Genomic DNA, 72,089 nt, shown 5'->3' on the forward strand with positions numbered 1-72,089 from the left:
CTGGCTTACATTCCTCATTTAGTCTTCCTAAAAACCCTTGGCATACGTATTATTATGCCCATTTTACAGATCAGAAAACTGAGGCTTAGAGAAGTTCAGTCAATTTCCAAGGCCACAATTTGATCAGAATCAAAACCCAAACACGCTCTCACTCTGACAACTCTAACTGCTTCCTCCAAGACTGGAGAAGTTATTGGGTGTTTCTTCCATCATATTGTCTCATTCCTCAAAGCAAACAGCATTAACTTTCCAAATGTTTGATACCTAAGCTTTCCTTTACACTTTGGTCTGATGAGTTTTCCAAACTGCCCAGTGATGGTCAGAAACAGCAGCAGTTTGAGTTAGGACACATGACACACTCTCTACTCTGTGTTCAGAATCTTGTCATCTCTTGTTAGAATTAAGAGAGATCCTAAGAAATCATCCATCTTGCCTGGTGCTCTCTTCGAGGACGGGAAATTGCCTCAACCTCTCTCTAATTGCTATGTTCTTCTTTACTCAAGGATCCCCAGCAGAAAATCCCTACCTTTTCTACTGCAGTGTTTTTCTTTTCTTCCAGTGTTTTCTTCTCTTGAAAGAAAAGAATTTCTTTCTAATGAAGATCTAAAGTTATTGCACTTTTAACTTAAATCTCTTATTGTATTTCTGTCTTCTAAGAAGATAAAGAAAAATGACCCAATTTATCCCCATAAAAATCCTACTATACATTTAAATTAGTAGTAATTATGCCTTCGGCTCCTCTCGACCTCCTCTACATTCTTCAATTCATTTTTGGCATCCTTTAGGAATCCTGATCACAATCCTGATCACAATCATATATTTTTTTATCTTTAGAGACTCCTTATTTACAAGGACCAGACTGACAGTCATAATTCCACCTCTTAGGAGATGAGCCTTTGGACTTGATCATGTGACACAATGAAGAGAACAAGGAATTTGGAGTTAGGTATTCTTGGTTTCAGCCCTGGGTCAACCAATGATTAGCTTATTTACTTCTGAGCCTCAGTTTTTCCTTCAATCTATTTTATTCGTTCTCTTTCTTTTTGGAGGGAGGATATATTTTGACATTTGGGAAGTTTTATGTTTTTGTTGGAACCTAGTATATAGTTACGACAACAAACGGAATAATGCCCTCCCCCAAAGGTGTCCATGTCCTAATTCCTAGAACCTATGAATATGTCATGTTACATGGTAAAGGGGAGTTAAGGTTGCAGATGGAATTAGGGTTATTAATCAGCTGACTTTAAGATAAGGAGATCATTCGGGATTATCTGGGTGGCCCAGTGTAATCACAACAGTACTTAATAGTGGAAGAAGGAGAAAGGAGAGTCAGAGGGAGAAGGCACATAGGATGATGGAAGCACGGTCAGAGGAATGCAATGTGAGAAGCACTCGACTCACATGACTAGCTTTTTTGTGTGTGTGTGTGTGTGCGGTACGCGGGCCTCTCACTGCTGTGGCCTCTCCCGTTGCGGAGCACATGTTCCGGACGCGCAGGCCCAGTGGCCGTGGCTCACGGGCCCAGCTGCTCCACGGCATGTGGGATCTTCCCGGACCGGGGCACGAACCCGCGTCCCCTGCATCAGCAGACGGACTCTCAACCACTGCGCCACCAGGGAAGCCCCAACATGACTAGCTTTGAAGATGGAAAAAGGGGACCACGAGCCAAGGAATATGGTATCTCTAGTAGCTGGAAAGGCAAGGACACGCAGTCTCCTCTAGCACCTCCAAAAGAAATGCAGCCCTAGCATCACCTGGATTTTAGCCCAATGAGACCCATTTTGGACTTCTGACCTCCAGAACTGTAAGACAATAAATTTACATTGTTTAAGCTGCTAAATTTGTGATAATTTGTTAAAATAGCAATAGAACACCTATACACTAATGTCTTTATCAATACCCTTTGTCCCTTTTTGTTTATACTGTCTACGATGAGCAATTTTTTTTAAAGATGAAGATTTTCTAATTGAGAAGATGACCTTTTTTTGGCCGCACCCTTCATTGGAAGCACAGAGTCTTAACCACTGGACCATCAAGGAAGTCCCTACAATGAGCAATTTTGAAATTAGCTCATAAACACTTTCTACCCCCTCTTCCCTCCCCCAGGATATAACTTGGATCCCAATTTATGTATATGTAAGGCAGTCAGCAAATTTATCATACTTTCTATGTACTCTCTCCTTTCTCATTCATGCTTTGAATACTACATTCACGTGGTCGGAGATAACCATTACAAACTATTTTCTCCCCTTTCACCACGTTTTTAGTCTTAGATCATGTATTGGTTTTCTGAAGCTTATTTTCTAGTAGATTTGTCAGGAAGGGCTCATGGGAATAATATTCTCCAAGTTCTTGTAGGTTCGCAACAATCTGCCTGTAGCCTCTATATTTAAAGGTCAGCTGGGTTGCTTATCAAAAAACCTTGGCACACATTTTCTTTCCCGTAGTGTCATAAATATGCTGACTCCATTGTCTTTGGGCGTAAATAGTCTAACGTCAATCTGATTTATCTCCCTTATCAGTGACATGGTACTCTAGCTTGAAAACACCAATACTTTTCTTAGAACATGTCTTAATGCTGCCTGTTCTGGTAGATTATCTGAGATGGCTTTTTCAGGTTTTTTTCATTTTACTTCAGGAAGGTTTTCTTGAATTCGTTCCTGAGCTTTGCTCTCTCCCTTACTCATTTCTTTCCTTGCCTCTAGCGCAACCGTTTCTATTCATGTGGGCCTTGTCTTGGAAGGGCGCTTCAGTAGGTCAGCTTTGAGAGTTCTTAGGGCCCACACCACTCCAGCAAAATTCTACCGTAACATGGTTCCTAGATTGGAACCTGGAAATATCCCTTCTAGTTTTGGCTCTTCTCAGGTTGACTCCTGAGTTTTCCAGGCTAATAAATCGACGGGCCATTTCTGGATTATCTGTTTCTTGGGGTCACTGAAAGTTACCATCCTTTTCCTGTCTTTCACCGTGCACAGTGGCTGCTTCTTCACCAGTCTTGTTGCTGTTGGTGCTTTGTCCCAAATCTGTTTCTCTCTCGTGCTTGATGAAGACACCTTGCCACTTGGCTTTGTTGTAGATGTTTCTAGATTTACTATCTTAGTTGCTCTGTAATTTTTGTGGGTGTGTGAGAAGACTCAAAAGGTATGCTGCTGCCAGCACTACTACCTTCCCAGAATTCCTTTCAGTAAAATGAGATTGATAAATGATAGTAATAAAACCTACTTTCCTATGCCACAAGGTTGTTACAGAAACCAAGTGAGATAATGTCCATGATGACATGCATAAACCACGGAACAGTCTACACACGTTATCTTGGATCACTCGTGGGAGAGACTACAGCCCTTTCATCGCTCAGACTGCATTCAATGCAGCATCCACCTACCAGACATTAACAAGCTCACTTTCACGAACACTGATTACTCAGTGTCACATGGAGGTAGGGTGCAATCAGACCCCATACACTGAAATCAAAACTCCTGTATTTCCAGAGGATTATTGCTATACTATTAAACTATACACTGGAAACAGATGGCAAGTATTATATTTAACATCTTAGTATTCTAATCCTCGGTACAATATTCCAGAAGGAAAACCTGACCAAAAAGAAGAAGAAGAAGAAGAAGAAAGTCTAAATAAAATAAATTGGTCGAATAAAAGGAACCCATGGGAAAGGGTAAATTCATATTGCCATGGTTGGATTTTCTCAGAAACGTTCCCAGATTTAAAACTACAGCTGTACTACATGTAAAACAATGAAATTAGAATACTCCCTAACACCATACACAAAAATAAACTCAAAATGTATTAAAGACCTAAATTTAAGGCCGGATACTATAAGACTCTTAGAGGAAAACATAGGCAGAACACTCTTTGTTATAAATCACAGCAAGATCCTTTTTGAACCACCTTCTAAAAATAATGGAAATAAAATAAAAAATAAACAAATGGGACCTAATGAAACTTAAGAGCTTTTGCACAGTAAAGGAAACCATAAACAAGACAAAAAGACAACCTTCAGAATGGGCGAAAATATTTACAAATGAAGCAACTGACAAGGGATTAATCTCCAAAATATACAAACAATTTATGCAGCTCAATATCAAAAAAACAAAACACAGCCCAATCGAAAAATGGGTCAAAGATCTAAATAGACATTTCTCCAAAGAAGACATACAGATGGCCAACAAACACATGAAAAGATGCTCAACATCACTATTTACTAGAGAAATGCAAATCAAAACTCCAATGAGGTATCACCTCACACTGGTCAGAATGGCCATCATCAAAAAATCTACAAACAATAAATGCTAGAGAGGGTGTGGAGAAAAGGAAACCTTCCTACACTGTTGGTGGAAATGTAAATTGGTACAGCCACTATGGAGAACAGTATGGAGGTCCCTTAAAAAAATAAAAATAGAGCTACCATATGATCCAGCAATCCCATTCCTTGGCATATATTCGGAGAAAATCATAATTTGAAAGGATGCATGCACCCCGACGTTCATTGCAGCACTATTTACAATAGCCAGGACATGGAAGCAACCTAAATGTTCATCAACAGAGGAATGGATAAAGAAGATGTGATACATATATACAATTGAATACTACTCAGCTATAAAAAGGAATGAAATAATGCCATTTGTAGCTACATGGACGGACCTAGAGACTGTCATACAGAGTGAGGTAGGTCAGAAAGAGGAAGACAAATATCGTATGATATTGTTTGTATGTGGACTCTAGAGAAATGGTACAGATGAACTTATTTGCAAAGCAGAAATAGAGTCACACATGTAGAAAACAAACTTATGGTTACCAGGGGTGGAAGCGGGATGGGATGAATTGGGAGATTGGGATTGACATATACACACTGCTATATATAAAATGGAAAACTAATGAGAACCTACTGTATAGCACGAGGAACTCTACTCAATGCTCTGTGGTGACCTAAATGGGAAAGGAATATAAAAAAGAGTGGATATGTGTATATGTATAACTGATTCACCTTGGTGTGCAGCAGAAACTAACACAACATTGTAAAGCAACTATACTCCACTAAAAATTAATTAAAAAAATAAGGAAATAGAGAGTGGACAGAAAAAGAAAAAGAACTATAGCTGTCAACCCCTATAGTTACTGACAGCAATTTACTTTTTAAATGATAAAAAAAAGGGCTCCATGGAAATACCTAAAAGGAGAAAGGTAGAAGTGAATGAGTTCAATAAAAATATGGAAATCCATTTTAAAGATGCCAGAGGCAAGGTTTGGGTACAGAAAAATAATGAAAGCATGCAAACATATTACAGAATAACAGAGCTCTTGTCACTTTCCTGCCTCCTTGTGGTAATTATCCTGAAAGGTCAGAGAAGAGTTTTCTTGACTATACGAACTAATGTAAGGCAATAAATGCTGTTTGAAAGGCAGTTGAGGGTCCTGGAGAACAATACGTGTGAGTCAGCAGGTCCTGGAGAGGGCAGAGCAGGCCACAGGAGCTCACTCCTCAGGACCTTTCCTCCTGCCCTGCTCAGGAAATCTGAAAAAAGCCCAGTAGACTTGCCTTGCTGGCCTCACTTCTGTAGCCTCCAATCCCCACAGTCCACCTCTCCTGGCAATCAGGCCCCTTTCCTCTGCACTTTGATGGAAAGTCTCTGGCCAAGGTCACCAAAGATTCCCCATAATGCCACCAAATCCCCCAGTCCTCACACAATCCTTGGGTGGGTGATGCACTGCTGACCACCCCCAGATCTTCGCCAACCTCCACTTCCTCAACTGTTTCTTTCCCGGTTTTGCCTCAGCATCTCTGACTGAAGCCACTCAGGTGTCTCCAGCAGTTCCCTCTTTCCTACGTGCCCCTTAAATGTGGTTGGTCCCAGGGTCCCCTAAAAGGTTTGTCTGTTTGTTCTCATGGCTTCCACTACCATTTCCGGGCTGAAGACAGCTATACCAGTGCCTGGTTCTGGTCTCCATCTTGCCCAGCCCAGCCAAGCATTTCTCTTTTTTTCTTTTTTATAAATTTACAAATTTATTTATTTATCTATCTATTTATTTATTTAGGGCTGGTCCATACCCACCATCTACTTCCTTTTTTCAGGATCCTGCAGTCCAAGAAACTATCCCTCTGCCCTAAATCACCCCAGGGCTACGTACCAGACAACTAGGGACCATCCTTACAGCCCAGAGCCTGCCCAAATTATTCAAACTATTCAATAATAAGCCTGCTCTGTTTGTCTACCCTGCCTTGCTCATTCCTTTTCACAAAAAACACAATAAAGGCTCTTGCTTACATTTCCCGCTCACTCTTTTTGCCTCCTGACTGACTCTGGTGCTTCCCCATGTGGCCCTGCATGATGTGGAGTGCATCCTGATTCTAGGGAGCTGTGAGTAAGAACTTATTCCTTCATGGCAGTCATTTCCATGTCTGCATGTCTTACCACACTTGAGTAAAACAAATCCCAGGAACATTTTAAAATGCAGGGCCTTGGAACTTCCCTGGCGGCCCAGTGGTTAGGGCTCTGTGCTTCCACAGCAGGGGCATGGGTACAATCCCTGGTTGGGGAACTAAGATCTTGGCATGCCGCATGGTGTGGCCAAAAAGAAAAAAAATAAATAAATGAAACAATAATAAAATACAGGGCGTGTGAAGCTTCTGCTCAGATTTTTACAGCCCAGAATGTCTGACTAAGAAACCTCAGCTAAACTGAACTGGTAAATGTCTTCCCTTTGCTTAACAAAGTAACACAAGGAAGGTATTAAAAGCAAGAACAGGGGCTTCCCTGGTGGCGCAGTGGTTGAGAGTCCGCCTGCTGATGCAGGGGACATGGGTTCGTGCCCCGGTCCGGGAAGATCCCACGTGCCGCGGAACAGCTAGGCCCGTGAGCCGTGGCCGCTGAGCCTGTGCATCTGGAGCCTGTGCTCCGCAACGGGAGAGGCCACAACAGTGAGAGGCCCACGTACCACAAACAAACAAACAAACAACAAAAAAAGCAAGAACACTTTGGGAACGTTCTGTTTGGACGAGTGTAGTGACAAGTGTTGAAGGTTTGCTCCAAGGGGGCTTCTCTTTCCTTTTTTTGAAGATGTTTGAAATGCTTAAGAGAATTTGATCTACTAAATTTTAGGGAAGTTTTTCACACTAGATTTGTGAATCTGCCTTTGTAAATGTGAGAGAATCAAATGCATTAACTTCGTAAATGTAGCTTGAAATATCTAAGGTAATTCGAGTAATTAAAGTTGAAACTGGTGTTAAATATTGAGGAGAATTTGATATGTCAAATTTATGAAATAAGTGCACATTAATCAAATAAACAATTTAAGTGATGGTTCTTTTTCTTATACAAAAATCACTAAGGTTATAAATATAACTTATAAGTTGAGCTTAAAAATATAGGTTTTTATATTTATTACTTTGATAAATTTAATAGACACAAGTAACTATAAGAATATTTTTCTGTGCATGAAAGCTCTTTGCACAGAATAATCGGTAACACAAAAATTTTCAAAGGCTTCACAATGCACCTAAAATCAAGTCTAAAATCCTTAGCACAGTGCAAAGTTCCTGGAGAGGCAAGTCAACTGCTGCACCCCTTTCCTTGTCATCCCCATGCTTCTCCATCCTCTGCCTCACTTCCCAAACCTAGTCTCTGGGGCTACCTATTGCTGGCTGCCAGCTGCCCTACCCCCTATACATGCCGGGGCCATCTTAACCTTCCTCCCCATCTGGCTCTCTCCTGCCCTTCCTTCAAGTCCCAGCTTGAATGTCTCTTCCAACCAAGCCCCTTCTGAAACAAACTCGTATGATATTCTGTACTTGGCAAGTAAAAATCCACATTAGAATTCCCACCTATGTATTAATTGCTTTGGGCTCCCTTGGACGCTCAGGGGCTACTTCTTGGGCAGAAACAACCTCCTCCGAGTGGTACCGTTTGGCCAGGTCCCCAATAGGTGTTTTCTAAAGCAACAAGCAAGTTCCTTGTCTTTTGAAATTCAGTAAGAAGGCCACAGGTGACACTTCAGACCCCGGGACGAATCCCCAACCACTGATGTTTGAGGCAAGGGAATGCGAGTCCTCTGCCTCATATGACCACACCCTCCCAATGCAACGTCCCCCTACCCAGTCTTTCATCTGCTGCAAAGTTTTGGTCATATCTCTTCTCTTCATCTATGAAAGATATCTGATGATTAGCAGGGCCATAATATTCTAAAGAAATGGAAATGGTACAATTGTATAGAAAAGAAAGAGAAAGAGAACCTTGACTCTTCACTCCATTCACACACAAAAAACTTTTGGGGGATGTATTATAAACATAAATGTAAAACCTAGAACTATAAAGCTTCCAGAAGAGGACCTAAGAGGATATTTTCACCACTTTGGGACAGGCAGATTTCACACATAGGACAGAAAGAGCCTTAACCACAGAGGTTTGGGGTTGTTTAGGTTGTTTATTTAAATAGTGTTTATTCTGCCACACTGGTAAGTGTTATATGATATACTTGCCAAGCTGATATTTGAAATTCGATATTTGATACAGCCCCTTTCATTTCTAAAAACCCCAAATCTTAAAAAGTTCATACTTATTAACATCACCAGAGATGTTATCCTAGTGGATCCTGGATCAGAGGAAAAAAAATATTGTTATAAAGGATACCATTCAGATAACTGCTGAAATTTGAGCATGGAGTGTAAAATTTTACTCAGGTCATGTAAGAGAATGTCCTTATTCTTATGAAATGCATGATGAAATATTTAGGAATATAGGGATATTTATATGCCATTTACTTTCATATGATTCAGGGAAAAAATACATATGACAGAAAGAGTGAGAGAGAGAGAGAGAGACAGAAGCAGAGAGCGACAGTGAGCAAATGTGGCAAAATATTAACAACTGAGGAATCTAGGTAAACAGCATATGAGCGTTTTTTGTACTTTTCTTGCGACTCTTCTGTAAGCTAGAATTTGTTTTTTTTTTTAATTTTAAGAACTAAAAAAAAAAAAAGTTCTTGCTGAAATTGAATTGAATCCTGTCTCCCAAAGACTCCCAGCTCTTTGGATCTAATTCTGTCCCTTATGTGATCTTTCTGGACAGACTGATGTTTTTCCACTATGATAGCATTTCAGACATCAGAATGATGGTATCACGACTCTCCCCGACTTTTTCTCACCCGGTAATCTGGATGGGAACTTCACTTCCTTCCTGACCTTTACCCCGCCCTGCTCCCTAGATCTTCTTTCTGCTCCACTCAGGGCAGATATAAACACACACGTACACACACACAAACACGCATACCCACAAGTATCTATACTAAGTGTGGCGTCCTACTTTGGGAACCTCCGTCAGCTCCCACATGTGCAGAGCCGTCCATGGGAATGCACAAGGAGTTATTTTCTTCCCTGCATAAAAAACCTCAACAATGTCAAAGGTTTCTCAATGCGACCGTGACACAGCCTGTCACCTGCTGCATTGGCAAAGAAAAACTGGAGCGCGAAGTATTGTCTCTTTTGGCAGGACTATGAGACAAATGGAGCCTCAGGAACTCACAATGTGTGGAAAAGAGAAGAAACGACATAAAAGCCTGCCGTAGAAAAGTTGCTATGGTGTGATGTGTTTTTTCCCCCACCCCTCTTTTCAGAGCCAGAAAAAAAATGAATGATGGTAGGTTTCACCAGTTCTTTCTTAAGTGAATGAATAAGGCTTTCCCGAAGAAAACTGTCTCACAACATGAATGGCTCCATCACACAATCTGGCGACACAATCAGACATTAGAAACCCAGATCGTTATAAGCTCTAGCCAATGCACAAAGACACAAGATGAATCTGAATTCTGAGGATGTATATTCACATTTAAAGTATTGACTGATGGCATGGATTGCGTGAGACCTGCCTAGAGTAGTCCGGTACATTTAGCATGACCAAAACCTTGCTATAGAAATGAACACCCCGGAAATGTATTGTTACCAAGATACCTCAAAACGTGTTTGCGAGGGTGTTCCCAGGGCCTGGCAAAGGCGGTTTGAAATACAGCCAGATTCTTGAGGTCCCTTCCACCTCCTTGATTCTGAGCATAAAGGGTTCTTGCAGACTCTGTGTTAACAGTAGAACATGAGCACCATCTAAAGGCTACATACCAGATGTCTTGCCAGTGTGAATGTTGCTCGAAATGCTGTTTGCTGTGATATATAATGCTTTGGGGGATTGACGGTGAAAAATTTTGCCTACCTAGAATGACGCAGTGGGCCACTACCACATGCTGTATGTCTGGGATGGTTATATTTCTGGAGAGGTACATGTTATCTGTAGTGCTTGCCTGTTTGAAAGAGTAGGCCATGGTTGGTTTGTTTTTTTAAATTTTTTATTGAAATATAGTTGATTTACAATGTTGTGTCAGTTTCAGGTGTACATATATATATATGTATATATATATATATATAAACATATATATATTTTTACATTCTCTTCCCTTTAAGGTTATTACAAGATATTGAGTAGAGTTCCCTGTGCTGTACAGTAGGTCCTTGTCATTTATCTGCTTTATATATAGTAGTGTGTATACTTTAATCCCAAACTCCTAATTTACCCCTCTCCCCCCTTCCCAAGAGTAGGCCATGTTTATCAGAAGCTCTATTGGCTGAGTTTTACCCAAATCCTTTGTATTCAAAGCCAAGTGAAGTCTGACTTAAAGTTTCTTTGGGAAGTTTCCAGGGCCCCGGTGGTAAGCTGGAGTCCCTAGATTACCTAGAAGTTACTAAGGACCTATTAGAAATAGGAGCTGGTCTTAAAAAGACTTGAGTGGTAGGAGGTTTTTAAAATAGATTGACCTTAGATCCTGACCCTCTGACACAGTCCTCCAATGCGAACGTGACTTCTGAGGGTCAAACCTTGGTGTGTGCGGGGACAGAGAATGGATATGGAGCAAAAAGAAAAAGAATCTTAAGCTCAGTAGACAGAAATCTGTGGTTAGTTTGCCTCTGCCCCTTACTGGTTATGAGACTCAGGGCAAATCACTCAAGCTCTCTAAGCTTTGGTTTTCCTGTCTGTAAAATGTACCTAACAACCAAGTTGTTGAGAGGATTAAATTAGAGATTGTACTCATCGTGTCTAGCCCAATACTGGATGCAGCATAAATATTCCACGAATGATGTCATGGGCTTATTATTTTCAAATCAGACTCTCCTGTTTGAGGCAACACAGTGAACAAAGAAAGGCTTAAGGATCTCGTGCATTAGCACGGGGCCCCAGCAGTAGATTCGGAGTCTCAGATCTAACAATGCCCACCAGGTTCCTCTGACACACAGCCCAGGCTCTTGCTTTTGTCTTTCAAAATGGCCTCTCTGCTCAGCGCTTCCTTAGCGTCTGCCATCGGCTCTGCCTTTCCCCTGCACGATCTTGCTTCTGCTTTTAGCACAGGTGGTTTTGTTGTCAGGGTATTTGAAGTTTTCCTTTGATGGCCCTGCAAGTAACCAACTTAATTACAAATGAACACTCTGCCTAAAAGCCTGTATCGCTCCGCTCTCTTTTTTCCTCAGACACCTCTGGCATATAGCCAGGGCCTCGATACACAAAAGCAAAGGGTTGGCTGACCCACCCTCCCACCACTGAACGACCCCCATCCCTTCCCATCCATCTGCTGCTTGCTGCCTTTGTTAGAAGGGAAAAGAGGAAGAGTGAGCTAGGAGGAAAGGATCATGAAAATGTAATACATTTTTCATGAAATGTAACATGTTTAACCTTTTTAAAAAAAGTTCTCAAAATGAATGATGCATTAGCAGCGATTCATTCTGTTCCGAGTTGGGTCAAATCAATATTTTAATGAGCTTACTTCTATTTTTTTCTTTTTTTAAATTAATTTTTATTGGACTGTAGTTGATTTACAATGTTGTGTTAATTTCTGCTGTACAGCAAAGTGAATCATTTATACATATACATCTATCCACTCTTTTTTAGATTCTTTTCCCATATGGATCATCACAGAGTATTCGGTAGAGGTCCCTGTGCTATACAGTAGGTTGAGCTCACTTCTATTTTTAATCACTTATATAAAATATCACCCATGTACAACTCTTAAAAGAAGAAAAGGAAACATGGATAAACTCAATAAGTAAAAATATCAGGTTTCTCAGTGGTGAAAGTACAACAGAAATAGACCATTTAGAAATTCCTTTACCTTGAGAATAGGTAAGTGTTAGAGCAAGGCTCTGTGTATGTGTGTGTGTGTGTGTGTGTGTGTGTGTGTGTAAAGGATATTCATGATATGGGAAGAGATCTTCATAATCTGGTGACTCACTCTGGATCACACAGCTGGTTGGTGGTGGAGCCAGGAATGCATTTGGGGTTCCTGACTCCTAGGATGTTGTGGAGCAAAGCCACGTGGACGGTAAAGTCTCTTAAATGTCCAAGTAACTATTGCTTGTGAGGTTCTCAACCAGTTCAACCATAGTTTGTTGCCTCAACCTCTTTGATCTTGTCCTTAGACTTGTCCACCATATTTGCCCTTTTTTCCACAGGGATTTCAGTACATATATTTCCAAAATAATGTGTGGTTGGAATTGACATGCACTGTGACTATAAAATAAGCACCAGATTTCAAAGACTTGGTGTGACAAAAAGAATGTGAACAATCTCAGTAATAAATTTTCATATCGATGACATGTTGAAATGATAATATTTGGGATAGATTCGATGGAGTAAAATACGTTGTTAAAATTAATTTTACCTGTTTAAAAATTTGTTTTAGTGTGGCTACTATGAAATTAAAAATGATTTATGTGTAAAAAAAAAAAAAAAGATTTATGTGGGGAATTCCCTGGCGGTCCAGTGGTTAAGACTCTGTGCTTCCAATGCAGGGAGCATGGGTTTGATCCCTGGTCAGGGAACTAAGATGCCATGTGGTGTGGCCAGAAAAAACCCAAACAAACAAAAATGATTTACGTGGCTCACATTACAGCTTCAGTCATATAGAATTGTAATTTTCCAATTTTAATTAGATATTCTACTCTTTGCTCAAATCCAATATTTGCAACAAAAGTTTCTGGCTCTGGGTAAATGACTACTGTTTTGGCAAAATAGAAATTAATGCAAGAGATAGATGATTTAGATATATTAAGCTGTGCTAATCAATAATTGTGCTGTTTTGGGAAAATGTATAAATTGTGATAATCCGTAGTTGTACTATTCTGGAAAAGTAGAAATTAATGTAAGGAATAAATGATTTAGATGCGTTAATTTGTACTATTTAATATAATCCTCCCTTCCTTGTGGTGGAACATATAGTCCCTGACTCTCTGGTGTCCTTAAATTTAAATTTAAATTTAACCAAAAATGTGCCTTCATGAAGTTCTTCCAGCAGGCCACTACTCAGAACATACTTCAGAATAGGCTCGTTAACTCACAGCTGCAAGAGTTATTATTAAAGGGGGGTGTGAAGCAGGGGGAGAGAAGATAGGGTTTTTGAGAATAATTGAATGATGGGAGGAAGAGAAGGCTGTACACTATTTTAGAATAAATTAATTTCCCAGAAAAATATTTAAAAACTTGCACATTTCATTGCTTTAGTTGTTTTCATCTAAGCCTGATTCATGCATGGAGGAGGGCAAATAAAATGATCTAATAAGTGTCTTCTGCCACTAGAATGAATGTAATTTGAAGGCAGAATACACAAACTAAAAATTAAGTTGTAAAATAACAACCAGTTCTGATTTATTTCTACCAATTTAGTACTATAACCTTAAAAATGAAAACTTTTTATCGGATAGTAATATAACAAGAAATGTTAAAAATGCGTAAATTTTTGCTGGGGAAAATTATGGATAAGAATAACGTTCGGCTTAACCAAAGCTCTATTAGAGAAGTTACAACTTGTTTGGACTCTGAATGCATAATGCAAACGGTTGCTAATACTCATGAGTGCTACTCAGTGCCAGGCACGGTTCTGGGTTTCTACACATCATGTATTAACTCATTTAATCCTCGTAATAGAACCATGAAGTCTGTACGTAGACTCACCCTATCTTACAGATGGGAAATCCAAGGCACAGAAAGGCCCAATAGCTTGCCCAGGAGTCACATGGCTAATAAACAGCCGAGCAAGGGTGTGAATTCAGGCAGCCTGGCCCCAGAGTTCATGCTCTTAACATGCAGTGATACGTGTGTTGAGCACTATGAATTAGCGGGTAAAAGTGGGCAAAGAGCTATTAAGAAAGTCTTAGAATGTTGGTTTCAAGAACAATCATGAAAAATTCATTTTCGTGGTTCATGAGAGACTGTCATGCAAGAAGAATCAAGAATAGAGCACTGGCCAATGGCGTGAGCATTGGTCGAAAAGTCAGGAGACACAACATCAAAAACCTCTATAGAATAAGAGAGCTGGATGACATGCCTTCCATGTTCCTTTTTCGGACCAATGATTCCGTTAGCTATGGTTTCTCATGGCTTCTTCCGATGACAGTTACCTAAAAAGTCATGAATCACAAATGAAGCTGTGTAGCTTAATAAGGGCAGGCAAAGGATACTCTTCCTATGTGAAGAGGAAATAATTGGATGGTAGTGTTATAGAAAAAACACACTGCTGGTGTAGAACAAAATTGAAGAGGACACATTGTTAAGAATTTAGTTACTTAAAACCATATGCAGGCGGCTTCCCTGGTGGCACAGTGGTTAGGAATCCAACTGCTAATGCAGGGGACGCAGGTTCGAGCCCTGCTCCAGGATGATCCCGCATGCCGCGGAGCAACTAAGCCCTTGTGCCACAACTACTGAGCCTGCGCTCTAGAGCCCGCGAGCCCCAACTACTGAAGCCCGCACGCCTAGAGTCCGTGCTCCACAACAGGAGAAGCCACCGCAGTGAGAAGCCCACATAGTGCAACGAAGAGTAGCCCCTGCTCTCCGCAACTAGAGAAAGCCCGCGCACAGCAGTGAAGACCCAACACAGCCAAAAATAATAAATAAATAACCCAAAACATATGCAGGGTTTGGAATGTCAGCTCTTAGAAGGAAAGATCTTTGCCTCTTTAAGTTTATTTCCACTGCACGTATGCACGGACAGTTACTTTATATACACTTTGCGATTATGATGGCAATATTAGGTTTGGTGATCATTTTGAAGATAATGAAGAATTCTAGGATACCAAAAAAGAAAGTCCGAGTGATTAGAAACCATAAGAATTTATTCATACTATCTGTGAAGTGGGGATAATATTAACCTCAAGGTCTGTTGGGAGGATTAAATGAGATAAAGCAGAGAAAAGTGCTAAGCACAATGCCTGCTTCATTACACTCTGCTAATCAAGGTTAAAAATGATGATGACGCCGATGACGACAGTGATGAGGGCAACCACGATGATGACAATGACACGCCACACAAGTCAAACTGCTCCAAGGGAGCCATGTCTAACTCTGAACAATTTTAAAATAAACCATTCAATTTACCATGTATGTGTAACACTAGGATATTGAAGCTATTCAAAAGATTACAGCCAAATACAAAAGGGTTTTAAACTCACAAGCACAGCTTTGGTTTCACATATAATTTGAAACGTATTTACTTTCTGCAGAAGTTTGTATTTGAACAGTACATTCTCTAAAGTTCTATTGGGTCAAGGCCCTGTATGCTTTGTGTCAACAAGCTCTTCACATTCCGGAATCGTAGTTTACTAACGAGAACTGACAGATACCAACAGAAGATGGTTTGGTGGTCTTTTCCTTCTGTCTTCAATCTTTAGAAAAAAGAAAAAGAAGGTGTCTGGGAATCGCAAAGAAAGCACAGACTTTAAGATCAGAAGACAACCTCTGGTTTCTTATCCATGAGATTTTTGTAATAATTAACTTACCTCATAAGGATGAGATACCATCTGTGCAAGTGCTGTACCAATATAATGTTATTATAGAAAGTCACAGCTCCTTACTTTTAAAATGGCCACCTTAAAACCAAGCACACAAGATTGCCGGCTTTGTGGGTCATCTCTGTATGTCACCAGTGCACTTATCATAGTCATCTCTCACCCTCTCTAGGTTGTGCCCATATGAAAATCAAAGTTATGGCTTTTTCACCGCAGTATCTCCAGCATCTAGCATTCTAGTTGACACATAGTAGGTGCTGGTACATATGTTTAAGCTATGCATTTAGAGGAAGCAGAAACATTGATTTGAACCCTAAATATTATTGGCCACTTAAGAAGACAAGATGGCGTAGATGTAATAGCTTCCTTTTACAGGTCAATAAAATATGTAAAAGTCACTGTTGCAGGTTTGGTTCCCAAGAGTCAGAGGCTGAGATGGAACTTGCGATGCAGGGTATTTATTAGGGATCAGCACCTGTGGAACACAAGGAGGGAAGCAAGTGCGGGCAGGAAGAGAGGTAGAGCTGACACGCCTCAGCCAACCCAGTTGGATGGCTCTGGAGAGAGAATCGCCCGCTAGAGCTGTCTTTCATCAGACTAAGATAGCCAGCCTCTTATTACCCCACCTACATATCAGTCACTGAATGTGAGAGCCACCCCTGGAAGAGGTGAACAGATTTTAAATGTTCTGTCTACCACGTGAGAAGATGGCATTAATATTTGAGGGCACAGCGCGTCTCTAATCAATGAGAAATTTGGAATTACGTTCATAATTGAGTTAAAGAAATGACCCATGTTTTCATAGATTTATGGTAGGATATACCAAAATATTTCATTAATATAGCGAAGACTTACGGGCAAACATTGATTTGTTGGCATATGATGTCATTTTCTCATGAACTATTGTCCTTCAGCAAGTAGTTGCTGGGTACCTGTTAGCACACTGAAACAGGCTTAGTAATGCCTGTTTCAATGTGCAAATAGTCCTCCTGGGGTGTAATGATACAGCTATGGGCAGAACCTCTCTTCCCAGATCCAAGCCTCTCCATTATTCTAGCTCTGGAAGGGAATGGGCTTGTCTGTCTACCAGGATGTGGCTCTGCCCTGGGGTCATGAAGAAGGCAGCATAAGCAGGATATGGCTTCCCTTTCCCATCTAAGCCTTCCCAAACCCCTTTCCCCCAGGCATTTGGCATGCCATCTTGGGTAGCTCTCTTGCTCGAGTGTGTATGTTTCAACGGGGCCTGAAGAAGCGACCGAAAGCAAATCTGTACCTTAATTTCTCCAACGTCACAAAGAAGAAATCAAACAGTTCCCCAGTCATAATGTGTAGGCATCCTATTCTACCTAATACAAAATAATGTGTTGAGTGGATTAGCAAACACTTGAGTTTAGCAGAAAGCCAACCGCTATTTCCTCAGGACCAGGCGTGGTTGATTTGTCCTTCATTCTAAACTTCTGGGGAAAGTTCAGGAGGTTACGTGAATAAAACCGAAGTGATTGGTCTGGGAAATTGAGATCCCAAGAAAATCAGTTCAGCCCATAAACTTCTCCATTTTCCACTATACTATTAACTCATTACTATTAAATGCTTATGAATTATGAGGGCAAGATCAGTTTACAAGAGGCTTGCATCTTAAAACTCTGTGTGATAATCCACAATGGTGCAGGGCAAATGGGGAAGACATTCCTTAGGCATTCCACGAGTAGTGTTCTTAAATGATCAATGTTTTCATTTGGTTCTCTCTCAATCCTTAGGGGTAGACATTAACATAAGGCTAAATATGTTTAATTTTTGAAAGATATAATGCAAATTCCATAGTAACTTAATATCCAATAACGTCTAAATTCTCTCAGTTCCCAGGGCTATTTTTAGGTCTTTAGGAAAACTATAACTCTTTTTCCTCCTTCTCAGCCTTGATATGCCCCCATTAAATTATTTTCTAAAATAAATTTATTTACTTATTTTTGGCTGCTTTGGGTCTTCGTTGCTGGGCGCAGGCTTTCTCTAGTTGTGGTGAGCAGGGGCTACTCTTCGTTGCAGTGCGTGGGCTTCTCATTGCGGTGGCTTCTCTTGCGGAGCACGGGCTCTAGGCGCGTGGGCTTCAGTAGTTGTGGCTCGTGGGCTCAGTAGTTGTGGCTCACGGGCTCTAGAGCGCAGGTTCAGTAGTCGTGGTGCATGGGCTTAGCTGCTCCGCGGCACGTGGGATCTTCCTGGACCAGGGGATCAAACCCGTGTCCCCTGCATTGGCAGGCAGATTCTCAACCACTGCGTCATCAGGGAAGCCCTGCCCCCATTAAATTTTACTCTCTCTCTCACTGTACCCTTTTCCAGTCCATTCACCATAATCAGCATACAAGATCCTGAGAAAAGCGGGGCTCCTTTCACTGGCAAGGGGAAGGGAAGAACCCATGGCTGCAGAGAGCAGGAAGTCTGGGCTCCAGTTCCAAAACCAAGATGACGTGTGTGACTCTGGGCAAGTTCCTGGGTTTCTGCAGGTCTACATTTGCTCATCTATTTAGCGAGAGAGGAGAATGGAAGCTTTTTAATGGCCCTCCCAATGCCACCATTCTATGATTCTCTAATGTTCCAAGCATATTCTACTTTTTGCCATGGGGGAAACTTTGACAATAGACCACATAAAAGAATTTGAAGGGAACACTTTCTATGGCTTCAAGAGAATTTGGAACATAATGACTCATATAACTGCCCCCTCCAATCCCAAATTGGTAGTAAGGAAATAAAGACTGGAGTTTGGGACATATGACTCTCAAAGCAAATTGAGTTTTCAAAGCCAGGAAGAGATATTTTAAGACTAGAAGTATTATTTTCGCTTTTCGATTAGTGACATGAAAGAATAGCTATAAATGTGACCAGCAGTTAATACTTTCATTATTGGTTAAGAACTATAACCATTTAACTTTAGGTATTAAATTTAATTCTTTTTTTATAGCAAAATTTCTCTTCATATAATGGTCCAAATTACCATTTCACATTTGCCTTCAGAATGGGGAGAACTTCCAATTTAGCGGACCGGCTGGCTCTGTCACTATGAAGGTTAAGATCAAGGTCAAGATTTAATAGTATTAGTTTCATTGTGTTCCAAAGCCACAGATATAAATTTAATCCCAGAGATGATGGTGTGTGAATTAATTTCCCACAGGTTGGCTGTACTAACAGTGGGGTGCACCATCACCTCTGGTGAACCAAGACAGCATGGTGTCAAGGTTGCCTTGGAAACTGAGTTGCCAGTCTGGGTTAGTGTTGAGATGCCTGCAGTGGATATAGCACTATGCTAGCACCATGAGTATTCTTGTAAATGCTCGTGCGTACCATTGGCCCTGGATCACTGGACGGTCAATGACACAGAGACCATTGTTTGTGAACTATTTGTTTTCCTTCTGGTTCTTCAGAGAATATTTCTTCTGAGAATAGTGGCTAAGGGAGCCAGAATGCATCAGATTTTGTGCTCATCCAGCAAGCTAAATTCTGAGACTAAAGGCCACATTTCATAAGCCCCCCCCCCACCCTAGTACATTGATTTCAAAAAAATGCCTCCACCGTGCATTCTGAAACCCGATCTCCCTCTATTTCTGGATCCCCCACACACACCATAGGGGATGCGCTGTAGTAGGATGTGGAGTAGGAAAAAACAATCCTTACACCGTCAAAATTTTGAAGATACTCTCTTTTTATTTCAAAACATGGGAATAACTCAAACTTTGAGCCTCAAGGACCAAAACATATTTGAACCAAATGTTCAGAAGATGAGCCAGGCCACCATTTTCGGCAGCAAGCTTCCCATGGACAGGTGGATATTAGAGAATGATGCCCACGACATGGCTAAAGCTATAGCACACCCACAAATAGATTCGTACTTGGTTGTCTAATTTGCATGCCTGAATATAAAGCATTCTCCATGCCACTAGTACATATATGCCTTTTTCAAAGTCAGTGCAGGATCCATATTTGTGCAGGTCTTTAAAAGTCTGCTCCCTTACAACATGTTAACATAATTTATCTGAGAGAGCCTCAAGATGACAATCCTTTAAGCCACTTTTACTTCCCCAAAGTCATTTCTGAATAATAATGATGGCTATCAGGAGTTCCAGCATCACATAGGAGAATCTGTTTGTTAGTGATTTTAATGTCAGTTAGCTGGCTGTGAATGAACCTGGCTAAACATATCCACATGCTTGGTGCCTGGAATTTGAAATTGGTAACCTTTAGCAACAATGGCAACCTTAGACCAAATGACAAGATAAAAAAAAAAAAAGAAGAAGAAGAAGAAAAAAAAAAGCCAGAGGATGTCCCAGAAAGAATTGGGCTTTCCTGCTTTCCAAAGCAAATGCTTCCCTAATCTGCACCAAACAGTGACAGCCTGACCCACTCTTGCATGGGGGCCTACTTTTCCCACTAATGCTGAATTGTTGGAAACCCAAACAGCATTCAGCGCCAAGGGGGAAATTGCCTGAATCTGAAAAGGAACCAAAAGAAATTGTACCAGGGAAAGGAGATGGGAATGGAAAACAAGTTCCCAGAGTATCTCTGTCAACAAGCATGTAGAGTCTTTATTACTAGAATACGCAGAATCCCGTGGGAATTGCTACATATTTTTTTTTTTTTGCCTTAACTCTTCCCTTGCCAGTCCTTCCCTGGCTGGTTGAACTGTTTCAGCGAGGGGGAGGGACTGTCCCATCCAGAAGCCACTCAACAGCAGGCCTCAGGAGCTGCACTCCTCGCAGTGACAGGAGAGGATGTACCGGTAGGTGGCCGTGAGTCGCATGCCCCCAGAGCAGCGCAGCCTCAGTGCCTTCAGTTTGGACGTCTGGGGCCGGCAGCAGTGACAGGAGGAACGGAAGGGCTGCTTGAGGACAGTGCTGAAGGAGACCAAGGGCTCGGAGCGTGACGCCTGGCTGCAGTGCCCCTCGCACCGGGCCAGGAGTACCATCTGGGGAGAGAAAAGAAGTGGTTACCGCCACTGGGGAAACCCAAACTTTAGCCAGGTCCCACAGCATCCTTTAAAAGGCCCTAACACTCCTGGCTGGATGAGTTCCTGCTGGAGAAGACCAGTGGCTCTCGACCCTGGTCACACATTGGAATCACCTGGCAAATTTGCTTTTATTTTATTTTTTCCCTAATTTTAAAGTTTACTTTCAAAATGTAAATGTCTCTCAATATTTAACAGGTAAAGAAAATATGATATCGGTTTATTTTATGTGGTTGTTATATTTTATATTTATTTTCCAAGTAATACAGCTTAAGAATATTTATACACCTACTTTTAAGTCCACAGTTTAGCACTCTTATTTGTATGGCTTTAAAAGTTAGAGCACAAGATCTTTACAGTAAGGATTGGGGAAAAAAGATTCATTCAAAATGAAGCCTGATATAATATAAACATGTTTTTCTCTGTACTTTATTTTAAATACATTAATTTTTAAATGATGCTCATCTTTTTTTTTCATCTGGTGGTAAAATACGAGTGCAAATTTTTATCAAGATAAAGTTTACCACAGATATAAATGAATTTTTCCAGTTGAAAATGGCCCTTCAGCTGCCATTAAATGAAATTTCCCAACTCAAGTGAAAAAGAATTGGTAGCTGTCATTATAAGCAAAAATATAAAGTACTATAGCATCACCTACATTGCTGCAAATTTGCTTTTCAAATGTCAACACCCAGGCCCCATCTCGGACCAAGTGAATTAAAATCCTTTGGAGTTGAGCCCAGGCTTTCGTGGTTTTCCAAGCTCTTTAGGTGATTCCAAAGTGCGCTGAGGGTTTAGAACCACTGGACACGGCCCACCACCACGATGTGCAAATAAAAACCAAAGAACAAAAGAAATTTCTACTGACAGGTGGTAGTCTACCGTTGGACCCATGCCAGTTCTATTAGTCTGAAAATGTAGAAAGTCATTCCAAATTGCCATCAGGGGGTAAATAAAGAATGACTACAGAGAAAAGGAATTTGCTACGTGCAGAGAATTACTAAAGAAAAGGAATATGGTTTCTGAAGAAGAAAAAGAGGATAACTAAGTGATATTTAGGAAGAAATATTCTGGGCACCACAACTTGAAACAAGAGAGTGAAATAGAAAAAGGGTATGTTTTGGGACCTGGAATCACACTTCTGGGCTTATACACTGAAGGATCCTGAGATTTGTGCAACTGAGCTTTCAGTCATTTAGGGCAAATACTAGGATGCATTCCTTCTGGCCACCTCCATTTCCAAATGTAGGTCAGGATGATAATAAAGCTTGGGTTGAAGTAGCAGAGGTTGCATGTTCTTTATAGTGGCTCTTAATGTGGCTTTAGTAAACAGATCCTTTGAGGATCTGGTGCGAACTACCAAAGTTACCCCCCAGACAGTGGACATAAACACACACTTTATATTTTGCGTATAGATTAAAGGGATGGAGCAGAGGCTCATTTATGCATCCCATACATAAATGGTTTCTTGGGAGTGGCAGTCATGAGGGGGGTAGGGTGGGCAGCTTGATTCATTAAGCTATACAACCCTATACATTGAGGCACAGAAGGTGGGGGAAACCTGAGGTTATTGGTGTATGTTCATGTGGGAGGGTCTTGCTTGGTGAGCTTCATATTAAGTGATAGAGAAAAAGTTGCCCTATAATTCCAGAACCCACAACAAGAACATAAAAAGTAGAACTACTCAAATAAAAGATTAAAAGATACATAAATATGCATGAAACTGTTTGACATTTACCTCATGGTATTTTAGGAATTAGCAATTATTATTGAGACTCACCAGCTATTAAGTCTGATATCATCCTATAGGACAGAATTTAGTGCCCAAGAATTAGAAGAAGGAAATGGCCTGCCCACCTTTCCAAAAGGAAGAGAAGATGACTTCTGGTAATTATAGACCATTAACATCATTATCTGAAAAGATGCTGGGATGAATCCAGCAATCTCTTAACAACCAACAAGACAATATGAGATATTAGGAAACGACTAGCAGGGCTTGGTGAAGAATAAGTTGGACTAGGCCTACTGATTTATTTTCTCTGAGTGGCCCCAGAGGCAGGGAGAAAATGGCAGCTGTAAGTCATTTTGATTTTATTAAAGCTTCAATTCTATCCTGCCTGCCCTTCACATTGATGCGGAAAACAGACGTGATCTGAAATGGGTTTTGAGCGATTTTGCCATAGGTCTATATTACACAGGCCAGTTCTTGGTGCCCGCCCCATCTCTCTAATGAGAGAGAGAGTTCGAGGTCTTCCCAGTCCCTTCTCACCCTTGCTAGTATGTGGGAATAGTTCCTTGACATCTCACTTTGGAGTGATGTTAAATTTGCTCATCTCTAATGTGGATTATCTATTAGGCAGATTAAGCAGTTCTTCAAAGAATCACCTCCCCAAATGGAGTCTTTAGAGATTCAGTTTCAGTCTGGATGGGTATAGCTAACCTGTGCCAACAGACTTCATTCAGAAGGGCAGAGACATGGCAGTGCATCGTACCCAAATGATACACGTACAGGTGAACCAAATGCTGACCTTGAATGACCAGGCAACTCGCACTGTCCATAATATGACCAAGTCAGCAACCTAGGGCCATTTGTAGAACTAACCTAATAGTGATTTCACTAAAAGTCTTCAAGGTCTCAAGCTCTGCCTTCAGTTCATCCTGAAGGACAAGGACTCCAGCACTGAAGACTCTGGGGCCACCTCCAACGGGTCCCTCTTCCTCAGGAGCTGGACTTTCTGGGCAAGGAGAATGCAGAGACATGTACAATAAACACCTTCAGTGGCTGCCACCAGCCTTCAGAATAAAATCCAAAATCCTGAACAGGCATTAAGGCCCTCCATGACCTGGATTTCACATATCTTTCCAATCTCACTAACAACTGTTCTCATTCTCATCACCCACTCTCTATTTGGATCAAGCTTAATTACTTAGGAGTCCATGGAACTGCCCTGAATTTCCCTGCCTCTTGCCTTTGCCTTTCCTCTCTCAGGAATGTCCTTTTCTCCTGGCTGAACTCAATGAAATACCAACTATCCTCCATTACCAAATTCAAATGCCCTCTCCTCCAAGAAGACACCATGAAATGATTATCTGGCCCTTGACGTTCTCAACATACACGCAAATCCACTCTCTGGGAGATTCCCAGTACAGTTGACCCTTGAATAACATGGGAAGTCAAGGGCACCAACCTTCTGTGTATTCCAAATCTGCATATAATTTACACTTGCCCGTCCCTATCTGCGGTTCCACATCCGAGGATTCAACCAGCCACAGATCGTGTACTGTGGTAATATTTCCTATTGAAAAAAAATCCGCATGTAAGTGGACCCGTGCGATTCAAAGCCATGTTGTTCAAAGTTCAACTGTATATAGATTCCACCTCTATCTAGCCCTGTTTTGTGTGTGTGTGTTACAGGAGTCAAGCAGGGAGTTTGGAAGACAAAGATCCATGAATGAGTGTCGTTAGGAATGGAAGATATAAATACCTGCTTCCCAGATTCACTCTTTTTTAAAAAAATGTATCCATACATATATATGAATCATTTTTAAAATTAATTAATTAATTTATTTATCTTTGGCTGCGTTGGGTCTTTGTTGCTGCACACGGGCTTTCTCTAGTTGGGACGAGCGGGGGCTACTCTTCATTGCGGTGCGTGGGATTCTCACTGCAGTGGCTTCTCTTGTTGCGGAGCGCGGGCTCTAGGCACGCAGGCTCAGTAGTCGTGGCTCGTGGGCTCTAGAGCACAGGCTCAGTAGTTGTGGCACAAGGGCTTAAGTTGCTCCACGGCATGTGGGATCTTCCTGGAGCAGGGGTCGAACCAGTGTCCCCTGCATCGGCAGGTGGACTCCCAACCACTGCGCCACCAGGGAAGTCCCCAGATTCACTCTAGCTATTCACATTTTAGTCTTGGCCACGCCTCACCTGTATTACAGATTTAATGAACAACTTCTGACCTCTTCCAGACCAGAGCTTCTCAAAGTGTAATGTGCATGTAAGTCAGACTGTGCTTGACTAGTTCTGAGTGAGGCCAGAGATTCTGCGTTTCTCGTAAGATTCTGGTTGATGGTACTGCTGTGCTAACATCCACACTTTGAGCAGCAAGGCTCTGGACCCGTTAAAGTTTGAGAGGCTCCGCTCTAGATGCATCACTAGATAGTGATCATTTCGCTAATAATAATGATGGCAGCTAACATTTACTGAGTGCTTACAACATTTAATCTCAGTTAATTCTCATAACAATCCTATGTGAAAGGTACTATTATTATCTGTACTGTTATGACAGATGAGGAAACTGAGGCTTTAGAGAATTTGAGTAAATTGCCCAAACTCACGTATCTGGTAAAACGCAACGCTGAAATCAAACCCAGATCTGTCTAAAACCAAAGCCCTGGTCTAAGCCACTATAATATCCCGCTTCCTGATATTAAGACGCTTTCCTGCGGCGTGTGCCAACTCACACCCTACTCTAATGTTCTTTGACCTGCCTCTGGGAGTTGTAACCATATCATAACCACACAAGTCTGACCTTTTTCTTATGGGCTTGTTGGGACACGTCATCACCACCTCCAAACTTAAGCAGAGCTGAATCTTCTATGGACCATGGCAGTCCTAAATAATATCTCCTCCACTGTCAAGACCCTCGCCCGTTGCTCCGTCCCCCAGGGATTTGAGGACTCCCAGGGATTCCCAGCAGTTCATCGGATGATACCACATACTCTCTAACTCCTTGACCAATTCATCCTTCAGTTCAATGAAACTTTGACACCTTCAGACATCTGTTCACCTGCCATAACACATTGGCCCCCAGTTTATGGTCAACGCACATTCCTCATACGTGGGTGACTTGGCTGTATTTTAACTGCTCTGCATTTTGTGCTGTGCTTAACTGCTCTTAATGAAGAGCATACACACTACTCCACTATCAAATCAAGAAATGAATTTTTTTGGACAAAGAACCCACATGGAGCTGCACCACTAGAAGAGTGTGTTCTCAATAGGCGGTTATTGCTTACACAAACTTCTATTGACTTTTCACGGCTCAGGTGGGTGACACATACATGTTATCTGCTTTTGGTCCAGTTTAATTTTTGCTATCTTATGTTCCCCCCCAACAACTCTCTTGATGCTAGGAAGCTAGGCAACTTCTCCAGCAGCCCCTTTGTATCCCCCCAACCTTGGAGTCACTTGGCTCCAGCTGGATGTGATACCTAGTTCCTTCTAATATGAACAGAGCTGCTGGGTTCAGGGTATTTGCTCAAGGATAGACTCTTTCGCGTTCAATCTGATTTCCATGTGCTGAGGCTAAGAGTAATGGAAGGTCCTTGGGTAATAATTAAGGAATAGTAACGATGATGCTATGTAACATGTATTGGACGTTTACTAGGCTCCAGGCACTGTGCCAAGCCCTTCACAGGCAAGTTAATACTTAACAACTGTTTCAAAAGGTAAACTCTCCCCACTTTACAAATTAAGAAATTCAAAGGCAGAGGTTAAGTTACCAGCCTGAAGTCACATAGCTGTACGATGGAGGGCCAGGATTCTGAACCGAGACAGCAGATTCCTGAGCTCTCTCTCTGAACCACGGTGCTATACTATTAGGCCACGAGAGTCAGCCTTTCAAGCCTTCGAGTTTCATAAGATGCTAAAGTCAGTCAAGGGCAAGTTCAGGCTACACTGTGAGGGTTGTAGCCAGCTGTGATTCCTGGGTCCAGACCAAGGACTGCACCCGGAGACCTCAGGCTCCTGCTGTCTCTGGTGACCTACCACAGTTCTTAGACAGTTAGGCCTTTTGCTGCAATACACAACTGTCTTCTGAGTGAGAGAAAATCCAAACACAGATGGTTTTCATCACCCCTTGTTGAAAGACTTGCCATCTCCAAAGCCACTTTCCTTTCCTGTCACGTGGGGCCCCTGTGAATTCCTGGCTCAGGCCATGGTCTCCATCAATATCAGAATAAAGACCCACCTGTCCCATCCTAGAACAGAGTTTTGGCTATGGTACCTCAATCGAGTGAGAAACATATTTTGCCTTTTTCTCAACAGTGAATACTGTGCACCCCTTATTCCATGGCACCCCTTGAAGCAACCCCCCCTTTCTCCTCAGGAGCATGAGTCACCTCTGCTTCTCCCATTCCTCACTTCCCCAGCACCCTCAATAAATGACTGTTCAGCTCATCTCCAGAGAGCCAGGTCAACCTCCAGCTAGAATCCGGTCCCTTCACTCTGGTTACAACTCAAACTGACCCGAAGAGACCTTTTCACACAGAATGCTTCCCTTCCCTGTCTCCTCCATTTACTTGTAAGCATTATGAGGGCAAAAACGTAGTCTGTGTTTTCTTCTACGTTTGTGCCTCAACTGCCCACCACGGTATACATTTGTTCCTTTTTTAAAAAATACCAAGTCGGGCTTCCCTGGTGGCGCAGTGGTTGAGGGTCCGCCTGCCGATGCAGGGGACGCGGGTTCGTGCCGCGGTCCGGGAAGATCCCACGTGCCGCGGAGCGGCTGGGCCCGTGAGCCATGGCCGCTGAGCCTGCGCGTCCGGAGCCTGTGCTCCGCAACGGGAGAGGCCACAGCAGTGAGAGGCCCGCGTACCGCAAAAAAAAAAAAAAAAAATCAAGTCATATCTGCCCACTAGTCAACTGTGTTATAAACTCGATACTCCCGACTCCCCTTGTTTCTTCTACCATGCTGTGAGCTTCTGGGGCAGATGGCTTGAGGATCCTAAGCAGCCCCTCTCAACCCTGAGGCTCAGCCCTGTGCCTGACAGGTCCCCTCTCCTCAGGGAATTTCCCCAGGCTTTGTGCCCCGACCCCTCTTCCTCCTTCTCTTTTGGGGCCACCCCGCTAGCTGCTCATGTGGCCCTTCGGGGTTCAGACAACCGTATGCCTTGGCTCTTCGCTCTCCTGGCTCGGGGCCACCCTCTCCTACTTCTCACCCAACTCAGACTTCACAGGCCTGCCCAGCTGGCTCGCTTTCCCAGTCTCGGTTCCTGAAAACCCCTCCTTGGCCTGAATCCAGAATGCACCCCCTCCCATCCCTCCGCTCACGTGGGAAGGGAGGTCAGACGGCAGGATCTGTTTCTCTCTGACTTTGATCCCCCCTTTTAGCACCCAGCACAGTGGCTTACATTTACTTTGCCCTCCTGCGTGCTCCCCCAGCCCTGCCAGGTTTCTGTGTTTAACAAGAACCTCAGTGAGGTTCATTTTCCTAATCCTTTAAGGCTATAGGAGATCCCAATAGTTATTGAGGTTTCAGTGGTTGACTAAAATAGAAAAGTGAGTCTAAACACCTGTCCACTTTATAACTTCATCATCAAGATCATACTATCATCTATTAATGTCTATTATATGCCGAACACCAGGCCGGATGCGTTACAAATATTATCACCAATACCCATACCCACACTTTTAGGGAGACAGCATTAGCTCCATTTCACATGGGAAGAAACTGAGGCACTAAAGAATGACTACACTTCCCCCTAAGTCACCCATTTGACCAACTGTGGAGCTGGAATTTGAAACCAGGTCTCTCTCACTTCAAAGCCTGGGATCTCAGTTCCCTTGAAGATTCCCCAGATATCTCATTTCCACTAACCACTGACTCTTTGCTTGTTTGCTTTACCACCTTTACTAAAAAATTCAGTGAAGATTGTCAATGAAGCTGCCACTCTTCAATCTTTTGTACCCACTCCTAGGAGGTGTTACCAATGAAAGCCACCAGGCTCATCCTACTCTGTGGCCGCACTGACCTCCTTCGTGGACCACTGTGGCCAGTCTTTTCTGCCTGACTCCATCTCAGCACTTTCCTGAATTGCTGGGAGATGGGAGAAAGGTCCCCGGGTCTGGCCAGATGCAAGTTCAGATAGTCTCATGGAAGGCTCCCAGAAAAGCTTTCACTACTATTTTTATTTTTCTACAAAGATTGCTGAGTGTAAATCATCATTTTCAACAGACTGGAAGTTGAGCCTGGACTTCTAAATAGTGGCTCCCATTTGCAGCAACATGAATGGACCTAGAGATTATCATATTGAGTGATGTAAGTCAGAAAGAGAAAGACAAATATCATATGATATCACTTATATGTGGAATCTTAAATACGACAAATGAACACATCTACGAAAACAGGAACAGACTCAGATATAAGAACAGACTTGTGGTAGCCAAGGGGGAGGGGCTTGGGGGAGGGAAGGATTGGGAGTTTGGGGTTAGCAGATGCAAACTATTATGTATAGAATGGATAAACAACAAGGTCCTACTGTATAGCACAGGGAACTATATTCAACATCCTGTGACAAACCATAGTGGAAAAGAATATCTATCTATCTATCTATCTATCTATATAGATATATATATCTGAGTCACTTTGCCATACAGAAGAAATTAACACAACATTGTAAATCAACTATACTTCAATAAAATTTTTTAAAAATCATAATAGAAAATAAATGATGGCCCCTACATTCTAGTTGCGTTCCTCCAATAGGAAGAGCCAAGTGAAAGACTAATGAATTGAATGAAATGAATGAAATATGAATTGAAAGATGCATGCTCTGAGGCAGACATTGCCACTCCTGGGCTAAATGACATCGAACAATCTACTTAATTCTTCTTTCAGGTTTCAGTTTTCCTTACCAATAAAACGGGAATGAAAACGCTTTCCATCACAGGTTTGTCAGCAACGATTAGATCATATAGTATGAGGTGCCTGACACCTATTAGGTGTTCAAGCAGATGCTCTCCCTTCCCTGAGCCTGGGTCACATTCTCCCCTTTATCTGTCTTCCCGAGACCAGACACTGGATAAATGGGAGTCAGGAAGCATTAACAACTGACGGGCAAACAGTAGTAAATAATGGGCTTTGAACCTCACGTTGAGGGGAGAAGTTTTGCAGGGAGGAAAAATCTACCCTAGTCTCCTCTTTGCAAAAACCCCCATTGGTTGTTTTTGAGACACAGGCTGCATGTTTTATATCCCAAGTCCGTAAAGATGAACAATTTTTCTAAGTGAAACCCATTAGAGAGAAAACCAGCCTGAGTCCGTGAGAGTTAAGAATTATAGAATATCTCAAAATGAAAACCAGTTTTTGTTCCCGGATACATAGAGAAAATCTAATCCAGAAAAGGTCTGGGTAGTTGAGATTCTGCCAGGCATATTTTATGGCCAAGGAAGAAAGGTTTATAATTGCAAGCACCATTTACATAAAACTATTGCTATATTTGGGATAGTTTGGGATGTTTGAAAACAGATCGTTCCCATGAAATTACAAACATTTCTCTACAATCACAATTTTGCTCTATTTATCATGGTATTCTGGAAGAAACAGAGGTGAACAAAGGTAAACTAAAGTCTGTTTGTAGGACTCATGCTCAAGCACTGTGAGTTTGTTGGGTTTGAGTTAAGGCTATATCTTCTTTGACCTTTCCTTAACTAATGTGATAATTGCTAAGGCGCTCCTCCATCTTTTCATCAAATCTTTCCAGATTGTTCTTTAGTTTTCAGAGATGCTCCAATTTTCCTGTTCCTTCCTATCATCACATGAACACTTTCTTTGAAATAATTTTATTTCCTTTCTTTTTTAAACATTTTATTTATTTTTGGCCAGGCCGCACGGCATGTGGGGTATTAGTTCCCCGACCAGGGATCAAACCCGTGCCCCCTGCACTCGAAGTGAAGTGTGGAGTCTTTTTTTCTTTTTTTTTGAAGTGAGGAGTCTTAACCACTGGGCCGCCAGGGAAGTGCCTGAAATAATTTTTTTTTTTTTTTTGGTGGTACGTGGGCCTCTCACTGTCGTGGCCTCTCCGGTTGCGGAGCACAGGCTCCGGACGCGCAGGCTCAGCGGCCATGGCTCATGGGCCCAGCCGCTCCGCGGCATGTGGGATCTTCCCGGACCGGGGCACGAACCGGCGTCCCCTGCATCGGCAGGCGGACTCTCAACCACTGCGCCACCAGGGAAGCCTGAAATAATTTTATTTCCTTTCTTTTTTTAAAGAATCATGATTATGGAGGACAACTCAGCAGAAGGAGAAATCATCCGTGGAATAAGAAACACTATATATGAGTGCTCTCTATAGGGGGAGTGGAGGAGAAACTAATAATTGCTCTAGTCAACCTTACCTCAGGCCTACAGTTTCTGAGCAATCAGTTGGAAAAACATGTCCTATCTTTTTTTCTCAATTTGTTTTATATTTTTTCCTAAGAAGGGATTGCAGGCTTGCAAAAATTTATCTATTTACACTTTTTTTTTTTTTTTTTTTTGGTTCGACAAGTACAAATAAGAGCCAGGAAGTTTGGGTTAAAGTGAGTTAACCCAAATTCTGATCTCCCAAAACTAAAACAAGCCATCATCATTGAGCTATAATCAGAGAAGTTATGGAAATTTTAAAGGCAGACAGAAGTCGTAATGTTTTTAAATGGAGGGTAGAGCCATTAACTTATATGGTCTCAAGTTTAGTGGTTGATATTACCAAAACTTCTTAATTATACTGGTAATTTAAAAAAATACTTGCCATATGAGAATATTTAAGTGGTTTTAGTCTCAGGACTGGAAGTGAAAATCTCTGAGGTTGGGCTAAACAAATTCTTATTTACCAAATGTGGGCAAATTTCATTCGTGTGACTGGGGGCAGTGAGAGTCGTGAGAAGTCTGCTTCTGAGTCTCTTTTTCCCTACTGTGTGCCTCCCTTCTGGGTGGTCCAGGTGGCGGGCCACTCTTGGTGGCCTTTGAAGTATAGTATTCCTTCATACACCCCGTCTCAACACTGAGACATCACTTTTGCCTGTGCCAAAAGACACACAACCTACTGCAGACAAGAATGACGTGGATATCAAGGTAAAAATGATAACTTATCAAAATGCCATTTCTGTTTTGAAACCATTTTAACATAAACATGGCAGGTAGAGAAAGGCATGGACCAGGAAACACTTTGAAGAGCGCCCCCCCACCCCCGCAAGAAGTACGTTTTACTGCTCAATCATATTTCTTGTATTTCCTTCCCCTTTATTGCTGGTGGCGATAGAAAGAGTTACGATAATCTGTAGACGCCATTTTCTTTCTTGAAAAAGGACACCACTGCTCATCATTTTCACAGCCAGGGACGAAACACACCCTTCCAACCTTGTGCCTAGCAACAATTTTATTGTGAGAAACTTCCAGCCTTTCTTAGTGACTTTGAGAAGCTGGCTGGGTGTGTACATGGTCAATTAGGCAGCTTTACTGACAGAAGTTCAAAGCACGGTGGGAAACCCTAAAAGGATGATTCTCTGGCAAGCCCTGTGGGTCAGCCATATAGTTCTCTGTCCCTTGTCAAAGGAATAGGGCTTCTCTCCTGTTTCTGGGAGTAAGGCTACTCTCACAGAGATCTCGAGCTTACCTTGGAGCTACACTTGTACAACGGGTGACTGATAGAATCGACATAGTGGTGCCTCATGCAGCGTCGAGGATCGGAGTCCATCATGAATGAGCTGTCTGTTTTGCTGTCTGTATCTCCCATCAGCGCCAGCAGGGAGAGCATAGAAAAGGATGCAGCTAGTACATGATTTCTCATTGTTGTAAGGGAAAACTTCTCAAGAGGAACAGCAGAGGGAGGCAAAGGACTAAAAATTGGAAATGCCTTCACCTCCTAGGCTCCAGTTCCTTTCAAGGAAAGGGCAGGATCTGGTTGGAGCTTTCTGGTTGTCATCGTCCTTTGTATGCCGGAGTTTCGTCTTACTGTTTGCACTCGCAATCCATCATCACTGTATCTGATGCACAGCTGGAATGAAAACAGAAATTATTTTCCCCAGAAACGTTTACCCAGAAAAACTAATGGAACCCTGGAGGTATTGAGTAGAATTTTTCCATGTCATTTTGAGTGGAGAGTATTGGTTTCTAGAGTGTCATTAGCATAAGCTATCATCCATTTCACACCCCTCCCCCATAGATTATGGTACATATTTATAATCATTTGGAGGTGTACACAGTGGCTTAATGGAAGCATTTGTTGACTTTAATTGCTGGAGGATAGTTTGACCCCATAGTCAAGTGGTTCTGGCCAGAGCATAACTCGATTGGGTGCTTTCATCCTTATCCCTGGCTGGTGGGGACGAGAGGGTCTATTCAGTAAGCTTTGATGTCAATGTCAGCTTACAGGGCTAGAGAGAAGGCAGGTCAGCACTAACAAGCACACGCCACGTCCCACAGGAAGGAAGTACATTTTCCACGTCCAAGTCCAACCCACCCATCCACCTAGTTTTCCACTTCTATGCTCTGGGCTTATCCTGTTTTTGTGTGAAGCCCCGTGCCACCCAGCACCAATGATAAGCTGCATCGGAAATACACATTATGCTAACTGGCCTCCAGCGCGGTTAAGGCAACACATGTGTATTTGCCAACAGACTCACGCATTTCTGAAGAGCCTTTGTAGCCCAAGCACACGTATAATTTGAAAAAGTAAGTGGTTGCTGGAGCAGAGACATCATTAAAGTGGGATCATGCCATATCTGACATTTGCCTTGTTCTTTTAAGCATATACCTCTTGGACAAAGGACTTGGGTCCAGAATCTCCTCCAATCACCTCACTAACCCCACCCCACAAGGCATGGCCAACACTATCACACCAGCGAACAGAGAGCATCAGAAATATTTTCAAACATTTAGGAAAATTGGGGGACTTGACGTTACATCTAAAGCAAAAGGAACACAATAATTAAACCTTCAGAAAAACTTTCAAAGTTATTTCAGATAAAAGTTTGATTATTTTGCTTCATAGTACAACCTTTTTTTAAGCTTGCTACGCATGGACAGTCTGAATAAACAGAGCAAAGCACTGATAAGATGAAGAAGTTCAAGTCCCTATAAGTCAATTAGTTTTACTCTAATATAGTGGCCCCAGACCCCCTTAACCTCAGTTTAGCTGTCTTGCGAGTGTGGGGCAGGGGACCCCAGGAGGAAAAGGGTGTGTGACACGGGGCTGTTTCAGAGTGAAGCATCCCTGGCAATGGCAAAACTTCAGCATGTGTGTTTCAGGGAAGCCCTGTAAATTGCAGGAAGAGCAGGGAACAGTAATGAGGGGACCCACCTGGACTCTAGCACTTCCTTTAATTAGCTGGGGGACCTTGTACAGGTCATTGAAGCTGTTCCGGCCCCAGTTTCCTCATCTGTAGAATAGGGGGGTGGGAAAAATGGTGTCCGCAACCCTCTCTTGCTCCAAAAGGCCAACATTTTAGATACTTATGGATTCAGTTACTGCCATGTCCGTATGCAGAAGATAGTCCTACAGTTGAGGACACCATATTTTCATGCACCTTTGCACCACTGTCCTTTATGTACGTGCTAATGGCAATATTTCATTAAAATTGATCAAACCTGTGCCTAAAGCTCCAAATCAGCAAAGGATGCAGAAGAGCATTTTTGTTTTCCTTTCAGCTGCATATTCTAGGTTTTCTTCTGCACATTACGTTGAACCTCAGCAAGGCTTCAGCTCAAAGAGCCAGAGCTTTCTTGGGTTCCATGTTCAGGGGCTGCAATATTGCTGACCATTTCCTGAGTTTCAATATGACTGTATTTTCCCAAATGGTTAACCGTCTCTTTGACGCCTTAATTAGTCTCCGAAAGAGAATTTATTAGATTTCTCCTTTCACCATTCCAGTTCACAGATATTTCACCCAGGAGTCAATGGCAAGAGGATGAAGGGGAAAAGCAGACATTCCAGTCCTGACCTTCCCTCTCCACTGCCAGCAACTTCTTTTAGGAGCCATGGCCAGGGGGTATGGTTAAATGAGCAAAGCAAATGAAAGAAAAGCATGCATGGCATGATGGTAAAAACAAGCAATGACATTGACAACAAAACCCTATATACGTGTATGTATGGTTGTATGTGTTGGCATTTGCATTTATTCCACAGAAAAGGAAGTATAATCGGCCCTCAAATGTAGAAGATGGGCACCCTCACTCATCTAAGAGAAATGAAAATTAAAGAACTTTGAGACACTTTGCTCAACCAGTCAGAACTCTGATCATGTACCCTGTTGGCAAGGCTCTGGGAAAACAGGCCTATTTTGGAGAAAGTACAGTAAAAATTGGTACAAATTCCGTAGAAGCCAATTTGGCAATATCTATTAAAATTGAAAATCTGTATAATTTAGACCCAGCAATTTCACTTCGGAGAACTACCTTACATGTGAGATCACACAAGCATATGGTTATTCACTACAGCATTGGTTGTCATGGCATAAAATTGGAAACAGCACAAAATTTCCATTAGTAGGGGACTGGTTAAATATATTACACAACGTTCGTACAGTCGAATACTAGGCAACTCTATAAAGAAGAATGCAGAAGCTCTACTGATTTGTGTTAAAACAAGGAGGGATAAGAATATATATTTGTGTTAATTTGTATTTACATAGAGAAGCTCTGGAAGGATACTCAAGAAACCGTACAGTTAGTTACCTGTGGGAGTTGGAGGACAGGCATGGGAGAAAGACTTTTCGCTGTATAACTTTTTTTAATTTGTAGATGTCTGAACTTGGGAATGTATTGCCTGTCCAGAATTTCATTAAAAAATAATACTTTCTCTTTTCAAATCAAAGCTTGGCTTAAAAATAGTAATTAAGTTAATGGATGTTTAAAGTTTGTGCCAGTTTGAGTATTTTAATAGTATTAAACTTTTATTCCTTATAAATATGGGAAGACATGCTAGTCTCTTAGTCAAATAGTCTTCCAGGTGGACCATTTTGTTCTTGTGCACTACTGCCACCTAGTAGCAATGTTCTGAATTGCAAGCACAGTTAAAATTTTTTTTTTCCTGAAAGGTGAATAAAATAATTTTGCAAGCAAATGTTATGACATTTATACTGATAAAGAGCTAGTTAATGTCACACAGAATGTAACTTTATTATCTGATTTTCTCTTTAAAGATGATAAGCTGAACCCAGAAGTAGTGATAAAGTATGAAAGAATGACAGAAGAAATATTGCTTCACCACTAATAAGAAATAGATTTTTCATTTCAACACGCTCATAAAGCATGATACTTTTTGTTCAGTTGTTATATTAAACTCTGAAATGAGAATGCCAGCAACAGTGTAAATATGCCACAGAAATCACAGAACCCTCGAAGCATAAAGGTATGATCCTTGCAACATAACACTGAGATTTTTGCCTTGTGTTCAAATTGAATGAACCAACACTGTTGTGTTGAAGAAGAAATGAACAGAATGCTCAAGAAAAAGAGTGATGTTAATTAAGTCAAGTTGCCTTAACATTGTGTTGGTCCAGATGTGCACAGGAGAGGCTGTGCAGAGTGCCCAGGGAAGCACTCACAAAGGGGAAAATCAAGAATGAAGGAAGTTTTCATCACTCGAGATCCCCATTTTATGGCAGCCTAGGGGTATCTACATCTGCCTTGTAGGAGCTTCTGTCATTTTCCTCAAAATTCAATTAATTCTAACTTGCTTTAATTTTGTGAAAGCCATGTAGCATAAAAATCAAATGCTGCCTATCAAGACTTAGAACCTCAGCCCAGCCAGCATGGATTGAGTGAGAAAGCGACTCTCTTGTTGAACTCAGTAGACCTGGGCTGCTCCGTGCTCTGGGGACAGTCTCTGAGACATGGACTTGGCCGATGTACAGAGCCCACATTCTAATAGCTCCAATGTGGAGCCTCTGCTGGAGGAGAGGCACGTAGGCTGGCGTGCCCGACTTTGGAGCTACCCTCCAAACGATACCAGTGGAAAAGAACAACTGGTGCCCAGATTTCCCCACCTGTCATTCTCAGCGAAATAATATAGCAGAGCTTACAGCAGACCCAGCCTCCTGGGTGAGAGATGGTGTTGTATCTACAGATCAGCTCACTCTTGGGCTGACCTTCTGCCTGGCAAAGGGTAAAGTGCTGGTTTCACACAAGTTATTCCAGCAACTGGCTAAGACAAGTGGCATGTACCAAGAGTGGCCTTATTCTCGCCCTGCTTGCCAGACAAGGGAGGGCCGTGCTCAGTGTCCGTATTTCCCCCGGGGGCTGTTTTCAGTATAATACATGCAGGTATTACCTCCCGTGGCTTCTTCTACAAATATATATTTAACATATATTCACTGAGCACCTACTATGTGTCTCCTTTTGCTCTAACAGATGAGACTCAAGGGTCAGGGGAAAAAATAAGTCCTATTCTAGTTCCCTCTTCCAGCTCACTGCATCCACAAGCAAAGAGTCTTGTCCCGCTGTTTTCCTGGGCAATTTTTTTAGACACGCCGATGAACTCATTTAACATCTAATTCATATGCAACATCCTTTGCTTCATTCTAAGAAGATCGAGTTAAGCAGATGAAATATAGTGACTTTGGAATGACATCAGTGTGCCAGACAGAATTATTTGATATTTACTATCATTTAAAACAATCATATCAGGCATGAGTAAGGTAAAAATGGCAGAACATAAAGCCTCTCTCAAAGGAATTGCAAAAAAAAAAAAAAATCAGAGATTTAAATGTAAAAGAAAGCTTGCCACTAGATAACACTTCATACTGGGATTAGAAAAGCAAGAAACTCAAAGTCTCATCAGAGAGTGTGAGGTGCTAAGTAGCCCCTTCCCAGGAACTCAAAGAATTCCAACTGGAACTAGTCAACTAGATGCCTTGGAGAATAAGTCAGATGCCTCTTCCGAAGGCACTTAATTTATAAACTGTAAGCAGCCTGTTGGATTTTATAAAGCATCCCATGTGCTCAATGAATGGTTTTTGATATTATTCCTATCTGGCAGCACATCAGTAGTAGCCAAGAAGCCAAGCCTGGGCTGCCCCAGAGGCAGCCGTCCTGACAACACACACTGCCAGCCCTCCAGCCTGCCAGCCCCTGGTATCTCCAAGGATGGGCAGCCACAAGGTCAGTGGGGAAGGAGCAGCTCCTGCCCTTGTCATCTCATGGTGTCTGTTCTACAATTAGAGGTGGCAGAGCATAGGAGGCAATGCCTGCCCGCATAGAGCCATCTTAGGAGAAGGAGGACGTCCTTGGGATTAAACAACTGTTCTCCAGTCTGGGATGGTCTGTTTTCTCCCAGCCTGCATTACTAGGCAGACATGGCCAAACTCAGTGGTGATGGTGATGGAGGAAGAAAAGAGATGGGAGAAGCAAAAGGGAAGGAGAAATAGAGCCCAGGGAAGAAGCAATAAATCACAAGCCTGGGGTAAAGAAGGGTGTGAAAAAGAAGGACTGGGAATAGAAGTAATTTCTGGCCAACTGTCAAGTGGCCCTATCTGTGTGTGTGTCCATGGATTGAATAGTTTTACTGTCTGGGGCAAGACTGGTGTGGGAGGACTGGACCTAGAGTCTGACTGAAACTTCAAATCCTGATTTTTTTCAGGAAATCCAGAGAAACCTCTCATTGTGATCCAAACTCCCACTTCCCTACAGGTTTCATCTCTTCCTCCCCAACCCATTTCTAGCCTGTGTTCCATGTGCCGGTGTTTTGCATTCATTTGCCAGAAACATTGGATAACTATTCCACAACCTTCTGAAACCAGAAGAGCATCCTACTGCTGTCTGCTCTGGTGGAAGGAAGGCTGATCTGAGGAGCCACAGCTCTGAGCCCTCCCTTCCCGTCATTGGCTGTGTGATCTTGAGCAAGTCACTTGCCTTCTCTGGACTCAGTTTTCTCATTCACAAAACGTACGGATTGTTCAAGATGTTTCTATGGTTCTATCCATTTCCAACATTCTCTAACTCTACCCAAGCTTCTCAGAGTACTCGCCTGCTTTGGGGCTACATGTTCCCCGAAGAAATACTACACAAAGAGTTCCTTGTTTACTCAAGAAGTTAATGATCACAGAAAAGTCCAAACAAGTTCTAATGTGGTGCCTAAGCCCCTTAATGAGGCTGTATTGGTGGCCCGAAATAAAAATAACCCGTCATAACCAGTTGACTTGGTGTTTGAATGTACCAAATATGGTTTATAAATTAATAACATGTTAATAATAGGAAGCAGTTAGCGAGGATACTTAACCAGTTCTTATTTCTCTTAAAGCTGTCGTAAAATTTGTAGTGTTTCTTTCCAGTCTCCACCAAATGGGGAGAGGAGAAAGCGAATAGTAGTCAATCATGGTAGAATTAAACTTCTTTCAATTGGTGATGATGAGGATATAAGCTGAGTTCAACCCTCTTGCACCTTTCCTATGAATGACCCTTATTCCTAACAGATTGAGCCACAGATCCTCATGCCCTAGTGGGGCCATTTATGATGCTCTGGTTCAGGATAGAAGAGGAAGATTGGTTAGGAGAGTTTTCTTCTCTGCAGATGTGGTTAAGAGCAAGGCAGTCCGTTAGTAAAGCATCTATGGAACCTCTGTGCTAGGGTACCTGAAGCTCTAGGCTGGGACTTGGGTCGAAAAGAGTTGCCCATTGGGTGCGGGTCTTGTTTCCTGTGCTGGGCTTCTGCAGGCTTCTACAGTTTCTACGGAAAGACTCATTCTGAGTTCTTAACAGTTGACATAACTGACTTTTAGAGAACAAACCTTGCATAAATTGGAAATGCCCGAGCCTGATTACCCATGTGTCGAGAAGCAGGATACGGCTGAAGTCTTTTCCTCTGGGGGTTTGGATTATTTCTGTAAATCTACCACTCCACTAAAAGCTGTGACTGATACGGCGATAAGCTGTCAGAAGAGGCTTAGGGGTGGGCATTCTGGGGTGCCAAAAATCAACAATAGCCCTAAACATGGAGTACCCTTCCATCCTTTCATCAATAATAGGGAGAGAGAAAGCCACAAAAGAGGTAACAGAAGAAGGATTATTTTTATGTTTCAAATCTGCCACTGCCCTTTCAATGATTTCAAATAGCAAAATTCCAGAAAGGGAAGGTTCCCTTCATTTCACCCACTGCCTCCCAGGAAGGGGGTTTCACATGAGGAATGAGAAACGCTCTACCATTTACGTTGTGTAAGACCCTTTGGAAGGAAAGCAGGAAAGTTCTGAGACAGCCAACCCAGGGCACTTGGTCTCACCAACACATGAAGGTACACTCTCCCTGTGGAAAAGAAAAGGTGCCCTGGTGTTCTGGGGACCCTGGTGCTGAGTTAATTTGACACTTGCTCTGCCACTGGACTGCTGGCCGTGGTATGGCCTTAGGAGAAGGCAGATAACCAATGTTAGCTCAGGGTACAAGCTCCCTTTTACCCTGGAGCCAAATGAGCATGTTGGCTTTTCTTCAAAGTGTCCAACAAAGTGTTTCCAAAGCTGCGTGTGAATCTCCTTACCCACACTTTGGAATGATGGGTAGTGATCTCACCTAACAGCTGTAGAGCCCTTAGTTAGAAATTGGGCATAAACAATAGAGCAACTCAGTATTTCCACTCCCCATTCAATTTGCCTTTTCTGCCCAATGATGGGACTTGAATACTGGATTCAATCCTGTGGCAATTTGGAAGCAGCACTTGTGGACACAGACTCATGTCAAAGGGGCAACGTTAAAGCATGGGGAACTCTACTCAATGTTCTGTAATAACCTATATGGAAAAAGAATCTGAAAAAGAATGGATACATATATACATATATGTATATGTATAACTGATTCACTTTGCTGTACACCTGAAACTAACACAACATTGTAAATTAACTTATACTCCAATACAAATTTTTAAAAAAATAAGCCAATCACATAAAAATATGTTTCCCTTATTGCTAATCACTATGAATTTATTGGGCTTTTGCTTTTCTGTTCGTATTCTGCTTTGCTTAAACCATACACACTCTGGCTACGTCTTTTGATTGCCAGTTTCCCTGTGACACTTCCATTCTGCTGCCTTTGGATTTCAAACCTCAACAGAAAAATTTTAATTCTGAAAAAAAGTCATTTTCCATAATTTGGGGGGGGAAATCACAGAACTATATGAAGTCCTTGAATATTGCCTTGCGCTTTAAAGAAAAATTGGACATTAAGAACTGGATTTCTTGGACTCTTCACATACATATTAAGAATGTGTGTGCCTACATTTCACTTAGAGTTAAGGAAGGGGGATATTTTCTTCACTGTAGGAGTTGATCTCCTTTTCGAATGTCAAGTAAAGAAGGCAACTTCAGAGTTCAAACCCCTCTTCCTGGGAGGGAGTAGGTGAAATTAAGGGAAGCTCCCCTTTCTGAAATTGTGCTATTTGAAAATCTCCAGTGGCAGACTTTAAACATCAGAAATAATCCTTCCTCCTTCTCTTTGCTTCTCCATGGCCTGCTCTTTGCCTGTTTTTATTCCCTATTGATGGAAGGATGGGAGGAGACTCCATCTTTAGGGCTATTGTTGGTTGGTGGCACTGCAGAAGGGTCGCCCCTGAGAATTTTCTGACACCTCATCAACTTTCTTGAATGTATTAACCTGTTGCCCTTTCATTTTTAAAGAATCTGGCAATGGGTTGGATCACAGCTTAAAAGAAAAAGTTGGGATTGAGCCCGGCCTTGGAGGAGAGAAAATGGTATGAAAAAATTCTTAGCTTTTGTAGAAGAACAAAGAGAAAAACATATCTACTGCAAATCTTATAGAACTGAGTTTAAAGCTATAGTCCATGTTCACGTGCAGATTTGGACATGAGGGTGAAATGGACTCTGATTGGATGAATTCCTGATTCTAAGCATGAGGGATATATTGCCTCCTAAAGTTACCCATTCTTTGCATTTTCTGAGTCAGTAGTCTTTCTAACAAGAAAGTAGTTGTCCCAGACTGTGAACCCCATCCAGGGTGTTACATTCTGACTATTGAAAATGGGTCTGGGGGTGTGATTATAGGCTCACCCATCAGACTCTGAGACCCTCTGATGAGGGGGACAGTAAGCGCGAATGGCACCAAGCAAGCTATTGCCAGACACACAAGAAGAAAGCTTTGCAGATGTGAGAGCATCTGGCATCAGAAAGAATGCCATCGGCGCAATCTTCCTCAAAAACTCAAATGTGTGGGTGTGTGAATTTGCAGCACGCAACCTGCGCAGCCAAGCCAGTCCCTGCCTCGCCCACCCCGCTGGACATGCACAGGGGTTTCAGCAGGATTCGCCAGCCTTTGTTTTCTCCTGGACGCAAACATAGAAGTTTATGGTTGCTGATCTGAAGGGTGAGGAGTGGGTACTACCAGCTGGAATGTTGCCACTGGCAGGGGCAGACAGGAAAATAGGAAGGCTCTTAATGTCCTCCCAAAGAAAACCTTTGATGGACAAAAGAGTGGTTGTATTTTTACCCTCTCTCTTCATGCTGCCAGGCGTCTTTAAATAGATTCTCTAGCCTAGGGACTTGTATGGAATAATTCATATTAAAACCCAAGAAGTGGCAGAGGAGGGGAGTTGGTTCTTTCTTCTCTTTCTTTTCTTTCCTTTCTTTTTTTCCCCCTTCTTGTCAAGCTAACAGGAAAAGACTCATTTTAATTCAGCTGTGTTCAATTTTTCCTTTTGGGTCTTTTAATGAACTTTAGCTAATTTGGAAAAGACTACCAAAACCCCCAGGAAAAGAAAAGGACTAGGGACCTGTACTGTAGAGTGCTCCGTAATACGTTTTGGTCCCGAGGACATGTGCAGCATCTTTTAAGGATGCTGCACACAGGGGGTGACATGAAGCTCTTAAATGGGAATGTCTAATTGAGAAGTCCAGTTCCTCCATTTGCAACTCATAAACCGATCTGTTGTTCTGCTGTTAAAAGAAAGAAAAAAAAAGAAAAAAATCCTCTCCATCTCCCCAGCCCCATGCTGGGTTCGGTTCAACCCAGGATCCATTTCTCCCCTCTCCCTTTCACAAAACGGGTTTCATAAAGACATTCAGGCCCGCGCTAGCCAAATTAAAAGTCCCGTCTGTCCTTCTTTTTCCTTGGGAAGGGAAGGATGTGGGAAGGACAGAGAAAGGGGGCAGGGCGGGGCCCAAGGATCCAGGGAGCTTGGTTTCAAGTCACTTGTCTCTCTCCCTGAAACAGAGAATAACCACATTTCTCTTAATGTAGGCCGAAGTGCATCCAGGCGTTCCCATAGCACTCCCACCCCCGGCCCTTTGCCGGAGATGTGCGGGTCACTGTGATGGTATGTTTGTCCCTGCCAACCCGGTTCACTCCAGCCCTACTCCCAGCAGCCTAAAGGGCAGCCTGAGCCATGAGGCTGCTCCTCTCTGCGAGTGGGTTCAGGCTCGGGGCGCTCCAAAAAGACCCCCGATCCTATCAGCCCGGCAGAGCTGCTGCCAAGAATGACATCCTGGGAATACTATGGAGATGGGGAGACCTCATGGGCTGTTGTCCCCAGATGGAACAGGACCCAGGCTGTCTGGAAAACAGGCAGAGCAAAGAGCGAGCTCACAATGGAAGGAGCTCAGGCGAGGGGAAAAGGGGGCGGGGTGGGAGTGGTGGAGAGCAAAAGCAAAGAAAAGCCACATGCCACCCAGGAAGATTCCAGGGAGGGCGGGAGGAGGTGGTGGAGGAAGCACTTGCAGGAAACAAGTACCCAGACATGGCACTGCCAGTCTAGCTGGATTCTTTTCTGAATTAGATTATGCGAAAGAAAGAGGGGAAATATATAGCCCGCCAGCTGTTCAAAGGCTTACAACCTTGCTTTTATTGTCCGGGTAAGCTGGTGAGGTGGGGCACCAGAGGAATTCCAAACATACCATCCCAGAGAAATTTTAATATGTTCCACAGTGTCATACACGAAGAGGAAATGACAGCTGATCACAGCCAGGGCAGGCCACAGCAATCTGGGCCTCGGAGCTCACCCACCCTCCCACGGCCCAGCTTCCCTCTTCTGCTTTAGCCCTTCTCCGTTCTGCCACCTGCCGTCCCATCCCTCCTGCTTCCACTGGCTCAGGCAGGGGGCCCCGGGCAAAGTCGCCTTAGCTGACTGTCATGGGAGGAGGTGAGGATGGCCTGGAAGGCCGCTGGCCAAGAAGCTGAGGGCTGGCTAGGGTGAGTCAGGCCCCCCAGGGAGTCAGAGGCATTTTAATCCAACCACAGGGGATTATCTGCTGATAAGGACCAAATCAAGGACTCTGGTGATGCTGTCTTCAGGGTATTTCCCCCCAGTAACCTATCCGAGGCAGAAAACACAAGATCGGATTATTTGAAAGCGACACTGTTAGTGGCTCTGACGGAGACTTGGGTTTGGGGAACAACTTCTGGCAACTCCTTCCCAGGGACCTCTTGAATTTAGGCCAGGCCCAGAGGTCACTGGTTTCGATCCTGGGGGTGGGACAAGTAAGTGGTGGGAGATAGTGACTGCATCTTCCTCCATGCATGTTTCTCATTCAATGATTCATCAAGTGGCCCTGATGTCAGTTGCTGAGTAGGTGACTCACAGCCATCCCCGATACAGACAGCACGTGGTCCTTTCCAAAGGGGGCTCAAGGGAGCAGAGGAAGGATAAACCGCCCCATTTCTAGGCTTCTCCTACCCAGGAAGGGAAGATCCAGGCTCTGCCAGCTGTGAGTGACGTGTCCCCAGGATCCGGTGATAAAGGCCTGAGGGGAACCCCTTTATCATAAGTGGAAAGAAAACCCACCGATAAGCGACAATCATTTCCAGTAAATCTGGGTACCAGCAGATATTTGAAATAGTTCTTTCTAACAAGGAGCTCATTGACCAGTTTACCCACTGGCCAAGTCCATTTCTGTTCCAAAATCTAACTGGAGATGGCATACAGACTGAGAATTAGGGCGCAGGACAATGTCTCATTCACCTTTGCATCCATCAGGACTAGCATAAGTTATTGAAAGAATGATGGCATGAATAATTAACCAATAAGAATAAGAGTGCTTGAATTGTGAGTTCTGAAAATACAGTAAAAATTGCTAGCCACCACTGGTGGCTATAATTCCGAGAAACTCGCCACATTTTTCAAGGGCCGAGGAAAACAAATGAGTTGGAAATTGTTAAATGTATTGAAAAATGATTTATTTTCCCCTTGACAGTGTCACTGGAACATGAATTAAGATTGAAAACTCCACAGGCGTGTTTCCATCTGTGGGTGTCAGCTGCTTGGTACATGGTCATCAAGAAGGCTTCAGCCAGCACTCCTTTTACCTGAACTAAATGTATTTTAAAGTAAATGATGCAAAACATTGCATTTTGTGCTCAGACCCTCTCATATAAAGGTCTGAATCATAGTTTAAGAAAACTGTTTTGGTTCGGCTAAATGCTTTGTTAACAGCAGTAGTTTCAAATTGTATGGCAATAGAATCCATGCTATCTTTTCAGGCTTTCTCAAATAGATAATGACTATCCCAAGGTTGTAAGTTACCTCATTCAAAAGCCAGACTCTCATTCAACAATGCTTGTTAGGTTAGTTACTAGAGAAAATCAGAGGAGTTCCCCCATAAACCAAGTTCCCGTTCCACGATGAATATTGGTCTCTAGGAACCTAAACGTTTACTTTCAGAAGCCAGACTGGTAAGGAAAAAAAAGGGGGGGGGCAGGTATTTGCATTTGGTCGAAACAATTGAGAAGCATCTTGTAGTCCCCACTGCATTCGATAGACACCTAGAGCCAGCTCTGCATTTTAGGCATCTCTACATTTTCAAATGCACCTGGTATTTAATGTTATGTGTTGGAGCAATTTGCCAATGCCGGCTCCTTGTAATTAAAATACACTAATATCATACATGAAAAGAGACATGTTTCACAGCATCCATATCTGCTATTCATGACAGTTACAGAGCATAGAACGCGGGACTCCCATCTTGCCAAATAGCTTCCTTTTCTGCACCTGAATCTCAGCAGAGAAGGGAGTCTACCTCTTTCTTGCAGGTTTATCTCAGCTCCTCGATTACAATGAGCCTCAGTTACAGGGTGTTCTGAGTCATTAACATTCTGTACACAGTCAAACTTCCCGTCCCCCAAGAAAGAGTTATGCCCAGGCCTCCTACAGCCCAATTGTTCATTTAAAGAGAGAACTTGTATTCAGGAGCTTGCAAGAACCCTCCGAATATTCCTCAGGTGTTTGTAGGAATCATTCCTACAGGTCCTGGTCCCTGTGCTGGTTGGGAGCATCCTTTCCCAGTCACTGCTTGGACTGGGTAGCATCGGTCGGCTGCAGGGACAAGCTGATTACTAAAAATAACCCTTTGCAATAAGGCCAAGGCAAACAGCATGCATTTCCTCGGACTTTTTGCCCAATCAAAATCCTATAGTAAATCCATCCTCCCCTCTCCCCGGCGCTCCTGACTGCATCTATGGAATTGAAGATGTTGCAAGTTGAGAGAAAGGTGCAAAGGAACAGGATTCTTGTAAAGCGTGACACAGAAAGCTAGAAATAAATGTTGCCTATTGTTTGAAGTCATTCTAAGCACTCCGGCAGAGCCCTGGCAGGAGATCAGCAGCATACATAAGTAGTAATAAAAGTAAACAGTGCGCTTTTAAACTTGCAGTCTTGCCCGCGTTCATAGTGCCCCCGTTTTAAGAGGGATGAGGGCGGCGGGGAAGATACTGGGGCTCCAGGAATCCATGTCGGCGAGTAGCTGCTTCTCAATCTCCTTTCACGGGGTCAAATATAAGAACCATTACAAAGTTACATCTAACTACGCAGAGTTTGAAAATCCAATCTCTTTCAGTCAAACCCAAAGAGATTTTCCAGCCTCTCTGTGAGGCTCCCCTGTCCTGTCACCGACTTCAAAGACCCGTTCATTTACAAAACACAATGCTAGCCCACTACAGATTAATGCAAATTCAATTAATGCAAATTTAAGTGGTATTTAAAGGTTGTCTCTTTGTCTGAGAGGAGGATGAAATGCTCCTTTTGGAAAGAAGTAATTTCCTAGGCAAGCCGTCAGCGCTGTTTTCCTGCTTACCTTGGGGGAAAACGCAGGGCTCCTTTCTCCCCAGACTTTTCTGAGAGCTAGAAAGAGGTCCTGTTACTTCCAAATGCTTTTGTTCTTCTGTCCCTCTGTCACATGGCTTGCCTTTTATATTTGCAACACACAAAAGTTAGGACTGTTGTTTAAGCGACACAGGGAGAGAGAGAGAGAGAGAGAGAGAGAGAGGCAGAGAGAGAGGGAGAGAGAGAGAGAATGTCAAATGGAAAAGTGCCATTGCAGTCATATATCAATCAGGCGTGCGGCCGCGGCAGCGCACTAGCAAATGGGAATGCCACGGAAATGTGAGGCGCCCGGTATCGGGGACTCGCAGCCGCTGCCCACCGCTAGGCTCCCTTCCACGGAGCATCTTACGATGCGAACGGCATAGGAGTAACAAGGGCGAGGAAGTCCCCCACCCCCTTCTTCTTCGTCGTCGTCGTCTTCTTCTTCTTCTTCTTTTGTGGTGTTATGGAAATAATAAGGGGCTAAGAACTCTTTCTCGGGCGATGCTGTGGAAGCAAGTGCAAAACTCTGCCCTGTTTTATTACGGTGTGGGTGGGTGGTGAGAGTTCTTTTCTGAGTTGTTCATCCAGTGAATGATTTTTAGCAGCAGACCCATGATTAAATCCACGACAGTACTGAAATCAGCGCCTTCTTCGGCATCATTTAGAATAAAACACTAGATCTGATTTAGACACAGTGACAAAGTGGGAGTCCTTGACTCCTCGAGTTATGTGCGTGTGAGAATAACAGGTAAAGCCAACCCACGGCACCACAACTAGTAGAAAAGTGACAAAGGTAACTACGTGTGTGGGCTAAATGCCTGCTAGCTGGATAATACTGTTATGAGCTGTAGGAATACAAAGGGAAATATTTCCTAACTCTTGCCCCTAAAAGCTGAAAATGAAGACAGAAAACCATCAGCAACTTTTGTGGAAAACACAATGAACCGTTGAACCATTTATAATTTTTTTTTTATGTCAGATGAACCCAGCTCCAGAATATTTTTTTAATGAACACTGATGAAGAATTAAACTGAGATTATAAAAAAGTGATAAATATGTCATAAAACTTAATTATTAATGCTGAAACTGTCAGGTTCAGCTAGATCATGTCATTTATTATTCATTCATAAATTGGTAATCACATTATCACTTTTCCACAGAACCTTTACTTCAGTCATTGATGTTTACAGGAGGTGTCTTCAATTTTTCGGTTTGATCTCCATCCACCCTTTAGTAAGAAGCCCCTTTTCTTTTGCTTTACCAGGAAAACCCTGTCCACCTGGGACCAGCCAGTCACAAAACAGAATCCACCTACAAGGATAAAGGAGAAATGAAAAGTTCAAAGCCTTGAAAGAAAACCTGGCACTTGGCCAATGATGATATTGGCCGAAATGTCTTAAAAGCAGAAGATCAAAAAGCAAATGGAAATTGGAGCTTAAAAATGGAAATAATCTGAAAGGGGAAATGACTTGTAGCTGAGTAAGAGCCATGGAAATAGTCATGAACACATTTTCTGGCTCAATTTTGTGGGTCAGATCAAGAGGGTGGATAAATCCTTTGGCCACCAACATTTTCACATATCAGAGCTTGACGTCCATCAACATTTTCATTTCTCCTGATAATTTGTGCTTTTCTCTCAACATATGTTCACCACTCCACTCTGCTATCTTTTGCCTTTGGGTTCTCAGAACCACTCTATCTGCTCTGAAGTAACATGAAAAGGTGTGGCTCTTCCTGGTTGGAATTTTCCAGCCTCCTACAAGCTGCCCTTCTGCAAGGCACCACAGAAAGTGTAAAAATTGCAAACACATTGATTGCTTGGCCACAGAAGACAGGCTCTCTCCCAGATGGAGCCCCACTGCTCCCTCCAGCCGTTATTCTGTCAGGGGTGGCGAAGAACACCATCTGCTGCCCCTTTCAAGATGGAGGCTTGCCTCCGCCTCTTGGGCTCCAGAGGACCTGTTTCTGAGCCTATCAATAGGTAGCTGGCACCAGCAACTCTTTTCATCACATCACCATGCTTTTCAGAAAGGTCACTGTGCCACATGTGGTTACTTTACCAGCCATCATTAACGTTCCTGAGAAAGAAGGACTCTCTCTACACTTCTATCTATGCCAAAGGGGATGAAAATACTCCTGCTGCCATTTCATATGCACTCAGGATGGGAAGAGTTTGGAGAAGAAGATGTCTATCAGCTGGATGGGAAATTCTTCAAGGGACCTTCCTGAGCCTTTTATTTCTGGTTCTGTTTTTAGGTTGCCTCTCTCTTTCTCGGTAGCTCTAGTGGATATTTACAGGGATTGCCCAGCATCCAAATACCCCCGAAGGGATGGGGAATCCCAAGGCAGGTGGGAGGCAGGATCTGAAGGGAGCAGGTGTTTCCTCTCCCCTCCTCAGAGCAGCTGGAGAGCCAGGCGTGCCCAGGCCTGGCTCGCCAGATGTGCCATTCAGGAGGAGCGGCCAAGACCTGCAGACAGTCAGAGGTTATTCCCTATGGGCACACTGGAATCAAGAGCCCAGAGGTTACAGCAGCCAATGTCAAGTGCAAGAGAGCCCAGCCATGAGACAAAGGGTGTTCCAGGGACACAGGGTCCACCCATGATGGCATTTGGAGCATTCTGGTCTTTCGGGCTGCATCCGTGTTTGTCACCATTTTATGAGCCTGGATCTCCAGCTTTCCTAGTGATTCTGTGAAGTGCCCCCCATCACCACACCCACAAATCCTGCCAATAAATTCCTTTTTGCTTTAATTAGCTAGGGACAGTTTTTGAGGTTGGCAACCAGGAGTCCTGACCTGAACACTGCATTTTCCAAATTTAAGAAAATTAACATCATTAACATACAAATGGAAATGTAGCCTCTCCTTCCTAGCTACTTTTCCAAACAAACAAATGGTTTCAGATTCATTGTCAGTCTGCTATAGTCTCTGCTACAACATTTTGAAAGTAGAAAATTTCTAGGTGGATACATAACGAGATACATATATATAATATGTACTTATCAAGACACCCACCAAAAGCCAATAACATTTGATATCATATCTACATGGATACAGATAGGGGTGTGGCGGGGTTGTGTGTGTGTGTGTGTGTGTGTGTGTGTGTGTGTGTGTAAAATCCCAACACACCAGCACAGCCTGCCAGGCATGATTTCCAATTATCTATGAGAATACTAGTCTCTACCATGCTTATGAATATAATAGTATTCATTCAAACATAGCTATTAATAATAATAGCAACTATTTCACGGGTGTTTACTCTCCACTGGGCTTTGTGACAAATATCTATATGCATTATCCTTTTTAGAGAGATACACAGTAATCCTATAAGGTAGATACTATTATTCTTTATTTTGTAAGTGGAGAAACTGAAGCTCTGAGTGGACAGGTGATTTCCCTGAGGTTGACCAAGGAAGCAAATAGCAGATATGAGCCCTGGCTTTGCTGTCTTTAAAAGGCCAGGACTTAACCACTATGCCACGCTGCCCCTATTTAACAGAAATTCACTGAACTGTGCTTTTACAGTAATGCTCTATTATTTGTGGGAGATGCAACTAAAAGTAGGACATAGATCCAGTTCTTAAGGTGTTTTTGATAGTGTAAGGGAGAAAGAGACTTTCACTTATGAAGACACTGCAGGGTATAACGTGGTCAGGATGGTTCATCCAAGACAACACCACTGGATCTTGGCTTTGAAGCCACAGAGTGGGAACCAGAGGATGAAGATGAGTTTGTGGAGTGACACACAGTCAGACTTTTGGCTGGGCCTAAACCTATACTGTGGTGAGCCAGGAGGATGTGGGGAGCAGAGGAGGAGCCAGGCTAGGAGCTGGGGCCAGATGAGGTTAAAAGAGAGAGAATAGAATGGGAAGGCAGTCTGAGACAAAGGAGAGGTTTTGTAAGTGGAAGAAGGCTGAGTCAGAGGAGCAAAGATAAGTAGCATGACAGCATACATTCATTCAACAAATATTCTTTCAGTGTTTCGTACCTGCCAGATGTCATTCTTATTGGGGTCCATCATTGGACAAGACAGACAAAGTATCTTTGGTAATGGTGGAGGAGTATGTCAGTAAGGACACTTTCAAGGCAAATAACAAAAGCTTGAGTATCAATGGCTTAAAACATAGGGAAACTTATGGCACTCAATCAGGAAGTAATAGTTTTAGGGTTGGTACAGTAGCCATGGTATCATCAAAAACTCAAGCTCCTCCCACTTCCATCTTGCTCAACATTGTTGGCTTCTGTTCCCCTCTAGCAGATCGATTCATGGACACAAGATGGCTGGTGGAACTCTAGAAATCACCTTGAAATTCAGGAGTCAAGAGAGGAGAGAAGAGCTTGTTTTTTGTCTGCTTCTTCAATCAGGAGGAAAGTCTTTCCAGAAACCCCAAGGGCTTCCCCTTGCATCCCGTTGACCAGAACCTGGCCACATTCCCACTCCGACAGTAATCTCTGCAAAGGGAAGCACGACTGTCATGACCAGTCTGACCCAATCATGATCCACGCCCTGGAGCTGCGTGCATGGCAGACTAGACATAGTCAGATTCTTAGTGATGAAAGAGGATGAATAGTAGGAGTAGATAACCAGTAGTATCTGCCACAGTGAGAGAGACAATATAAACGCCAGGTGACTTCAGAGTGTGACAAATGCTATGAGGAAAATGAAATAGTAATGAGCTAGAGAGTAACTGAAGTAGTGCAGGAAGAGGGGTGAGTTAATAGCGCGACCAGAGTTGGTTTCTCTGTGGACATGACATTTGCAAGTAAATGCTAAGGGCAAAGTCGGCAAGCAGAAATGTCAAGGTGGCTGGAACAGAGTGAGATGGGCAAGTGGTAGGAGACGTGGTCAGAGATGAAAGCAAGGGCCATATATATTATGTAAAGCTTGATTGTAGGGAGTTTGGGTTTTTGTTCCTGGTTGAATCGTCTCGCCCAAATAAAATATTTTGAAGTCCTAACCCCCAGTACCTTAGAACGCAACCTCACTTGAAAATAGGGTTTTTATAGAGATAAATTAGTGAGGTCATTAAGGTGGGTCCTAATCTGATATGACCGGTGTTCTTATAAAAAGGGGAACTTTAGACACAGAAACAGACATACACAGAGGGAAGATGTGAAGACACACAGGGAGAAGATGGCCGTGTGACTGGAGTAATGCATCATAAACCAAGGAAGACCAAAGTTTGCCAACAAACCCCAGAAGCTAGAAGAGACAAGGAAGGATTCTCCCCTGAAGCCATCAGAGAAAACATGGCCCTGCTGACACCTTGATTTCAGACTTATGGCCCCCAGAACTGTGGGACAACACATTTCTGTTGTTTAACCCACCCAGGTGTTGGTACTTTGATATGGCAGCCCTTGGAAACAAACACAGTTTTGTTTGCAAAGGGATGACAATTCATTGGTGGGTTTTAAAGCAATGATTTACATTTTTTTAGAAATTCACTCTGGTTCACATGTAGAGATGGATCACGGGCAGATGAGGAAGTGGGAAGTGGCAAAGTGTGGAAGTAGGGAGGTCACTGAAGTCTCCCAGGGAAGAGAAGACGGTGGCTTGCACTATGGTTGAAGTAGTTCAGGAGGAGTGGAGTGGACAGATTTTGGATGTACTTGGGGGTGCGTGTAGACTATACAAGACTTACTTCTGAATTGTTTGTGGGAGGAGACAAAAAGAGGAAACTTCAGTCTGATCCTTGCCCCATGGTGGACTAAGGGAAGCATAGACACAACCTTTTGTGACGGTTGGGGCTGGAAGCATAGAATTCAGTTTGGAACAGGTTCAGTTTAACATTCTCATAAGACATCCAAGTTGGAATGCAGAAAAGATAATGTGATATACAAGTTTGGATTTCAGGGGCCATTTCAGAGCTGGAGAAAAGACATTTGGACATTGTCAACCTATGGAGGGTATTTATAGCTATGTAGCTGATGGAGATGCTGAGGAAGAGAATCTAGCTAAAGAGAGATGGGGAGCGAGGATAGAGCTCTGGAGGTCACCTATGTTGAGTGAGATTGAAAAGAAGAGATCAGAGCAGTAAGTGGAAAATTAGGATATTGGGCCATCTCCAGAAAAACAAATAATAAGTTTCGTTTGTCTGTTTTTTAATTAAAGAAAGTTGTTACCTAAAAGGAGAGAAAGGAAACTATGGCATTAGACCTCTGCTTCTCAAATTTAGAATTAACTAGAGAGGGTTAAAATGCTGATGTCCAGGCCTCACTCAGGTTAACCAAAACAGACTCTTTAGGGCTGGAGACTGGGCATTTGATATTTTTAAAAGCTCTCCTCTCTTCCTCAAAAAATTAAAAATAGGACTACCATATGATCTGGCAATCCCACTCTTGGGTATTTATCCAAAGGAAATAAAAACAGGACCTTCAAAGAGATATGTGTACCCTCATGTTCACTGTAGCATTATTCACAATAGTCAAGATATGGAAGCACCTTAAAAGTCCACTAATAGATGAATGGATAAAGAAGATGTGAGATATATATATATAGTTATATAGTTATATATATAGTTATATACTCACACACGCACACACACACAATGGAATATTACTCAGCTGTGAGAAAGAAAGAAATCTTGCCATTTGGGATGACATTGATGAAACTTAAGGGCATTATGCTAAGTGAAATAAGTCTGACATAGAAAGACAAATAGTGTATAATCTCATGTATATGTGGAATCTGAAAGAGCCAAACTCTTAGAAACAGAGAATAGAGTGGTGGTTATCAGAGGCTGAGGGTTTGGGGAAATAAAAAGATATTGGTCAGACAGTACAAACTTCCACTTATAAAATGAATGAGTTCTGGGGATCTAATGTAGAGCATGGTGATTATAGTTAACAATATTGTATTATATACTTGAAAGCGGCAAGGAGAGTAGACCTTAAACATTCTCACCGTGAAAAAGAAATGGTAATTATGTGACAGGATGGAGGTGTTAGTTAATGCTATGGTGATAATCATTTTGAAATATATGTCATATCAAATCAACATATTGTACACCTTAAACTTACACAATGTTATATGTGAATTATATCTCAATAAAGCTAGGGGAAAAAAACAAAAGGAAGATGCGGAATATAAGTAAATACATAAATAAAGCTCCTCTTACAACATCAAAGGCACAATCCATTAAATAATTAATTTATGAGCTGGACTTCATTAAAATTAAAACTCCTGCTCTGCAAAGGCAATGTTAAGAGAATAAAAAAAAAAAAAAAAGCCACGGACTGGGAGAAAATATATGCAAAAGGCACATCAGGTAAAGGACGATTACCCAGAATATACAAAGAGATCTTAAACTCAACAATAAGAAAACAAACCACCTGATTAAAAACTGGTCAAAAGACCTGAACAGACACCTCATTAAAGAAGATATACAGATGGCAAATAAGTATATGAAAAGATGCTCCACATTATATGTCATCAGGGAAATGGAAATTAAAACAATGAGATACCACTACATGTCTGTTAAAATAGCCACAATCCAGAACACTGACAACACCAAATATTGGTGAGAGCGACAGAAACTCTGATTTATTATGGGTGGGAATGCAGAATAGTACAGCCACTTTGGAAGGCAGCGTGGCAGTTTCTTACAAAACGAAACGTACCCTAACCATATGATCCAGCAATTGCGATCCTTGGTATTTATCCAAAGGAGCTGCAAACTTATGTCCACACAGATATTTATAGCAGCTTAATTCATAATTGCCCCAAACTTGGAATCAACCAAGATGTCCTTCAGTAGGTGAATAGATAAACTGCGGTACATCCAGACAATGGAATATTATTCACTGCTAAAAGGAGATGAGCTATCAAGCCTTGAAAAGATATGGAGAATCTTAAATGTGTATTTCTTTACAATTTTATATGTCAATTACATCTCAGTAAAGCTGAATTTTTAAAAAATGCATCTTACTAAGTGAAAGAAGTCAAACTAAAAGGTTACATACTGTATGATTCCAAAAATATATGACATTCTTGAAAAGGCACAACTATGGAGACAGAAAAAAGATAAGTATTTGCCAGGGGTTGGGGAGGGGAAGGGATGAATAGGTGGAGCACAGAGGATTTTTAGGGCTGTCAAAATACTCTGTATGACATTATAATCACAGATACATGTCATTATACACTTGTCTAAATCCATAGAATGTACAACTCCAAAAGTGAACCCTAATGTACACTATAGACTTTGAATGATAATGGTGTCCATGTTGGTTCATCAGTTGTAACAGATGTACCCTCTAGTGCAGGATATTGATACTGGGGGATGTTCTGCATGTGTAGGGACAGGGAAAATATGGGAACTCTCTGTACTTTCCACTTAATTTTGCTGTGAACTTAAAACTGCTCTTAAAATTGTCTGTTTTTATAAAAAACAACAATATGGCATGCTCCCTTCTTTCTGCAAAAATATTACCCAATTAAAGAAGACAGCTTCAGGAAAAGAAAAACAACAACTCCCCAGGCAATTCTAAAGCACAGAGTCAAGAACCAGTCTTTAGCCATTATAAAAGTACCCAGTCAATCAATTCAATAAACCATTTTATAATGTAAATTCAAGCTAATGAACCACTAGATATATGCTAATTTTAGTGAATAATCTTTTTTGGCATCTTTTCCACCATTTTATGAGCATCTTCAAAGCGTTGAGAGGACATCTTTCCTTACGACATACTGTACATCTCATCAAAGGCATAACTCGAGACAATCCTTGGTTTATAAAAAGACGACGAGAGAAAAAAGACTCTCAGCTCTAAATTTAAGCACCTTTTGAACTTTATAAAAATCACTTTAAGAGCCACATAGTGTCATAGAAAAACTAAGATCTTTATCTAGCCTTTTTCTTTTAAAATACATCTTTCTGTCCATGAGTTACTCCATAAGGATAATGAAAAGTTATTTTATACCCAAAATTAAAAACGCAAGGATTCAAAGCAGTCCAAAGAACATTTGAGAAAAAAAGGACTTATATTTAAGGAGGCAACAAATCCTCTAACAAAATGTGTTGTCTTGCTTCATTATGGTTCTAAAATTAGCCCTTCTTTAAGTAGGTGATAAATAGGGTTATTAAAACCATCAGTACCCTGCCAAATCGCTGGGGGCTCCTTGTTAGAGGTAAGGACCTCAATGTTCATTTTATTTCAAAGGCCTTATTCCTCACCCCGTAGAACCCCTCAATAGTATCTGACACAAATGAGCAACTCTTCCTTAAAATTCATCCTTCTCTTAGTCTTCATCCTGTGATAGGATCCACTCCTACCATGGCATCCTTTCGTTCATGGCCTCAATTCTCTTCTAACTAACCCACCTGAGTGATTTACCTAGTTCATGGCTCAAATATTACCTCGAGGTCCATTTCTGTTCTTAGTCTACTTTCTGAACTTCAAAACAAGAGTTTCCACTTATTCCCGAGAACTCACCATTTAAATATTTTATTGGCGCCTCTCACTGGGTTACTAAGTCCAATTGATTATTGTCTCCTTTCATGTTGCTCCATGCTTTGCATCCTTAACTCAATTGCACCACAGTTGCCCCAGCCTGGAAAATCTTATTAGCTTTGCAATTTGGAGAAAGTTGTTAGCTTCTTACAAACTCAGTTACTTCATCTGTTTTATGGGTAAAGAAAAACAATTTAAGAGGCTCGGTGTGAAGGTTATTTGAGACATTGAACTGACACTGCTTTAGATTTCAAAGATTATTGCTCTGTGTAGTTGTTAGGCAAGGCCCTGCTGGAGAACACCTAAGGAAATGGTGAACTCAGTCCCAGCTATAAACAGGACCAAGGTCTTTGACTCCCATATCATGATGCTTATAAAACTACTGGCAGGCTGGGAAGTAATAACTTTCTCCGTAGTGAAACAGAATGGTTTCAGTCATACTGGAACTTCAATTTCTTACGTTCTTACCATAAAATAATAGACTCTACTGTCAAATCTTGACTTTCTCAAGTTCTTAAATTTCACAGGACTGAAAAATATTCCCTTCCTTTTGTATAAAATGTGACCTTCATTTAGAAATAAGGGAATTTTCATTAACTTTGCATGTCTCAGTGATCATGGACAAACTACATTCACCAGTAGCTCAACAAATTCATGTTAGGTCGGTTTTAATCCTATTTGAGGTCAGTTTCACAGAGAAAGAATTATTATAAGAGTTTGTACTGACAGCTTGCAATTAATGTATGCTTTTGAAAGGATGAACAGTCATTGACTAGATGTTCAAAGAAAGATTTTTTGATCTTCCCCCACACACAAATACATGATACTACTTATCATATTTGACACTTCTTTATCTTTCCCAAAAGAAATTTTTCACATATTGAACAGTTTGTCTTCCCCAAAAGTATGACTTTTTCAATTAAAACTTAATTTAAAAAACATTTTTGGTGGTTTGAGTCTAGAAAAAATAACAAGCTTAGAGGTATTCCATAGTTGTTCTATGCAATGAATAAAGGCAGCTTCATTTTATCCATTTACTTTTTCAATCTGTATTTATTAAACACTTTACTGAGTACAGAAAACCCTGCCTTTCCTTACCTAATTGATGAATCATTATATTTTCAGGAAGATCCTCCGATTTTCCCAGATATCTGAGAAATGATTTTAAGAACTGTTTTAGTCCCACTCATTCATTTATTCAACAAATAATTTTTGAGCAGTGCCAAGCCCTGTCTTAGGCCTTGGAGATAGAGTAGCAAACAAGATGGACAAGGTCCCAGCTCTCATGAAGCTGAAAATCTATTAGGGAGACAGGCAATCTCATAAAGAAATATATAATATACTTTCAGGTGATGATAAGTGCAAGGACAAAAATCGGACAGGATAAGGGGATCTAGCATGAAGGAGAATGCTACTTTAGATTGGGTGGTCAGGAAATGCACCCAGGAGGAAGTGGTATTTGAACTCAGAGATATGGGTGAAGTAAGTCATGCAAGGGCTAGGAGAAGACCATTCCAGGCAGAGGGACAGCCTTGGGATGGGAGCAAGCTTAGCATGTTCATGATGAAGAAAGGAGGCCACTGTGGCTGGAGCAGAGTGAACAAGAGCAAGAGTAGAAGAAAATGAGATAAAGGCCAAATCATGTAGAGCCCCGTAGCCATGATACGACACGTAGAGTGTATTCTAAATGGAATGGGAGGCCACTGGGGAGGTTAGAACTAGATGGTGACATGACCTGATTCAAGTGTATAAAAGATGACCTTGGGTCTTTTGTGGAAATAGGCAGTCTGACTAGGAGGCCAATGCAGTGAAACATGATTGAATTCTGACTATATTCTGAACATAGAGCTCTTGCAGAACTTGATAATGGATTGGATTTATGGTACGGATATAAAAGAGGAACCGACGATGACACTTAGGTTTTTGGTATGAACTGATGATTGATTGAGGTTCTCACTTAATTGAAATAGGGAAGATTAGAGAAGGAATACAGCGGATGGGGGTGCAGAATCAAGAGCTCTGATTTGGACATTATAGAGCACCTATTGTGCAACAAGTACAAATGATCTGCTGGCACGTAGATCAGACCTGTAAGAACATCATTCATCAGGAAAAACTCAAGAAGACAGGGCCAGGGCAGTTATGTGAATTCCCTGCTGCCCCTCACACTCTGGGGTAGCTTCACCACAGATGCCAGATGTGGGAGAGGGGTGTGACTTTTGGGATGTGGGGCTTTTAAGTTGAATGATTAAGGAAGAAACAGGTTCTTCCCTGATATAATGAGGGGCCAGGATGTAACAGCAATATAACACAGTAGGACCGTGCTCCATCCCTATCCTGCCAGTCCCTCCTTTGGGGTGAGCAGGGACCAGGATACAGTGGCAATTGGATACAGCAGAACTTTTTTCCATCCCTATCCTGCCAGCTCCTCTTCTGATGTTGTTGAAGTAAGAGAAGGATCCAAGGTACTTGTTGCAGCTGTATGATAAAGACAGCTAACAGCGGGATTTGCCTCATCATTGCTCATGATTGGAAAAGTACCAGCCTCTTTCAGGACATGCAGGGAGGGCTGTGGTCCAAGGCTTGTTGTTGACCAGGATTGATTGCCTTAAGCACTAGTCTTAGCCAATTTCTATGGAGATTTTCAGGAGGCCAATTCCTTCTCTACAGGGGATAATTCATGAGCAAATTAACACTTACCTCTTCATAAAAACTTGGATTGAGTTGGTAGTAGTGGAGTGGTGAAATGTGATTGGATTCTAGAAATACTCTGAGTTTAGATTTCCCAAAGAACTTGCTGGTGGATTGACTTTATGATTCAAAGAGAAAAAGAGCAACCAAGAAGGATGTATAGGTTTTTATCCTGAACAACGGAACACTGACAGAAATAAGGAAGGTTGAAGGAACGGGTAGTGGGGTGGAAGTGAAATCAAGAGTTCTGATTTGGAAATGCCTAATAGACAGCCAAGCAGAGAGGCGGGCAACACTTGGAGTTCGGGGAAGAGGTCTGGATGGAGGGTATAAATTTTGGAGTCGCCAGGATGTAGGTGCCTTTTAAAGCTGTTACTGAGTCCAAGCTCATATTACTCACCGCACAACAGGCCAATAAGTCAAAAGATGAGTTGTCGGGGCAAGGAATAGTGACTTTATTTGGAAAGCCAGCAGACGGAGATGGTGGACTAGTGTCCCAAAGTCAGCATTCAGGCTTCTTTTGTACTAAAAGGGGAGGGGGTGTGGTTGGTTGCTGCAAACTTCTTGGTACAGGAATCCTTTGTTCTGGCAGCTGTCCATGTAGGTCTGATCACAATGTTCCTATAAACCTCCAACAAGACAATTGTTATTTTCTGTTCTGCAACTTTTTATCTCCGTATGAATGAAAAATTGTTATACCTTTAAAGGTCAGAGCCCCGAGGATGGGCTATCCTGTACATTTCAGGCTCTAGGCAACATTCTTTTACAATGGTATAAAGCCAGCACAGGTAACATAGCACAAGGGTTAGAGCTGAAGGAATAGATCCAATATGGAGTCAGGTTCGTTCTCTGTTACAAAGCCATGGGACTGGATCAATTTAGGAGCAAATGTAAGAGAAAAAAGGAACGCAAACTGGCAAACTGAACCCTGCCTGGGTTATGTCAATATTTAGAAGCCTGGAGCAGGCCTAACGTCTGCTTCTCCAGGCAGACTCTTGGTTGCCTACAGCAAAAAAAAAAAAAAAGAAGGAACATTCAAGCACAATGTAATCTCAAAATAATACCTGTGATTTACCGCATAAGGCAGGTCTGAGATAGATCTGAAGTGTCATTTTCCAAGGTAAAGGGGGAATATTTCTACACATACAAAACATGATGAACATAAAATTTTAAAACCATGGTTTCCCCCTCACTCAGCTAAGGAGAATTACCTGTCATTTAAATATAAAATTGACAAAATTCCATACTTTGCTTACTCTTTCAGAGACTTCAATTAAAATTATATAACGATTCCAAAGCTTTTTGAGCAAGGTTTGTTTTTCTTTTGAATGCAACATTTTATCCTATCTTTTTTTTTTTTTTTTTTTTTTTTTGCGGTATGCGGGCCTCTCACTGTTGTGGCCTCTCCCCACTGCGGAGTACAAGCTCTGGACACGCAGGCTCAGCGGCCATGGCTCACGGGCCCAGCTGCTCTGCGGCATGTGGGATCTTCCCGGACCGGGGCACGAACCCGTGTCCCCTGCATCGTCAGGCAGACTCTCAACCACTGCGCCACCAGGGAAGCCCTATCCTATCTTTAATAGGGCTGTATTTTACTCTCTTCTCCCCCAAAGCTATAGAACTATTAAATTATTGGGCATTCCCCTCACATGATATGTGTATTTTCTGTTTCAAGTCCTGGTTTCTAAGACCAGTGTTTCAGTTACTCAGCAAATCATCAAGGAAATTTGAAAATGGCATTGACCTTTCCTCAACTTTTGGATCTAGAACCAGGAATTGGTTATGGCCTATGCTAAATGAACTAGACATTAAACCATGATTAGTAATGTTTAATCAGGGACCAAAAGAGTCTTGGTTGGTAGGAAGGGAGCAACAAATGTCCAACAGTAAAAATAAGGAAACTTTCTTGTCCCTCTTTGTTTTAGCTTATTCCTTCCCCCCAAAATAGAAAGAGCTGATTTTTTATAAAAACAATTACAACCTAATATATCAGATTTCAAAAATTGTCAGGAACTATATATGCGTGAGAATAGCCAAGAAATTTCTGGAAAAATAAACAATGAATAATAAAGGGTGTGGCAAAACATCTATTACTCACCCCATATTCATGTAATCTCCCACATTTCTCAGCCCCCTTGCTGTGGATGGGACTGTGTGACTAGTTCTGGCCAATGGACAGAAAAGGTGTCACTTCTTGGTCAAACCATTTAACATCCTGATACACACTCTTCACTTCTGTCTTCCCATGCTTCAGTGACCTGGAGGCCATATATTGAGATTGTGGCATCACAACAGGGAAGCGGCCTGTGCCGCTGAATCTCCAAATGGAAGACAACTGGCCTAGAGAGTTGCCTGACCCACAGTGGAATTCGTGTGAATGTGAAATAAGTCTTTGATATATTAAGCCATAGAGATTTGGGGGGTTTTGTTTTTCCATAGCATTATATACGTAGACACTGATACAAAAAGAAACTTTCCTTAAAAATATGACTAAACAGATCGGTGAAATATAAAAGGGTTCATAAATAGACCCATGTCTATTTGGAAGGTTAATATGTGACATGATGGATTACCGGTGCATGTCTCAGTTAACAAAATTAACCCAAAATTTAGTGGTTTAAAACGACAACAATCATTTGTCATCTCTTGTAGATTTGGTGGGTCAGGAATTCCGACAGAACATCACAGAAAACGCTTGTCTCCGCATCATGCATGATGTCTAGGGCCTCAGCTGGGCAGCTCAAAGGCTGAGGGCTGGAGTCTTCTAAAGGTTCACTCACTTGCATGTCTGAGGCTGACGACGGTGGCCATGGGCTGGGGGCCTAGTGGGGACTGTCAGCTGGAACACCCACATGTGGCCTCTCACATAGCCTGGACATCCCCACAGTACGATGGCTGGGTTTAAGCGTAAATGCAGCAAGAGAAAGAGCTATATTGCCTATTGTGACCTAGACTCTGAAGCCACACAGCATCACTTCTGCCATATTCTGTTGAACAAGGCAGTTACAAAGTTTTACCCGTGAGAACACAGGTAAAGCTTGAGGGAGGGAACACAGATGTCACCTCTTGATGGAGAAGTGTCAATAGCATATTGTAGAAGGGCACAACGAATGGGATCTAGATATAGATATAATAGATATGAATATAGATACAGATAAAGATATAGATGGATAATGTATATATACACATAAATAGCAGCCATCTTTGGAAAATATAATCTGCCACAGTGCAAATGGTTGTTTGTTAAGGCTCAGATGGACCACTTTTGGACAAGCTGTATGCCCTCCTACTATAGAGATGAGAATAACAAATATATTCTCATATACAGATATTATGGTTTGAACAGATTGCTGAAACTCTAGCTAATAACCGTATAAAGAAGAGACGCAGCAGATAATCTTTTCTAAAATTAAAGACATGATTTTTGGTAGACTTTCCTCAAATTACAAACTAGTATATAGATTAAATTTCCATAACCATTATTTTATTTAGTTATCTTGTATTGTTGGAAATAATTTGGGTCCTTTACTGAGATATTTTTAATGTCCAAAGCCTTGAAAAATTCCAGGCTAAAGATACTTTTGTTAAATTATATGAAGTAGAGCTTCAGGTTCTTATTTTCCATGTGTCTATGCACCATAGTAAATGAAAAACAATTTTCTAGGAGAATCTTGGCCTTGCCCATGGTTTTCCCATGTCTCACCTTAAAGCAAAGTTACCATGGCTTTCCATGCAGGCACACATTCTTGTTAGATGGTTCCTTGTTTTTCACAGAAGGATATCAACCCTACTCCCAGGCGATTGATCAATTGATCTCTGCCAAAGCATTCCAGCATGGGAGGACTAAGCGTCACAACTAATCAGAGAGCACAGTCTTAAACTCTCTGTTGCTCTATTTTAAACAATATTTGTCTGAAATAAACAGTGTCTAGCAGGATTACTTTGAGGGATACAGAATACACCCTGTAACAAGCCAGTACTGTCATTGCTCTGCCCACATCCCCTTGGATACCTCTTAACAGTGTGTAACCCCTCCCACAACTTTTGCAACTCTTTTTGTGAGGACTGACCTCAGGTCACCCGAACCACTTTGCCCACAGCCATCAGAGCAGGAATTACCGGGAAGTTTACATCACTCCCACCTTACCCTTGGACCCCACAGCCCTTAGCCGGTGCAGGAGAACAAAGCACAGTTCCTTTGCCCGGAGTCCGGACAAACTTGTAATTCCCCCTCCAGAGCTCCCTGCGGGATCAAGCTGAGGCTGGGACATCTCCTAAACACACACCCTTGCTCAGCTTCTTTCTCTCCTCTACCCTGTTCCCCTCACTCCCATGCCAGTTTCTCCTGGGAGCACTTTTAAAATAAATCATATGTACATGAGTCCTCAAATTAGCGTCTCCTGCTAGAGAACAAGACCTAAGACATAATCCTTCTCCTTAGATATTCTTCTATCTTTCTGTGAATTAAAGTGACTCTCTAGAGAGTGGGCTACTTGAACTACCTGGTACAGTTTTAATGAATCAGAATCTACATACCAATGAGATCCCTAGGAGATCTGTATGCACATTAACGTTCCAGAAGCACTTTTCTGAGAAAGAGCCCTGTGAACTGGTTCAAGACGTAAGACGTTGGAATAGACCAGAAACTGGAAGAAATCACAAACCTTGTCGAAATGGATTCTCGTGTTATTTTCATTTTTATAATATTCCAATGCTATTTAAATAATTCCGAAGTAGGGAAAATGATGGAAAGCTTCCAATTCATTTTATGAAGCTAGCAAAACCCAGTATTAAAACCTGATAAAGATTAAACACTCAGAGAGAAAGCTTATTAAATAATCGAGTGAATATGTAGAAACAAAAATCTTTAAACAGAGCATTGGCAAACTGAATCCAGCATGAAAATAAAAGAATAGTACACCACAATGAAAAAGAGTTTATACCAGGAATGCAAGGATTATTTAACATTTTTAAATCTACTAACATAATTTATCACACCAAGAAGAGAAAACCCAGAATTTCAATAGATGTCCCCAATTAATTAATAGATAATAAAATTAAATATCCGTTAATTATATAAACATGTGTAGTAAACTGGGATTAGAAGAAAACTTTCTTAAAATGATAAATGGCATATTTTGCAAACCACCACTTTATATAATTCTGACAGGCTGTTCAACTGAGGTCAGGAATAAGATAAAGATGCTTAAAATAATCACTATTCATTTTATTTCTTGTGAGTTCCAAACAATATAATAAAACGAGAAGAGGAATAGGAGGTATAAATATTAGAAAGGGAACAAAACGAATGCTATTTTCATTTTTTTTAACCTACCTTGAAATCTCAAGAAAATCATTCATGAAAATGTTAAAACTACTAGGAAGTGGTGGATAAGAACATAAGTATACGAGTATCAGTGACTTTTACATATTAAAAAATAAATATTTCATCTACAAAAGAAGCAAAAAATATACCATAGTTTCAAAATGTGCTATACTGTGTAAAGAAAATCAAAAAATACTTTAACAAGAGTTTAAAATGGAGAAAGACGCTGTATTTCTGGATAGGAAAATCCATTATTATTAAGTGTTAATTCTTCCCAGCTTGCTTTATAAATGTGATACATTTCTAATCTAATCCAATACCAACTGAACATTCTTGCAACTTGACAAAATGCTTTCAAAGTTTATCCAGAAGAATAAACATGAAAGAATAACCAAGAAAAGTTTTAAAAGAAAAATGAGACGGAATCTGAAACCAAATGTTGAAATATATTATAAAGCCACAACAATTTGAGCAATGTGGTACGGGCACAGGACTAGACGAACAATTCAAGGTAAGAAAAGTAGAAAGTCCAGAACAAATGCAGGAATGTTTAAGAATTTAGCATAGGATAGTAGTGTCATTTAAATCATATTTGTTATATAATTTGACTAAATACTTGTGGAAAAATTAAGTTAACTTTATTATATTCCAGAATAGATTTCAGCTGGGCTAAAAATGTAAATTTTTAAGAAAAAAACATGAACATTCCAGAAGGAAATATAGGTACACATTTATCTAACCTTGGAGTGCAGTAAGCTTTTCTAATTATGACACTGAAAGCAACATCATTTTAAAAAATGGTCTATTTGACTATATAAAAATGTTACACTCCTATGCATAAAGGAAAAACAGTACATATTAAAAGTTTAAGCATATTGTGCTTTTCTATTGGAATAGCATAAACAAAACTGGGAACACATCACTACTACACATGAAGTTTAAAAATAAATATATACAATAAAAAGCTTTCACAAATCAAAAAATATTAAAATTGGCAAAGGCCATGAAAGTGTAATTCACAAAATTGCAGAGCTAATCATTTTATTTTTAAGAAAATTTTAGCTTCTTTAATAATAAAGTACAAATTAAAACAACGGGGTACATATCACCTTTTGTGTATCAAGCTGACAAGAATTAAATAAAATTATAGTACACAAAGTTGTTACGTGTGTAAGCACCTGGTACCCTTGAACACAGCTGGCCAGAGTATAAATTTTATGAAGTTCATACAGAAAAGTGGTCAGTTATGTTTAAAAACTTTTAAATGTTGACCACTGGTCTTCTGGGAATTTGTCCTAAGGAAATAATTATAAATTTTTGCAATGACTTACCTTTAAGTATGTCCACAGCATCATTTCTTATGGTAGCCAATCTTGGAAACCAATTAATTATCCAACAATAGAAGATTGGCTCAATAAATAAATGCCTTTATTTAGTGAAATACAAAAAAGCTATTAAAAATATTTTTAAAGAATGTTTAATGGCTTGGGAAAATGTGTATGAAATATAGTTTAACATAAAACATGAAAACACGCGCCAGAATGTTAACAATGGTTTTTTCCTAGATGCTGGGACTTTGGGTTATTTATAATGCCTTTTTAGTGCTTACCTGCAAGTTTCATATTTTCTTCAATGAAAATGTACTCTAATATAATCAGAAATTATAAATACCATTTGCAGCAACATAAATGGACCTAGAGATTACCATACTAAGTGAAGTAAGTCAGACGGAGAAAGACAAATATCATATGATATCACTTATATGTGGAATCTAAAAATAAAAAAGATACAAATGAACTTATTTACAAAACAGAAACAGGCTCACAGACTTCGAAAACAAACTTAAGGTTACCAAAAGGGAAATGTGGAGGGGAGGAGGGATAAATTAGGAGTTTGAGATTAGCATATACACATTGCTATGTATAAAATGGTTAATCAACAAGGGCCTATTGTATAGCACAGAAAACTCTACTCAGTATTCTGTAATAATCTATATGGGAAAAGAATCTGAAAAAGAATGGATATATGTATTTGTATGACTGAATTACTTAGCTGTACACCTGAAACTAACACTACATTGTAAATCAACCATACTCCAATATAAAATAAAAATTAAAGAAAAAAAACCCAAACAGAAGAAAAAAGAAATTGTAAATACATTAAAGTTTGTCATGATACACAATGCCACCTTCAGGGTATCACCCAGTAGAAATTCTTGTCCGTTCTTAACACCAACAACCAGTGATAATTGCTCTTGTCCTGAGCAGTTGACCTGTTTTTATCTGATGGACCCTATGAACCATGTAAACTAGGAAGCTTGGAGACAACCTATGTCCACCTCTGTAAACAAGGGTATGAATCTATGTGACATGTAATTGTTCCACTTAAAACATTGTCATCTTGTAGTTTGTGTATTCCAATAAGTCAGATGACGTGTTTCCAGGAAAGATGCAGGGTCTGTATAAAGTAATGACTCTACCCACTGAGGACCCTGAAGCAATAAGGTAATTCCCCAGCATACAAGAACCACAGGGCCCAGAAGAGAAAGTTCAGTGCTAGACCTGCAAGGTAACTCATCCTTTAAACAACTGGGAAGAGTAGGTCATTCGTTCAATCAACTAACATTAGCTGAGGTCTATTATGTGCCAGATACTGTTCTAGGTGCTGAGCAGCTTTACAGTGAATAATGAGAAAATTACACAATTCCTGCCTTATGGGCTGAATTGTGTTTCCTCACCCCCTCCCCCAAATTCATATGTTGGAGTCCTAATTCCCCAGTACCTCAGAATGTGACTGTATTTGGAGATAGGGTCTTTACAGAAATAATCAAATTAAAATGAGGTCATTAGTGTGGGCCCTGATCCAATACGACTGGTGTTCATAGAAAAGGGGGAAATTTGGACACAGACATCCCTAGAAGGAAAACAATGTGAAGCCACAGGGAGAAGAAGGTCATCTACAAGCCAAGGAGAGAGTCCTGGAACAGATCCTTCCCTCATAATCCTGAGAAGAAACCAGCCTTGCCTATACCTAGATATAGGACTTCCAGCCTCCAGAACTGTGAGACAATAAGCTTTTGTTGCTGATGTCATCCAGTCTGGGGTACTTTGCTGCAGCACTCCTAGCAAAGAAACCACCTGCCATCAAGAGGATAAGGAGCAAATAAGCACAAACAAAAAATAGTTACAAATTTTGGACTGTCCAGATTGAGTCCTCAGGAAAGACTGCTGTGGGGAAGCCCAGTTTAAGCTATAACCTGAAGGATGAGAAGGAAGTGGCCTGCGAAGAGGGGAAAGCATCCCAGGTAGAGGGACAACACACGTGCAGGTCCAGGGCAGAGAGGGATTGAGCTGGTTTGAGAATTCGAGAATCAAGTGAGGGTGAATGGGTCCTATAAGGAGGCACTGGCAACAGACATCAGAACCCACTGAGATTCTTCTGTCACTTGTGTTCGAACAGGTGTGGTGAAGTGTAATGAGTCCTCAGTCCCAATATGGACTCTGTCACTTATAACTGACCTGATTTCTTAATCGAGTCCTCCATTATAAAAAATCTTTTCAAGGGAACCCTCCTATACTGTTGGTGGGAATGTAGATTGATACAGCCACTATGGAGAATAGTACGAAGGTTCCTTAGAAAACTAAAAGTAGAGCTACCACATGATCCAGAAATCCCACTCCTGAGCATATATCCAGAAAAGACGGGACTCTAATTCAAAAAGATACATGCACCCCAATATTCGTAGCAGCACTATTTACAATAGCCAAGACATGGAAGCAACCTAAATGTCCATTGACAGATGAATGGATAAAGAAGATATGGCATATATATATATGTACACACACACACACACACACACACACACACACACACACACACACACACAGGAATATTACTCAGCCATAAAAAAGAATGAAATAATGCCATTTGCAGCAACATGGATGGAGCTAGAGATTATCATACTAAGTGAAGTAAGTCGGACAGAGAAAGACAAATGCCATATGATAGCACTTATATGTGGAATCTAAAATATGATACAGATGAACTTAGTTACAAAAGAGAAATAGACTCACAGACATAGAAAACAAACTTATGGTTACCAAAGGGGAAGGGGGGAGGGATAAATTGGGAATTTGGGATTAACAGATACGCTGGGCAGGCAGGCACTTAACTCAGCTCTAATAGTGTCCTGACTCAGAGCAAGATTTTATTCTTATCACTAAGTCCCCAAAATGCTTATTTGGCTAGCAGAAAATGTCCACCATGTAGTTACTTCAAAATGGATGTTATTTACAGTTCCATCACATATCCAGCTGATCATTCAGTAAGTAAATTAAAATGGATTGGCCCTTTAAAGCTATAGATTTTTCAGACTCGTGATTTTGAGCAGATTTCTGTATTCACTTTATATACAGTACAAAGACAAGACTAAAATGGCTTCAAGATATTCATTCTAGTTAAACCAAAGCTCATTTTAAAATAATCTAGTGAAAGTCGTTTTTCTTTTCAAATAAGTTGAACAGAAAGGAATTCTTTAAAAAGAAAAAAAGGAGATCCAAGAATATTATGAATATACCATGCAATTTAAAATTTAATACTGCAGCTTGATTCTCTGCTAATCCTTTTGTGCATTTCTGCTGTAGACATATGGCTTTGAGAGCCCATCTAGAATACTAATAAATAAATAATGATTGAGCACAGCTGATAGAACTCCCAGTTATAAGCATAGATTAAAGTACGGTTGATTTTACACATACTACCCTGCCAGTTTGTATTCAGACACTAATATTATTACTCCTTTCTTTTCATTTGCATGCTTATTAAAAGTCAAATGGATCCCTTCCCTGCCGGGGTATGTGATTTTGTGTACAGAGCCCCAGGGACCAGTGGAAGTGTGCTCTGGCAGTTTTCTGGGTCAGGGACCATTTTCCAACATGACTCCAACATGTCTTACCCTTCTTTGTCCATTACTACAATCTCTATATATCCGGCTCTGTTGAGAATTCAATAACTTTGAAATATCAGGGAATGTTACCGGATGCCCTTCCAACACCAATGCATGGGAACTTTCCAACTAACACCATTGCTTTTTCTCAATAAGTATTTTCTTTTACTCCCCTATAGCTTTTAACACAGTTGACCATTTCCTCCCTGAAATCTTCTTCTCCCCCACCTTCTGTAACACCACACTTTATATATTTCCATTTCTGTGGTTCAACATGGAATCCACTAGATGTTCCTTTCCACTGATTTACATACCACAAACCAATCAATCCTCCTCTCCTCTTTGAAAACCCCTGAGACCATCCCATATTGATTTGACCTGCCACTGACTGCACAGTATTTACACCATTTTGGTCAATAACCAAATACAGCTCTGTGACATCTTTTGTAATGTAGCCTTATATTTTAGTTAATCTTTACACTCTTCTTAGAGAGAGAAACACACTCTGCTGAGACACAGAGAGAGAAACAAGTTCACAATTTGAAATACGATCTGAGGGTCCTTCCCCTTGTCCTTCCAGTGACAGGCCTCATCAATTCAGGAAAGAATGAATTGTTAGAGCAGAGTAAAGGGGCAAAATGTACTCAGTTTTGGTTTTTAATTTAAAAATCAGCTTTTGAAACTTGTGGCAGAGACAATAGTTTGAGAGCAAATGATTTGACTTCCAAGAGTATGGTCTTTTTCTGTTTTAAAAGCCAAGGCGTCTCAGGGCACGCAGTCTATGCTAAACAAAAGAAGTGGACGGTAGAACAAGCCTGGAGAAGAGATCACAATGACCTGGACCGGGCAAAGCAAAGAGATTCAGATCAGGGGAGGGGCTTTTGCAGGGAGTGAGAGATGAGTATGGGAACCTGCACTCCCTTTCCAGTTGGAGTAAACTCTTGCAAGGAGGCTCCCCAAGCCCTCCTCTGTGGAGTGAGGATAGACAAGTGACAGTGGCTCTTGAAGGTTGAGAGGTCCAGACAGAAGGACCTAAGGGAGACTTAGGGGCCCCCCTGCACTCCAGCATGGCACAAGAAGCCATGCTAGGTCTTCCCAAGGGTAGGGGTTAGCTGAGAGAATAATGGTGGAACTTCAGTATTCCCAGTTTGGATAAAGATGAAAACAAGTGACCAGCAGAGACCATTGACCAGAGGCCAGATGGAAATATCTGGGCAGGTGCCAGTGAGTGCAAATGCCAATGATGTGCAGAGACCAGCAAGAGCAGGCCCACACTGATTCCTCAGCTGAAGTTCTTTCCCCCAACCTGGCCTCCTACTGAGCCTGTTGGAACTTAGCTATTACCCCAAAGACAAGGACAGAGAGGGAAAGCTTTGAAATGATCAAGAAAACCCTCGATTGACTAAATTTATGCAAAACTAACTACAGTTTTTTTTTTTTTTTTTTACCAAGAAGGGTGAAAGCTAGAGGGAGCAGTTTTAGAAAAGAGGTTTGGAAAACTACAGTAAATCAATACAAGTCGCATGTTTTGGGTACTTGGGCTTAATCAAGCCTAAAGAATTTTACTAACTACTATGCAACACCTCTCAAACTAAGACAGGTATCTTCTTTAAAATTTTATTTTGTTTGTTTTCCTAGAAAGCATCTAGAAGACTTGGTGATGGCTGCCAAATAACCTTTGAATGGCTGAAGTTTTGCATTTCACACAAAGATAAAGAGGACTACGTGTTAAAATTAGATGTTCTCCCTTTTCTTACAACCCATTCATTATTCTACTCAAAAAGCAGACTTCTTGTTTCAGGCAGGTGAGGAGGTATAGCATATGCTTAGTCGTCTACTTTTATGGAAGCCATGATGTCAGCCTTGGAGAGATGAAGCGACCCAAAAACAAAGGTTTATCTGAGCACCTGTAAGGAAATATCTTTTCAGTTCATCTTCACAGTCATGAACTAGAATGTTGTGACGCAGATGAGTAGGGAAAAAAAAACTCATGTAGTCATCATTAGGGGAATAGAGGACAATAGCATTAAAAGTGGAACTATAGAACAATTCTGTAGAAATTTGTCATGCATATATGCTGATAAAAATATCTGAGCTGTGAAAACAAGGCTTCAAAGAACCACTTAAAATATCTGATTAATTGCAGCAACATGGATGGACCTAGAGATTATTATACCAAGCGAAGTAAGTCGGGAAGAGAAAGACAAATACCATATGACATCACTTAGATATGGAACCTAAGACACAACACATATGAACCTACCTACAAATCAGAAACAAACTAACAGACATAGAGAACAGACTTGTGGTTGCCGAGGGGAGGGGGGAGGGATGGATTGGGAATTTGGGGTTAGCAGATGCAAACTATTATATATAGGATGGATAAACAACAAGGTCCTACTGTGTAGCACAGGGAACTATATTCAATATCCTGTGATAAACCATAATGGAAAAGAATATGAAAAAGAATAAATATATGTATAACTAAGTCACTTTGCTGTACAGCAGAAATGAACACCACATTGTAATTCAACTATACTTCAACAAAATTTTTTAAAAAACAAACAAAAAAATAAATTAAAAAAAATCCCATTAAAAAGCCGACATATGATTGTGAAAAAGGTACCACTTGGTGGAGGATGTTGATAGTTGTGCGTGTGTGGGGACAGGGGGTGTATGGGAACGAACTCTGTTCCTTCTGCTCAATTTTGCTGTGAACCTAAAACCTCTTTAAAAAATAAAGTCTATTAAAAAATAAAGCCACCATATTAAACCTGTAGAAATAACAGATTGGTTGTTGCCAGAGGCTTGGGGGAGGTGGGAATAGGGAAAGGTTGCTTAATGGGTACAGGGTTTTCTTTGGGGAATGTTGAAAATGTTTTGGAACTAGATGAAAGTGGTGGTGGCACAACAATGTGAATGTACTAAATGCCACTGAATTGTTCAGTTGAAAATGGTTTATGTTATGTGAATTTCACCTCAATTATTGAAAAAGCCACCATACAATAGATGGGCTTCTTCAAACTTATATCTCATGGAATTAGAGTTTCCCAGCATGGTCCTCAAAAAGGACTTCTGTGATCCAATTTGTTTTGAA

At 41.5% G+C, this 72,089-nt stretch overlaps 1 protein-coding gene across 1 annotated transcript; it reads right to left on the reverse strand.

Moving 5' to 3' along the window:
- Positions 1 to 19,499: 19,499 nt before the first annotated feature.
- On the reverse strand, positions 19,500 to 46,714 carry NDP (norrin cystine knot growth factor NDP). The gene is made up of 3 exons (XM_032620095.1): positions 46,571 to 46,714; positions 32,187 to 32,567; positions 19,500 to 20,777 (listed from the first exon to the last, which is right to left on the reverse strand). The coding sequence occupies exons 2-3, from the start codon at positions 32,358 to 32,360 to the stop codon at positions 20,550 to 20,552; spliced, it is 402 nt and encodes a 133-aa protein (XP_032475986.1). The 5' UTR covers positions 32,361 to 32,567; positions 46,571 to 46,714; the 3' UTR covers positions 19,500 to 20,549.
- Positions 46,715 to 72,089: the final 25,375 nt, after the last annotated feature.

The sequence above is a fragment of the Phocoena sinus genome, chromosome X (genome assembly GCF_008692025.1).
Source record: "Phocoena sinus isolate mPhoSin1 chromosome X, mPhoSin1.pri, whole genome shotgun sequence".
In the NCBI taxonomy this organism is placed as follows: Eukaryota; Metazoa; Chordata; class Mammalia; order Artiodactyla; family Phocoenidae; genus Phocoena; species Phocoena sinus.

Coding starts and splice junctions, on each gene's coding strand:
- NDP (XM_032620095.1), bottom strand. CDS start 32,360: ATGAGAAATCATGTACTAGCTGCATCCTTTTCTATGCTCTCCCTGCTG. Junction 20,778..32,186: donor TGTACAAGTGTAGCTCCAAG/GTAAGCTCGAGA, acceptor TTCTCTCCCCAG/ATGGTACTCCTGGCCCGGTG.